Consider the following 72,089-nt stretch of genomic DNA (forward strand, 5'->3'; position numbering starts at 1 on the left):
CATGAAGAACAAACTACCCAGTTCTAATTATAAATTGGTCAATTTTTAGAGAAAGTCCATATTACTGAAACTGAAATTTCCTATGATTCCAGCAAAATGCCCTGTGACCCCTGTGTAAACAGGGCATAACTTTCATTATATAAATCCAATTGAAGTGATTCAAAATATTCTAAAAACCTAAGATATAGGCCTATAACTTTGTTTTAGGGAACTTGCCTAAATTCTAAGTGTAGAATGTTAAAATGTTGAATGCAAAATTCAAGTGAAAACCTGGAAATCACAGGATACTGCATCTGTGAACCAAGGTTGATCTTTTAGCCATAACTCACTCTACAAAATCCCAAATTGAGTGATTCTTAAACCTATGTAATCCTAAAACATAAGAGAACAATTTATCTGAAGAACACAAAGTTAAAGTATGACTGCAACTTACCCAAAATAGCTTGACAAAATGGGTTCAGAATCTGCCTGAATTCTGGAATACCCTGAAAACTAGAAATTGGTCACTGGACCAGTTTTGGTAAAATAGCTATAACTTAAGCTACACAAATGCAAATTAAGTGATTCCAAAGCTAAAATAAACTTAAAACATAGATCTACAAATCTCATGAAGAGGGTATGGCCTAAATCCTGCTATACCTTGGTCAAAAAATGTTAAATATTTTAAGGCAATAACTCTGGAAATTATGAAATATTAACATAATGATTCAAAATATGAATGGTAATGAGTGCCAATGGCATGAAAATCATGTATGACATGTGAAATGGTATTTTGGAACTTATGCTCCCATGATGAATGAATGATCAAATAATGAGAATGTTGACTTACAAATAATGATAAATTAACCCGAGTATGCTTAGACAGTAGTGTAAGGGTTGGATAGATTGACATGCCAAGAAGGGATGAGATTTAGAAGTACTGCATTTGGTTTTCATGCTTGGATACTATTGGCAAGCACCGATGTGTCCAGTGCCCATAAAACCCTTATATCAAATCCGCTTAATCCTGTAAAAGGTTACTTGGGCATTGAACTGAAATAAGAAAGTTAAATATCAAGATAAAGAGAAAAGAAATATTCTAAAGAAATAAATACTTTCAAAGATCATAAAAATGTGTAAATACGAAAGATTAAGAAAAATATGGCGAAATGTTTTAAAATTCATTATGTGATTAAACTATGAAGTGACAACCAAAAATTTGATAACACAGTATTTATTTCCTTTAAAATGATTCGTGATTAATTAAATATGCATTTTCTTTATATTACTTCAAGTATAAAATTATTACCTTTATTTGTATATTTTACTTTCTTCTATTAGTGTACCGCTAAAAAAAAATGCTTAGCGCAATTATTTTTCCTCACGCAGGTTCAAGTGACGAAGTCCAGTAGACTCTGTGACAAGAAGATTTGAGTTGATCTGTAGTAAGAGCCAGTGTCACCTTCATATTTCATTTTGATATATATATTATTGGCCCACAATTATGCATTACTATATGTTATAATTAAACACAAGTTGTAAATTAAATTTTGAGTTGTGTAAAGTTATGTACATTAAGTACATCTTGTAAATAATGAAATGAAAGAAATTCATGAATGGAAATTGTAATGTGAATGATTATGAATTATGATTTGTGATATTGAATGGTTATTAAAATTGAGATATTCAAACAGGTTAATTATTTAACAGGTCAAACGTTAATAATACGGGGAAATTCTTGCAGTTTTTCTGTTAAAAATTCCTTTTTATTAAATTTTAATAGAATGGAATCAAGAAATAAATTTTAAAGGATAAGATTAGATGCTTTGGCATGCGATGTGGCATTCTTTTGCTCGGCTACACTGTAGACTGAATAAGGGAGTGTTACAATACCAATTAAATAAGAAAAATATTATTAAATCATCCTATATCATATAACACAATATCATATGATATAATATGATATTTTAATAAAACACATTGCACTCAATCTAAATGAGGCGTAAAAAAAATTAAATTGAATCAAATTAGAATATTTTATGTAATATAATAAATATATAAATTCTAATATAAATATTTAATTTAAGTATTATTAAAATAAATTTTTATATAAGATCAAACTTAAAATAAATATATATACTATAGATATTAAACTTCAACCATCATGATGGAAAAATTAATAAAATTTCTTTTAAGGGAATTATAGTTACCTGATTAATTAGCTCTTTACTTCCATAAGCTTATATAATTAGATCCAAATCCACTATTTATAATTTCTGCTCATTCCACATTGCATGCATTTTCAAATGAGCATTTTTTTAATTAAAAAATGGTCAGCAAGATATCTTTGTTTAAAAAAAATATATATAATTTAATATTCCTTCATGTTTAAAAACTTAAAAGAAAAAAAAATCCAAGTTGGAATTTTCCGTCCATTGGACCATTGGGCTTGGCCCCTTTCTTCTTCTTTCGCAATTCCAGCCTCGTATTCAAGCAGCTCTACCGTATGCTTAAAATTCTGTGTGACCAACACCATACTTCTAAGCCTTAGCTTAACGCCACATTGCTTTAACTCACCTAGTCAAAATGGCCGAGTCACCATCCATTTCTGGCTCCAATTTCAGGTTCGATTCTCTCTTGCTCTCCATTTTGGCTCCATTGGTTTCCTTTTCTCTTTTTCTTTAATTTTATGCTTTTTTTTTTTAATCTGAATTGGAATTTTTCGTATCAAAATTTTGTGTGCTGTTTCGATGCACTCAGGTCTGTGGATCGAGCTTATACTGAGATTGTTGTAGTTCGTCACGGTGAAACAGAGTGGAATGCTGTTGGAAGAATTCAGGTACATTGATTTTGAAAATTTGAATTACTTGAGTTTAAAAATGAGCCTGGTTTGTTGGATAAATGTTTGAGTATTTTGAGACTTGAGTTATATTGTTGTGACTTTGTGTATGTGTTTTGGGTTCTATTTAGCTGCTAAAACGGTGTGAAATGATGATGGAATGATTCTATTATTAAGTAAATTGATGCATTTTTATGATTCATATTGGCATAACAAGAAGGGAATATATGTAATTTATCCAATCGCGCGTAAATAGATAAAATTATAAAGATCACAATATGGGCACAAATGAGACTTGGCATTTATGACCCAAAGATAGATTTTGAATGGAAAGGCATTGTTTGAGTCCAAAAATAACCTTAATTCAGTAATTAGATGATATGTAGATTGTTATATTGCGTTGTATAAAAAATAAAATGCATTTCCCGTATTGCAATTTTGTTTCTATTAATTGATTTAATCCCATATATTTTCAGTGAACTTGAGGTTTTTACAGTGTAGCGACATGAGAATATGCTTGACTTTCTACTTGCTACACACTCTCAGTTGGCCATTAATCCACCTTGTATCTTCTACGTGCCTCTAGTTTTTGCTATGCTTGCTGGTTAACTTGTTTTCTTTTTCTTTTTTTTTTTTTTTTTTTTTTTTTTTTTTTCTTATATTTATCCATCATTCATGTTTTCATAGGGACATCTTGATGTTGATTTGAATGAAGTAGGGAGACAACAAGCATCTAAGGTGTGTTATATGACTTGTACCTACATTGATGTGCTGTTTCTGGTTCTAATACCAGCATTTTCTTTTCTTCTTCAAGGTGGCTGCTCGACTTTCCAGGGAGCCTAAAATCTCTGCTGTGTATTCTTCTGATTTGAAACGAGCTCTTGAGACAGCAGAAACTATTGCTGCCTGCTGTGGTGGTCTAGAGGTATCAACCTGGATGCTTATATTCTGAAATTGCATTTTGTAGGATTAGTCACATGTATGTGATGAAATGATTGTTTGGACTTGCAATATAATATGATTATAGTTATCACATTGACATTATCTCCTATTTATGTAAGTTAGCTCATCTATTTGGCAAGTTTAATCGTACTTCATCTATTGGAGCAGCAATAGACAAAACATACCATATATATTTAGTCATCTTTTGCTAATTAACTCAATAAAGAACATGGTATAATGGTTTTGATAACGAACTGAGCTAATCATCTTTTGCCAATCAATCAAGGCTGACAGTGTTCTTCTTTCCCTCCCCATTTTGTATATCTTTTTATTCCCTCTTTTAGACTGCCTTCTGAAATGTTTCTTTTGTTTCCTCATTGTATTATTTCTATAGTGCAAATCTTACAGATATTTGCTTTTGAACATAACCTAAAGAGAAAATGCTTTTTTTTATTCATTAGAATTTTGGCTTTTTAACTTCTTTTGCCCCATGGTGGGAAGACTTGGGTCCATTATTTTTTTAAAAGGCAAATTTGGCCATAATTTTACTAATATTGAACTTTATGCTGTGAGAGTTATCAAATTTTCCCTCTAATGAAGGTCATGTTAAATTTCAGGTTATTAAAGATGCTAACCTATGGGAAAGGCATTTGGGAGATCTTCAAGGCCTTGTACTACGTGAAGCTGCTAAAGTTAGTCCTAACGCTTACCAGGCCTTTTTATCCCACAGAACCAATCAAGTTATCCCAGTAAGTCAAACTACACCTTAATGCTATAAATTATGAATTGTGTTATTTTCTGTGGTGGCACAATATTGGAAACCTTATTGCTGGGCTTCCTTGATTCAGCCCATAGGCCTAGAATGGGAGCCTAAATTCTTCTTTTGCCTACTGAAGTAGTAGATAATGGCACAATAGGGTTATAGCTGGGATTAGATTGCCATTGTTGCGTAATTCATCAATAGCATCACAGTCAGAGAGATAGAGCAGTCTTTCTGAGAAAGTTTGTATTTATATTTTTTATTTGATAGTTTTGGCTACTAGATTAACTCCAGATATGCTTTATATGATTTGTTGAAGACTCAAAATAGTTGTCTTTTAACAACTCAACAAGGTTTTAGCTTTTCTTTTTCTTTTCTCAAAGGGAAAAATATTGGTGGAAGAAAACAATATTTAATGTTGGAACATTCCATATGCCTCTAGTAAAGTTATCACAAAGGCATATGAATAGGTTTTAGCAAGTATTTTTGGTTAGATCCTCTGATTATAGTGGAACAGGATTTCAAAGCTTAAATATGTGCTATGGTTTTTAGTTATGTTTCATAATGCTTACTTCAATGAAAAAAATAATAAAAATAAAAAAGGATGATGTCCAAATAAGTAGAGCTAGATAATGAGTTTGAAGCCATTCATTTTGTGAGAAAATAGAACAGAAAAAGAATATTGAGAATGATTGAAAAGTTTGATTATTCCCTCAAGAGTTTGATTATTCCCTCAAGCCAATCTGTACAGGACAACTAAATAGAAAATACAATCCTAATAAAATACGTAATTATAGTCACGATTCTAGCATCTAAATATATTCACACAATCACTACAGATACACATATCCTAGCTACTTATGGCACATATCTTAACATTCCCCCTCAAGCTGGAGCGTACAAATCATATGCTCCAAACTTGTTGCAAATATATTCAATCCGATGGCCTCTGAGAGATTTTGGCAGGATATCTACTAATTGGTCATTTGAGCTAACAAAGCTAGTGGCAATACACCTAGATTCAATCTTTTGTCTGATGAAATGGCAATCCACCTCTATATGTTTCGTTCTCTCATGAAACACTGGATTAGAGGCAATATGAAGTGCAGCTTGATTGTCACAGATTAGCTGCATTTGTTTAAGTTCCCCATACTTTAACTGTTGTTGAAGTTGTTTCAACCATATAAGCTCACAAGTTGCCAAAGCCATAGCTTAATATTTCTGCTTCTGCACTTGACCTAGCAACCACATCTTGCTTCTTACTTTTCTAAGAAATCAAATTACCTCCAATCATAATGCAATATCCTGAAGTAGACCGTTTGTCTAAAGGAGAACCTGCCCAATCTGCATCTGAGTAACCAATAATCTGTGAATGACCCCTGTCTTCATATAATAGGCCTTGTCCTGGAGCTCTTCATAGGGAGGAACTTTCCCTCTTTTCCCGGTCACCTTTTTGGAGTCCGTGGCTGTCATAGCCTAGCCTAGTGGATTACCTAACCCAGGATCAGCCTTAACCACGCTGGTCTCGTCACCTGTTTCTCACTTTTTTGTCACTACCTCTTCATACAGTAGGCTTTTCTGACGTATTTCTGAGCAACATTTCAGTGTGCTTCTCTTGCCAACATGTCTGAGAGTGAGAAGTCCTCAAATACAGCCTCCAACACAGGTTCTGAGATTCTCACACCCATATCCAACATAGGTTCTGAGATTCTCAAACTCATATTTTCTTCCATTGGTAATTCACCGGCTATTACTACTGTTAAATTAGTAGAAAGTCAAAATTATTTGTCTTGGGCTGCATCAGTGGAATTATGGTTTATGGGGCAGGGGCATGATGACCTCTTGGTTAAAAATGCCATAGATATAGCTTTAACAAATAGAGCTAATTGGACTAAGATTGATGCTCAATTATATAGTCTCTTGTGGCATTCTCTAGACCAAAAATTACTTAATATTTTCATTCTTGTAAAACTTGTGGCAAAGTCTGGACTAAGGCAAAAACCTTATATACAAATGATGTGCAGCGATTTATAATGTAGTATCAGATATGGTTCATCTGCAGCAAAATCAACAGGATATGTCTAGTTATTTGGGACAGGTAGAATCACTGAAAAATGAATTTAATTCTATTATGCCATGTATTGATAATATTTCTGAGCAACAGCGAGACATGTTCTTCATGGTTTTGGCATTGATTGGGCTAAAACTTGACATTGATTCTGTTAGAGACCAGATATTAACTAGTCCGGTTATTCCCACTCTAGAGAAAGTGTCTGTCAGGCTTCTACGCATCTCACTCAATAAGAATAATTTCTTTGGAATTGAATCTTTAGTTTTAGCTGCACAAAGTGGAAACCAACCGAGACAGAGTACTTATCAGAAAGGCAAGGGCAAAAGGCTCCATTGCACTTATTGTGATAAGAGTAATCACACTCAAGACACTTGTTGGGCCCTTCATGGTTGACCACCACGCCCCATTCAATCAAATAATGTGGGCCGATCAACTACTCATATGGCTCAATCAAGTGAAAATGGTATTCTTCCATTATCCGATGGAAAGGATCAGGTGTCAGATTCTATCATATTAGCTGGAGATGATTACAAAGAGGATTTGCAATATCAAATAGCCAAACAGCAATCTTCTAGCAGTGCTCATTTTGGTAATTTCTTTGCTTGTCTAACACACTCTTCGCTCTGATACCATGTGAGAAAATAGAACAGAAGAAGAATATTGAGAATGATTGAAGAGTTTGATTATTTCCTCAAGCCAATGGTGTCAATTTATAATTTGTACAGGACAACTAAATAGAAAATACAATCCTAATTAAATACGTAATTATAGCCACGATTCTAGCACATAAATATATTCACACAATCACTACAGATACACATATCCTAGCTATTTATGGTACATATCTTAACACATTTCATATATCTATTCTCAAAAGGGTAATTGCATTTCACAGTTCATTATATTGATGATTTTTTTTGGGTTAAAAATCATTCTGATTTAATCAGGCTATAATCATCGCAGATCATAAACTTGCTTTGCTGTTGATTAATACAGCTAATATATGTAGCATTTCAACTTACTGTGATTATTGATACTCTCCTGGAACCAATCAAATTAGTTATGAAACTTGCTTTGATGGTATTAAATAGTCTTACAGATTGTTTCTCTGTTGAATTTGCTGATGTTTAATTCATATGGTCTGGACATCCAGTTATTTGCTGATTATGACAAATTTTTTCAGGTTCTATGTAAGGATCTGTGTTTTAGCGCATTTGCTATGCTGTAGAAAAGTGGATTGCTATTGTAGATTGATTAATAGAAATTTGTGTTTTTGGTATGTCCAAAATGCTTTAAATATTATAAGAATTATCACTTGCTCAAATTCACTGTAAGTGCAGGGTGGTGGAGAAAGCCTTGATCAACTTTATCAACGTAGTACATCTGCATTGCAAAGAATTGCTAGGAAGCATAGAGGTATGCTATTAGTGATCATGTCTCATCCATTTTTTGTCACAAGGATATTTTGCAGAATTCTATATTGTTGTGTGCTCTCATTGCAGGAGAGCGAGTGGTTGTGGTTACTCATGGAGGTGTCATAAGGGCATTATACAGGCGAGCTTGCCCAAATAATAAGCCCGCAGGGAAAGTATTGAACACATCGATTAATGTTTTTCACTTATTCGATGGGGACAAATGGACTGTTAAAATTTGGGGTGATGTTAGCCATCTTGATGAGACAGAGTATCTGGCATCTGGTTTTGGTGGCGACAGAACTTCTGGTTAGTTTTTTTTCGGTCGGATGAAGTGCTGCTGAGTGCTTTGCAATTAATTCCGTGCTCCAAGTAAATGAAATGCAGTAACTATAAGATGAGGAAGGACACATTCTGTCATTATGGAAGGTACTATTTTCTCATGATTCTTTACCTATATGGCTCTGATCTGTTCTAACATTTATTAACTGAAACAGCAGTATTTTTTTGGCCTTAATAAATGTGAAAGAATCACCTCGTCTTGATGTGAGGATTATTAATCTGAATGGCAATGGCTTGTATGGATTTGATACAGTCTGATGAAATTGAATTAATCATGGTTTTGTGAATGTAATATCATGTTGATAGATGTCTTTTTGAGAGTAGTTAGGATTTCACCTGTGATTTCTAGTTGCTTAACAGAAACAAGGGCAAAGAGGTTGATTAGGATCTTCTTTTTAGCAAGAAAAATCACAGCAGTCGAAGTTGAATGATAGAGACGGGTCACCTGCACATCTTCATGGCAGCTTGGGATACTAGACCTGGCTGCTAGGCCCATTACGGGTCAGAATTGGTAGTTCCAGTTCAATGTTCAAGGGGACCAGAGCCGAGTTGCAGGGTCTCCTAGTTCTGGTTCTGGTTTGATCAAATCCAATGTTTTTAATTTTTTTTTTCTACATTTGTTTCTAAAAAGAAAATTTTGGATTTGGTTTGGAATCAAACCAGCCAATTTTGATTGATACAGTTAAAAGTGGTTTTTGATAGGTTTTGAATCCTGTTCTGGTTTCAAATTGAACTGATTCTTGGCCGGGTCTCAGGATGATGATATTGCAAGCATGAGATATGACAGAAAATGAGGTGTTGTTTTTCCAGATTGTCTTGTTTTATTTGGTTCATGGGTCTATGGAGTAGATGCAAGGGATCCATCAAGCAGATCATACTAATGCCATGTCTCATTCGGCATCTGCCCCCAGCATGTTACCAAACAGCCATCGATATTAGAGATTATCCATGTTCGTCGGAATTTCAAAATCTTTTTCTTTTTTAATTTTTAATTTTTATAGAATTTCGAGTAAGATTCAAATTCACAACTTTATAAATCAATAAATGGCTTTAATATCATTAAATTAATACATATAGATAGAATTCTATAAAAGAGTCATAATGGGATATTTGACTAATTGATTTAGTTGCAAGTATTGAATTATTTAGCAACTAATCAATGGCCCTATATTAGACCTAACTATTTCCAGTCCTTATTTTAAGCTCGAACAAAGACCTTGTTTGTTTAAACTTTTTAGGAAGTAACTCACTTAGTAACTTAACCTTCTAGGGTAAATTATTTCATGAAAAGCGAATGAAATTACTTCATTAACTTTTCAGAAAGTGGAGAAAAACGATAAATTTTTACCCTTCCTAAGAACTTGAAATTTACCAGTCAATTTGCCTCACACAAGGCTCAAATGTAAACTAATTAAGATATTTACTTGAAACGCCACTACTTAAATGATGTCCAAAAGGTGAGGCAAGAGATGGTACAAAGCTTTTATGTAGTGTTAGAATGAGATGGACTACAGTGGGCAGTAGCATCTAACCCCATCTCAAATTCTCTCTCTCTCTCTCTCTCTCTCTCTCTCTCTCTCTCTCTCTCTCTCGCTCTGTAGGCAATTGCAGTTTGCAAAGTTAAGCATAAAGCATGCTCATCAAAGGTGGTGGGACTTTCTGTTTTATTATATGCAATTGCAATGGTAGTTGTCCATAAAAATTGACAGGTTTGCTTTTGTTGCTGTGATGTTCAGCTTCTCTTTTGCTTTCTTTTCACCTTCTTCTCCCCGTATTTCCTTTTGACTTGTCAAAAATAATTTATTTATTTATTTATTTATGTGCTCATATACATCTTGTTTTGGTGGTCAAAAAATTTGATATTTTGATGAAAAATGAGAGTTTTTATATATTGTATTATTAGTTATTAGTGTTTATTTCATAATAAAGAGCATATTAAGATTATGGGTATCTAACCTGTTTTTCTTCTGAAAAAAAAATATCATTTTAAATATTATTATAAAATAATTAAAAAAATTATTTAACAATTTTAATATTTATATAATATAATATGCTAAATTTAATTTAAATTAATTTTAATATTTATAATTAATATATTCAAAAAAATATTTTTCTTAACAATAATTCAAATAATAAACTCATATTAACTTTATTAAAATCTTAATCGTCCTTTTTTTTTTCTCAAATGTAGACAGAAAGACATGTGTGGTTATATGATAAAATATATTTTTTAATGAAATCATGACAATTTTATATAAACACGCTAACTTATATAAGCTACACATATATCCATCCCCTTTCTCTTTTAAAATATTTTCAGTGCATTTAAGAAAAGATATATATATATTTTTTTCATATTTTTGATGTCGTCGTTATCTTTGTGATGTTTTTGTTTAAAATTGATTAAATCAATATCTATTTGTAATCTTCAACAACGTAAATAAATGGTGTAAAATCAATGTTGCAAATAATTTTTATCCAACTAATTTAATTATTCTATATGATTTTCTTTGCTCTAGTATAGCTCTTGTGATATCATCATTAATTAAATTATTGCGAAGTTGAGGTCATTCATTACATCAATTGCATGTTTGATGCATGCACTCAGCTTTTTTTTCAAGTAAATTATTTTTTATTCTTATGTTATTAGTATTTAAATTTCTATGTTTTAAAAATAAGTATGTCTCTAAATTTTAGTTTTTTCATACATTTTTATTAATTTAATCTTTGAATAAGCAACTAAAATATTAATAATTATAAAAATTAATAGAAGAAAGTATTTATAATAATAAAATTTAATGACAAAATAATAATAATTTAATATAGGAGATATTAAAGTATTTGTACTATTTATTAATAGTAAATGTTGAAAAAAAAAAGAATGATAAAAGAATAAGATAAAATCAAAATTTAATAATATATATATTTTATTATTTAAAACTCTGTTTGTTTTGTAAAAATAATTTATAGATGAAAAAAATTTTTAACAAAAATTATTTTTTAAAAAATTATTTTTATAAAAATTATAATATTAAATTAATTATATGTATTTATATAATGTATAAATATTTTCACATTTTAATAAATTATCAAACTCTTTAAAAAAATAAGTTATTTTCTTTAAAATTTGCTTAATATTTCTATTGATTAGGAAAATATTTATCATTGACTCATTTTTCTAAGTGTTTTGAACGTTAAAAAATGTTATGAATATTTTTTGCGAAATAAATAGAAGTTAAAATATAAAAACTTAAATAATAATTAAAAAAAATTCTCCACGCAAAGAGAAAGAAGAAAATTTAACATGAGTTTGAGAGTTAAATTTGTAGTTTAGTTGTTTTAGATTTGTGATGAGTTTAAATAGGATTCTATACAATTAGTGATTATTTTTACTTCGCCAATCTTATATGTGAATTTTATTTTGTCTATTGAAACAAATTATGGATAGTATGCTTAGGAGATTATGAAATTAAGGCTAATTAATTTTTTTTAATGTGAGAATGGATTAATCACATGATTAGTGTAACATCCCCTTACTTAGTCTACAGTGAAACCAAGTAAGGAGATATCACATTCGGTGCACGGAGCACGTATCTCTGTGTCACTATTTATTTTTGCTTATTTTATTGCCAATTTATTTATATTATAACTTAACTGCTTTTATTAAACGAAGAAACTGCAAGAGTTTCCCATAAATTTCAACATTTTACCTATTAAAATATTTTCATAACCTGTGTAAGTCTTAATTTCTATATCATTTCTATCCAATAATAATCATCAAATAACCCATCAACATCAATTTCCACACAAGGAGCATAATCAAAATATATATATATATATATATATCTCTTTAATGTACAATCTCATTAACCACTCATGTGACTAAATTAAAATTTACATACTTATGATTACAATTTTCAAAAATAAAGTTTACATAATTTTTGTTACAACATAAGTCAGACACACATATGAGCCAAACTATACAATGAGGACGATGATGCACCAACCAAAAAGTTCGAGATATGGTGACTTTGGACTTTTTTGTAGATCCACTCTATCTCCTGTCAGCTCCTACCTACACCTTTTCTACTCTACCTGCGTGAGGAAACAAATCTTCATGCTAAGCTAAATAGCTTAGTGGTGCACTCTTAATTTAAAACAAAATACTTTTTCTTATGCACAGTATCACATCACATACTCATCATATTCATACAAGAGTATTTAAATGTTTTAAAATAAATATACAACATTATGACATAAAAATAAGTCAATAAATCCACACTTGTTAGTCATATCAATGAATTGGGGTTAATTACACTTTATTATATCTTATTTGAAATTACTATCTCTATGATCACACTTGGAGACTTTACTTCAGTATTCATAGTAACCTATGACAGATGGCATATAGATTGGATAATGGGACTCATGACACTGACCTGTGATGCCCCTTACCCATCTACTATATAGCCGAGCAAGAAGTGCCACATTCGGTGCCGGAGCATCCTATCTTGTCTTATCATGTCCATTGTAAATTTTTAATATCATTTAAAAATAGGTAATTCATGTGTAGAATTTTTTTTTTTTTTTTATTTTTTTTATTTTTTATAGAGACCCGGACAGAGCCTCCTCTGTTTTGTTAGCATCTGGTGGGTTCCACTAATTACCTTTAATATGTTCATATTCATTTCACATTTTTTCATATCATATTCTATTATATCATATCATTCACAATTATTTATGAGATCTCAAAAGGCTATCGTTTATTGCATTCATATAGAAATTCATAGACAATAATTTACAAGTTTATGTACAACCTCAAAATTTAATTACAATCCAAAATGAAATACATCATGTGTTTATGTACAATGAACAAAAAGACAAAATCTATACATATATGGCCCTACCAAAAAAATTACAACTGTCGAGGTGACTAGTACACTCTGGCAAATCTGATCGGCCTTTGTATGAGCACTACTATTGCTGCTGCTGTAGCTGCTAGAACTGGTCTCCAGTACCTACACGATGGAAAAACCAACGCGCTAAGCATAACGCTTAGTGGTGCATAATTTAAAATAACAATAACTAAATAATTAAAAAAAAATATAATTCTATATAACAATTCATAATATCTAGGTCGTTTACATTTTTATTTCACTTTGGAAACAATTGAATTTATCGGGATCTTTTCTGTTTACTTATTGTATATTCAGTCTTAATTAGTCATTATCAATGTCCAAGAAATTTATAACAGATTATAAAAGCTAGATACTGGGAATTATGCTAGTTAGATAGTCATATGTCTATCCAGTATATGTCGGTCATGTCAAGCATGAAGCCTGCAAGCAGGCATCTAAGCCAGATATAATATTAGGCACAATGGCCAACGGGCAGGCATAAGGTCTGTAGAACAATCATGTCAGACAGATCTTATTTGTTAATGATTATTCTTATGGGCAGTACTGCCATCTGTAGTCCCTAATTGGTATACCAATTGATCCAAATTAAATAAATAAGTCTAGGTATACTATGGGCAATTAAACATTATTACTTATTTATCAGAAATGTTTATGTCACTTTATAGTGAGAAAATAGGTCGCACATACCTCTTTCATGTGATTTAGTGTTTAATGGCTTATAAGGGTTAAATTCCTTCCATAAGATAATTTATCTCATGAACCTTTCTTTAGGTTCATTTTTTGTGTCTTACTTTTACCTATCCATTTGATCAGTTTGTAGCCACTGTTTAGCCACACTTCCTTTATGGAAGTTGTTCCTCTATGTCTTCCCTTTTGAATCATGTTGATTAGGTTTTTAGAACTCAAGTTAGGGTAGGATAACCATAACTGATTCATTTCCTAATTCTGGTTCCTTAACTATGTAGCTTTTGGACTTAGAGATTACCTAATTAATGGAACATGTTGTAGTCACTTTTAGGCATAGTGATCTTCATAGAAATTGTTACCCTATGTCTTATGATCATTGAGAAATTTGAATCACAATTTTTCAAGTTTTGTGGAATTATTTAGAGCTAATTAATTGGCCTGGACTCATATACTACGTGCCAACAGAATTTCAGTCCAGATCAGTGAATGCAAGTTAACTTTTAAGGTTCTTACATTCATAATTTGAGGAAGGTTTCTAAAACAAAGTTGGAGCCCTATTTCTTAGGTTTCCATAAGAGTATGGCTCATCCCAATTGGATATTTATAGTGGGAGATATAACTAAAAGAATGTTCTAGGGTCAAATGAAATTTGGTCAGATTCCAGGTTTTGATGTATTGACTTATTCTAGCAATTTGACCTAGTTCTCTTGATTTCTGGGTTTTGGTCAAAGTACAAATTTTGTAGATCTATGTCTTGTGCAAAATTTTCCACTGGTTTCATTACATTTAAATTCTTGTAGACCAAGTTATGGCCATTTTTCCAAAACTGGTCAGGTAAGTTTATGTCCAGCAATTTCTGAGCAACCTAGTTTTGGACAGTTTTGTGACCCAACTTGGGCCAGCAATTTGGTTTGGTTTAAGGAATTTCTGGGCTCTGTGGTCTTCATGAAAATTGTATACCTATATCTAAGCTTTCCAATAGTATAAGTTTTAGGTCATTTTGACTAGTATAGAGGGAGTTATGACCAAATGAATATGCATACTGTTCATTTGGTCATTTTCTGGGTTTTATGTATGGACATCCGAATTGGGACAGTGTTTAGGTCAAGTTTTAGACAGAATCTGGGCATGTTTTCTTCATGGAAAATGGAGTGTTTTGGGTCTGGTTTCACTTCCAATTGGCCTCATACCAATTGGAGCAACACAAATTCAGTTATGACTCAAAACTCAAGCTGGACTCAATGAGTCCCAAACCTGCAGAAAAGGCACTCCCAATTTTTCAATTTCTTCTAACTTCCTTACTTCAATTGGCATGCATAGCACTTCTATAAGCAACAATCTCATCTCAATTAGGTCAATTTCAAATATAAGACAAAATCGCTAATTCATGTACACAAACCCTAATTTCAGTTATCCAATTTATACAAACTCAACTCATTCAAACTTTTAATTATATCAACTTATCAAACATCCTCATGGAACCAATTTTCATCATTTAAAAGCATCAAACCCCAAGGAGTTCCATGGCTACCGAAATTAGGGTTCTTAAATTTCTTATCATTTGTTTTTAATTTCATGTTATACTCACTCATTTCATCATGCTTACAAGATTTAAAGAAGAAAGGGAGTGGTGTCTTGCACTTACCTCCTGTGACCTAACTTTAAACTTTCCAAAACTTCAAATTTCCTTCTTCTTATAGGTACCTAAAGCTTCCTTACGGTGTGGGGATGATTTTTAGTGAAGGGAATTATAACACCTCACACCTCAATTGTCTGCCATAGCAAGGCGTGCTACACACGTCTTGGAACATCTAGTCTATGATTATTTTATTTCTTGAACTCAATTTGATTTTAAGAAGTCTTTTATGTAATATTCATATCATGCTGATACTATTTTCATACTTTGATAAAATCAGTATTTTAAGATTGGTAATAAAAATTTGGCAAGGTGCCGTCAGATTTCAACAACTGTCCTTCCAAACTCGTTGAAAGCAGTTCAATATGATAATATCAAAATCTCAAATATTTCACAGTCTCTATTTCTCAGTAAAGTCAATAGACTTTTACAGTCATTAAACAGTTTCATAATACAATCCATAATAATTTAAATATATCCAGAAAATCTCCATGTTATTTAATATGTACAAGATATTACAAACTTTAGGGCTTTTTTAATATTACAAAATACAAGGCCGAATTTCAAAAATACAACAAAAGTACAAAATACAAGATATCCTAAGTCCTACCATGTATGCAATGCAGTGCAGATGACTCTGGACTCCTGTGCAAATATGATGTCTCACCCGGTCGTAAGTCTGCTGGGCTCCCCAGCTGTGTCTCCAATACCTACGCGTTACAAAAGCAATGCGCAAAGCAATTTTGCTTAGTGGTGCCAAATATAAAGAAATATACACTAAAATAAAGTAAATAAAGTGTTTACGAATTTTTGGTGATGCTGTATGTCAGTAGACTAGATTTAGCTATTTGAATTTAATAGTACTTGAATTACTACCCGTGTAGCCTATATACTGACCAGACTGGATAAGTGGATATACTGACACTGGGTACCTAGGGCTGTCACACCATTGGTCACAAAGTGTCTCCCGGTGTGCAAATAGTGTGGCTAAGAAGCCATATAGTCAATCTGGCGATAAGTCAAGAATAAATACACAATATGTATAGCCGTAGGCTATTAAAGTCACAGTGCGGCATAATAAGCCGTAAAAACACAGTATGGCATGAAGTCATTTACAGAACAGCTATCAGAATTCTATTGGCATGCCAACCTATCCATACTAGTCAACTAGGAAAACTAGGGCACATTATAAATTAATTGTTTAATTCTTCAATTTTTGGAGTTTAATAACTATTATATAATTCACAAGTCAATGCATATGTTGACCTTTTTAGGTAATATGGATAAGTTGTTTCTAGCATCAATATGTTACAATTTATATCTCAATATGCTGCCAATATAGTGCAATTTACCATTTTTACAAGGTGGCATTCATTGCCAAAATGCTTCAAGCATCATTGTATGTAAAATGTAAAATTCTTAATTTTTGTGTGCTAGATTAGTCCAGCTTAAAGTCCTATTTCTCTTGGTTTTTAGCTTCTGGTCAAAGAAGCAAAATTATAGGTCTATGTCTTATTGCAAGCAAGGAAAAATTTCAGGTCATTCTGAGTTGTATAGACCAAGATATAGCCAATTTACTAAAGCTGGACAGATTGCACCTTTAGTGCAAAATTTGGTCAATTTTAGGTCACTTTTGGTTCGGCAGTTTTTGTACTCGAACTTGTGCAAGCCATTTGACTTGGTTCTGACCATTTCTGGGCTTTGGTATACTCATAAGAATTGTAGATCTATGTCTAAACTAACCATGGTAAAAATTTCAGGTCAATTAGACCTGTTTTGAGTGAGTTATGGTCATCCCAAGGATTACTGTTCATATGGGCAAAAATCTGAGTTGCAAGGTTGTTATTCTGGATTTGGTCATTTTTAAGGTCAGTTTCTAGGCAAAATTTTGGCAACATATCTACATGAAAGTTGGCCTATTTGGTGTCTAGTTTCACCCTCCATTGGCCTCATAACAATTGGGTTCACAGTTTGGCACTTATGGCCTAATTTAGGTACTGCCTTCAATACATAACCTGCACAAAGCACATACACTTCCAATTTGATATTCCTTCTCCTCCTCATTACTTCAATAGTCAATCAATATATATATATATATATATATATATATATATATATATATATATATATATATATATATATATATATATATTGTACACAATTCCAGCAACAATTTTAGATAGAATATTCAAGTGCTCAATGCACACAATTCACCATTAAGTTCAATATTCACTTCCACCAAAATTCAACATATCTCAATGTCAATATTACACATACACTTCAACATAATCATACTTCAATACCACTTACACTTGCTGCCCACAATTTAACATTAGCATATTTCATTAATAACTACATGTTCACACACAAATTCATGGTTTAATAGGCTACCAAACATGGCAATTTGCCCAAAGCATTAAGGTTCCATTACACACCCTTAATTCAAGCACTACATGTACATACTTAGATTTTAACTTACCACTTCCTCCATTTAAGTTATTCAACCTTAGTTTCCATCCATTAGAGGTAAGAAAAATTCAACTACAACATATATTCATGGCTGCCAAAAATGGACCATTTCATTTCTCAAGATTTTCTTCATTTCTCTTCACCAAAATACTCACCTCAACCTAAACACAAGGTTTACTAAAGCAAGGGTGAGGTTTTGGACACTTACCACTTTTGAAGCTTATCAAAACTTCACCAAATCTTGTTTTTCTTATTGCCAATATCTTCCCCAAGGTAAGTAGACAAGCTTTAATGAAGGAATCAAGAGGAAAGGATGGCTTGATCAATGGTGCATGGTGATGGAGGGAGTTTGGCCATGGTGGACTTCCATGGAGGGTCAATTCGGCCAAAGCTTTAAAGGTTGAAGATGAAGATGATAATGAGTGAAATCTGTTGTCCCAAAGCATATTTTAGTGTCCCAATATTCAAGTTAGTGGAGCACTAAGTTCATTTTAATGTTTAATTAGTTAAAGTTTCCTTATTTGCTCATTTGGCTCCATTCTGTTACTATTTACATATTGTATCACAATTTAATTTTTCATGACATTTCTAAAGTGTAATATCATTTATTTTTAATGGAAATTGAGGTCAAAAGGAAATCTAGGTGTCAAATGACCAAAATACCCCACTTCGTGTTATATTCCCTATTTTTCGGTACCACCGATTTGTGTCTGTTTCTCGATTTTTCATTTTTCTTTGTACTAATTTATTAATTTTTCTTTGTCAATTACATTTCAATAAACCTTTATTTATGCCTCAAAATTAAATTCTGAGGGTTTTTCGCAGTCCTGGGGTTGGCTACGGCCTTCCCAATGCGGTCACCCATCGCTGCAGTGCCGGCTCATTTAACTGAGCTTCATTTTCTCTCTTTCATTTTTCTTTGATTTTTATTGTATTTTCTTTTTATTTATTTCATCATTATATGTCTGTTTACTATCACCGAAGTGTAGTTTCAGACATCTTAACTTGCCTTGACTATTATTTGGCCACTAGAGCAATAAAACATACATAATACGTACAGTGGGGATGTTACAGGAATTTAAGGTTTTATGGGGAGGAAGCTTAGGAAATCAAGCTTTGAGAAAGAAGAAACGGAGGGAGAGAGAGAGCTTTAAATTTCGCCCATGGAGGAGAGAGAAGAAGAAGATGGCTTTGGTAGGTGTTTTTTACTCTTATGTCTATATGTATATATATAACTATTGTATTAAATTTTTTTTATAATGTCACAATGTCATTTTTATTTTCTTTTTCTTTGATTTCTTTTCTTTTTCTTTTCTCTTCTTCTTCTTTCTTTTCTCATTTTCCACAAATAAATTTATAATTTTAATTTATTTTAATTATTTTGATTTCTTTCATTTTTTTTATTGACATTTATATCAAAATTCATCTTTGGGGGTGAAATGACCAAAATGCCCTTTGTTGTGCTTATCAGGTTATTTTTGTCTATACTGATTAATAAATTCTCTTAAATTTTCTTTAACACCTTTAATATCATTTTAACCTAAATAAACATTTAATTAAGTCCTAAAATTATTTTCCTATATTTTCTTAACATTTATTCCATCAATTTATGTCTCCTCACTATAGTTTACGTGTAGTTCTAGACATTCTGACTGTCCGAATAGACATTAGTCGTCTGAACAGTAGAATGTACGGACTACCTACGGTGAGAGCGTTACAATTCTTCCCCTCTAAATAGAAATTTCGTCATTGAAATTTACCTTATGTGAAGAGCTGAGGGAACTGTCATTGTCTTCTAGCTTTCCCATGTCACTTCTTCTGTGTTGTGGTGTCTCCATAAGATTTTCACTAGTGGGATCCTCTTGTTTCTGAGTTCTTTCACTTTCCGTGCCAAGATTCTGACTGGTTCTTCTTCATATGTCAAATTAGGTTGTACAATTATCTCCTTTGCTGAAATGACATGTGAAGGATCTGATTTGTATCTCCTAAGCATTGACACATGGAATACATTGTGAATCTTGTCCAGCTCAGGTGGTAAAGCTAGCCTGTAGGCTACTGGACCCACACATTCAATAACATCATACGGACCAATAAACCTAGGGCTTAACTTACTCTTCTTACAAAATCTTAGCACTTTCTTCCAGGTTGATACCTTGAGAAACACCTTATCGTTAACCTCATACTCTATATCCTTTCTCCTCAAGTCGGCATATGACTTCTATCTGTCTGAGGCGGCTTTCAAATTGTCTCTGATGAGTTTCACTTTTTCCTCAGTCTGCCTCACCAAGTATGGGCCCACTACTTTCTCTTCCCCCATTTCTGTCCAACATAAGTGTAACACCCCTCACCCGACTATAGTGTAGCCGAGCAAGGCGTGCTACAATCGGTGCCGGAGCACCCTAACTTATCTTTATTTTTTTTAATAATTTTAAATTTGTTTAATTTAATATCAATTATTTTTCGATGGAGAAACCAACAGAGTTTCCCCTATTTTATTATCGTTTGGTATATTTTAATATTCACCTGTTTGAAATTCAACAATATTTTCAAAATAAAATCTTATCCATGCTAATCATAATTATCTCATCAATCATTCTCATCATTTTCTCATATTTCAAAACTCATCCATACATTTCAATTTCATAATCATTTCCATACATTTTCATTCATGCTCAATTCATATGTAAACATTCTCAAATTACATAAGTAAAATTTTCAAATTTCCTTAATTTACATAATTTACAAAATAATTACAAAATTTCATAATTTACATGATATATAAATTAATTACATATGAAAAAGCTAATTTATTAATTTACATCGTATTCCTATTAATTACATGTTCATAATATACATTGCAATACAATATTTAAGCATTTTATACAAAATATAAAATATGATCTATATGGGCCCTATCTACATGCATTGCTGAGGAGGTGACAACCGTGAATACTTTAGATACTTATGCAGATCAAAACTCCCAAAATTCCCAGTCAATCGTCCATTGGGTTCTAGCTTCAGTACCTGCGCGAAGGAAACAATTCCATTGCGCTAAGCATTGCTGCTTAGTGGTGCAATAATATAACAAAAAAATAATATACAAATAAAGATAGAAACAAAATTCGGATAATTAAGATTTATTTATACTTCACATGCGGTTTCTAAAATTTAATATGTTTTATCCTAATTTAGTCTTCTTTGGAAGTGTTTATTTCGCCAATGTACAGTAATAATATGCAAAGAAAAATAATCTTAAAATAATAAATTTATGCTTATATTATTATATAAGTCACATTTGCAATATTTATTTATGTTATAATTTTCTTTGCTAACCTTTTAGCATTTTCTTAATACTTGCTAGGTTGTCTCAGATTATCTCATAATAAGTAAATTTTAATAACGGTCCAGTTCATTTCGATTCTTTCTAATAAATAACTATTCTAATTTATTTTAGGTCATCTTACTCATTTATTTTATTTAATTTCTAATATTTTTAATTGCTAATATTCTTAACTTATTTCAATAAATTTCATTGCCCAAGTAACCTATGATAGGCTGACTAAACTGGATAACGGGTCGTTGGCATTGGACACCGCGGTGTCTCGTGTAACACCCCTATTTGCATAGCCTGGTATATTTCACTGTTCCGGTGACCGGTGTCGGTCTGGACAATTAAGGGGGTTAGAACCACACTTAAGACAACTAGAGAAGCCATAAACACAAATAATTAGTAATGTCCAATTAGTTAAGTATAAACAAGAAAAATAGAACATAAGAAGTTAAACGAGCCGAGAGTCACAGCGATGGGTGACCTTCTCGAGAATGACTGCGAAGTCATTTTAAACTCAAATTTCAAACTGTAAAATGTGATGCCACGGTCCTTAGAACCCTTATGAACACAGTGGAAAAGAGAAAATCACCAAAAGAACTATTAAGCCAGTCAAATAATTAGGTCAGGGAGCGGAAGAAATATTAAATTATTTGCAAACCGGGATGAACCGGCGAGGGGCAATTTAGTTAGTTGACCGCGAGAGCTGACTCCTGACCTAACTGTCAAATAAAATTGAAAAAAAGAAAATTTCAGAATTGAGAATTAAATTAAAGAACTAGTAGAAAAAAAAAAGAAGAGAAAATGAAAAAGTTAAAAAGGTGTAGGAAGATGACATCATGCATGATATCATGCATGATGCCATAAGTCATATAATTAATAAATTAATTAAATGGATTTTTGAGTCTTCCATAAGGATAAAAAGAAAAGAAAAGAAAAGAAAAAAGTAAAAAGCCTCATCTTCCTGACCATTTACGTTTCTTTCTCCCTCACCATTGTAAACCTCCATTAAAGCTTGCTTCAAGCTTTGAAACCACCATTAAACCCCAAATCCTCCCATACTTGCTTCATAAAAACTTGATTTAATCACTTGAGAGGAAGATTGGTCATCAAAGAATTGAAGAAAATTGAGAGGAAGTGAAAGTTCAAAGACACCTAACAAGGTAAGTAATGCAAACTTCAAGTTTTTAGTTTAATTAGTGTATGTATAGCATCAAGAGCATAGAAATAAACTTAAAATAAAAAAATATGTGTGAGCGACTAAACTAAAATTCATCCAGCAGGGAGGGGAGAGTGATTTGCATGAGTTTGATTGAGTTAAACATGTTAAGATGCTTGAATAAGTTGAAAGATTGTGTTTATATGCTTTGAATTAGTTAATTGCAATGGATTAGACTGGTTAGGGTTTGAGACCTAGGGTTTTGAGGCAAAAGTTTGTAGAAATTTTTAAATGGTGTCTTTGACCTAATGTGAAGTGAAAAATGGTCATTTGTGACCAAATGAGGTGTGTTAGAAGCGTTGGAATTAAAAGCCAATTCGGATTGGATAAGGTCATGTGCTGGCAGCATGACCAAAATTCCCTTTGAGGGGCCAAAAATGAAACTTTACAAATCCAATGGATATGGGACCAATTGGGTATGAAAATAGGCAATAAATGACACAATTTTTATTTAGGAAGCATGCCCAAAAAGTGACTAAAACCTAGTGAACAAATTGATCAAAGTTGAAAAATTGCAGGCTACCACTACACAAACTAACCAAATGATCATTTAGTCATAACTTGAGCTAGGAAGGTCTAAATGACCTGAAATTTTACCAGTGGTTAGATGAGATATAGATATAAAACTTTCATTAAGAACACAAACTCAAATTATGCCATTAACCAAATCAAATTACTGAGCAAAGTTGGGTCACTGAATCTGCAGACTACAGATTTGCCATTTGAACAGTAAAGTTTCAATGGCTATAACTCTCTCTAGAAAACTCCGATTTAGGGATTCTTGAAGCGATGGAAACCTAATACATATTAGAACATTTCATATGAAGAAAATTAGACCAAATTATGGACTTAACTTGATCAAATTGCTGAACAAAGTTGGATCAACAAATCTGCAGAACCAAAATTCTGCAGCATGAACAGTAAATGTAATTTGCTTATAACTTGAGCTACAAAACTCCAATTGGGGTGATTCAAAAAGGAGAATAAACTTAAGGCAATAGGGAACATTTTCTATGAAGAAAGTTTTGTCAAATTCCAACAGTAAACTGACCAATGAAACAGTACAACTAGGGACACCAAAACTGAAAATTTGGCAATTTTGCCTAAAAGACCAAAGTTTTGAGAAAATGACTAAAACCAACAAGTTTAGTAACCAAAATGTGGTATGTGGGTGAAGTTAGAGTTCCCATACCTATTAAGCCTTAGAAAGTCAACAATTTGACTTGAATAGTGTAGTGAATAGTAACCTAAAACACAAAATTTCGAGAACGTCGAGTTTAGCACATTAGAGCTAGGTAAAAATGAGACTAAATTTATTTTGGATTTATGTTAAGTTCTAGTACTGAAACATTGTAAAATTGTGTGTTTCAGTTGAAAAGAATACCGGGAAGGAACCCGAGGAGCCGAGTCAAGGCCAAGAGACGACTCGCTTGAGGTTTGTGCACAACGTATAATTTTTATAATCATCTTTTGCATACTGTTTTGAATAATGTGAAATATTGGATTATAGAATTCTTATGATGTTTGATTTAAATTGTTGAAAGCTATTATGTATATTGAAATGACAATGTTTAGCAAATTGTTAAGATAAGTTTTGAAACCACAGTGTCATGACCATATATTTGAACACCTCACTAGCATGACTAGTGGGGGTAATTAGTTTTGAATTTTGATTCGTTCTTTGGAGAAGTGTTGAGGTGTGCCAGTAGAAGAGGATGTGAATGGATATCCATATATTTGAGCTAGCTAGCCTTGTGATGTGATTTCTCTTTAGCCTCTGGCTATTGAGATTCTATTTGTTTCGAATGGCATGATCTAACTGTGGGTTTTATGAAATGTGTTTTGATACTTTGAAATGAACTTGGTTTTTATTAAAATCTCATAATTCATGTTTTGTGTTTAATGCTCATGTTTAGTCAAATTTTTTTAAATAAATGCGATTTAAGTTTTGCATAAAGATTATTTGAGTATGTTGTGCACCACAGAGTCCTAGTACTCAGCGATAGCTTTTATTGCTGTCGCAGATTTAGAGACTAGAGGAGCAGCAGACTGAGCTGCTAAAGATTGAGGATCATTCAGCTTGAAGTCTTTGGGTATAATTTATGCCCTAACTGTAAATATTTCTTTTGATGTATATATTGCACATAAATGTATGGACATGTAAAAATGGGTCTTGAGCAGTTTTTATAAAATTTGTATAAAGTTGTAATATATATTGTAGTTTGAAATTCTCTTAATGTAAATTTTGTAATGATGTATCTAAATTGTTTTGTTTCTAATGAAATATGAATGGAACTATTTTATTTATTTTGAATGAAATGGATTCCTAGTATTTTGATGATCATTGGATAGTGGATTTGAAATTTGAAAGTTGATAAATGTGTTGAGAAATTGATTGAGATTGAGTATGAAATTGAAGCAGTTATTGAGAAAAATTTTTAGAAGTGTTTTTTTACAGGTATTTGAAGAACTGTTTTCTCAAAATACAGAGGGAACTTTGTCAAAATTTTTATAAAATTTGCGTAAAAATAAAATGGGCCAAAAATATTAACTAGTTTTAATTTTAACTAAATGTTTTAAGTACTTATTAGAAAATGCTCACCACTTATCAAAAGTAAGAAAATTATTTTAAAATCTCTTGTAGGGTACTTGATGAGTTATCGGTAGGTGAAGTTCGGTAGTTCATTAGGTATTCTATGGGATCATGAAGTGCCGAGCAAGAAGTGCCACATTCGGTGCCGGAGCATCCTATCTTGTCTTATCATGTCCATTGTAAATTTTTAATATCATTTAAAAATAGGTAATTCATGTGTAGAATTTTTTTTTTTTTTTTTATAGAGACCCGGACAGAGCCTCCTCTGTTTTGTTAGCATCTGGTGGGTTCCACTAATTACCTTTAACATGTTCATATTCATTTCACATTTTTTCATATCATATTCTATTATATCATATCATCCACAATTATTTATGAGATCTCAAAAGGCTATCGTCTATTGCATTCATATAGAAATTCATAGACAATAATTTACAAGTTTATGTACAACCTAAAAATTTAATTACAATCCAAAATGAAATACATCATGTGTTTATGTACAATGAACAAAAAGACAAAATCTATACATATATGGCCCTACCAAAAAAATTACAACTGTCGAGGTGACTAGTACACTCTGGCAAATCTGATCGGCCTTTGTATGAGCACTACTATTGCTGCTGCTGTAGCTGCTAGAACTGGTCTCCAGTACCTACACGATGGAAAAACCAACGCGCTAAGCATAACGCTTAGTGGTGCATAATTTAAAATAACAATAACTAAATAATTAAAAAAAAAATATAATTCTATATAACAATTCATAATATCTAGGTCGTTTACATTTTTATTTCACTTTGGAAACAATTGAATTTATCGGGATCTTTTCTGTTTACTTATTGTATATTCAGTCTTAATTAGTCATTATCAATGTCCAAGAAATTTATAACAGATTATAAAAGCTAGATACTAGGAATTATGCTAGTTAGATAGTCATATGTCTATCCAGTATATGTCGGTCATGTCAAGCATGAAGCCTGCAAGCAGGCATCTAAGCCAGATATAATATTAGGCACAATGGCCAACGGGCAGGCATAAGGTCTGTAGAACAATCATGTCAGACAGATCTTATTTGTTAATGATTATTCTTATGGGCAGTACTACCATCTGTAGTCCCTAATTGGTATACCAATTGATCCAAATTAAATAAATAAGTCTAGGTATACTATGGGCAATTAAACATTATTACTTATTTATCAGAAATGTTTATGTCACTTTATAGTGAGAAAATAGGTCGCACATACCTCTTTCATGTGATTTAGTGTTTAATGGCTTATAAGGGTTAAATTCCTGCCATAAGATAATTTATCTCATGAACCTTTCTTTAGGTTCATTTTTTGTGTCTTACTTTTACCTATCCATTTGATCAGTTTGTAGCCACTGTTTAGCCACACTTCCTTTATGGAAGTTGTTCCTCTATGTCTTCCCTTTTGAATCATGTTGATTAGGTTTTTAGAACTCAAGTTAGGGTAGGATAACCCTAACTGATTCATTTCCTAATTCTGGTTCCATAACTATGTAGCTTTTGGACTTAGAGATTACCTAATTAATGGAACATGTTGTAGTCACTTTTAGGCATAGTGATCTTCATAGAAATTGTTACCCTATGTCTTATGATCATTGAGAAATTTGAATCACAATTTTTCAAGTTTTGTGGAATTATTTAGAGCTAATTAATTGGCCTGGACTCATATACTACGTGCCAACAGAATTTCAGTCCAGATCAGTGAATGCAAGTTAACTTTTAAGGTTCTTACATTCATAATTTGAGGAAGGTTTCTAAAACAAAGTTGGAGCCCTATTTCTTAGGTTTCCATAAGAGTATGGCTCATCCCAATTGGATATTTATAGTGGGAGATATAACTAAAAGAATGTTCTAGGGTCAAATGAAATTTGGTCAGATTCCAGGTTTTGATGTATTGACTTATTCTAGCAATTTGACCTAGTTCTCTTGATTTCTGGGTTTTGGTCAAAGTACAAATTTTGTAGATCTATGTCTTGTGCAAAATTTTCCACTGGTTTCATTACATTTAAATTCTTGTAGACCAAGTTATGGCCATTTTTCCAAAACTGGTCAGGTAAGTTTATGTCCAGCAATTTCTGAGCAACCTAGTTTTGGACAGTTTTGTGACCCAACTTGGGCCAGCAATTTGGTTTGGTTTAAGGAATTTCTGGGCTCTGTGGTCTTCATGAAAATTGTATACCTATATCTAAGCTTTCCAATAGTATAAGTTTTAGGTCATTTTGACTAGTATAGAGGGAGTTATGACCAAATGAATATGCATACTGTTCATTTGGTCATTTTCTGGGTTTTATGTATGGACATCCGGATTGGGACAGTGTTTAGGTCAAGTTTTAGACAGAATCTGGGCATGTTTTCTTCATGGAAAATGGAGTGTTTTGGGTCTGGTTTCACTTCCAATTGGCCTCATACCAATTGGAGCAACACAAATTCAGTTATGACTCAAAACTCAAGCTGGACTCAATGAGTCCCAAACCTGAAGAAAAGGCACTCCCAATTTTTCAATTTCTTCTAACTTCCTTACTTCAATTGGCATGCATAGCACTTCTATAAGCAACAATCTCATCTCAATTAGGTCAATTTCAAGTATAAGACAAAATCGCTAATTCATGTACACAAACCCTAATTTCAGTTATCCAATTTATACAAACTCAACTCATTCAAACTTTTAATTATATCAACTTATCAAACATCCTCATAGAACCAATTTTCATCATTTAAAAGCATCAAACCCCAAGGAGTTCCATGGCTACCGAAATTAGGGTTCTTAAATTTCTTATCATTTGTTTTTAATTTCATGTTATACTCACTCATTTCATCATGCTTACAAGATTTAAAGAAGAAAGGGAGTGGTGTCTTGCACTTACCTCCTGTGACCTAACTTTAAACTTTCCAAAACTTCAAATTTCCTTCTTCTTATAGGTACCTAAAGCTTCCTTACGGTGTGGGGATGATTTTTAGTGAAGGGAATTATAACACCCCTCACCTGTCTACAGAATAGCCGAGCAAGGCGTGCTACACGGCGTGCCGGAACATCTAGTCTATGATTATTTCATTTCCTGAACTCAATTTGATTTTAAGAAGTCTTTTATGTAATATTCATATCATGCTGATACTATTTTCATACTTTGATAAAATCAGTATTTCAAGATTGGTAATAAAAATTTGGCAAGGTGCCGTCTGTATTTCGAACAAACTGTCCTTCCAAACCTGTTGAAAACAGTTCAATATGATAATATCAAAATCTCAAATATTTCACAGTCTCTATTTCTCAGTAAAGTCAATAGACTTTTACAGTCATTAAACAGTTTCATAATACAATCCATAATAATTTAAATATATCCAGAAAATCTCCATGTTATTTAATATGTACAAGATATTACAAACTTTAGGGCTTTTATAATATTACAAAATACAAGGCCGAATTTCAAAAATACAACAAAAGTACAAAATACAAGATATCCTAAGTCCTACCATGTATGCAATGCAGTGCAGATGACTCTGGACTCCTGTGCAAATATGATGTCTCACCCGGACGTAAGTCTGCTGGGCTCCCCAGCTGTGTCTCCAATACCTACGCGTTACAAAAGCAATGCGCAAAGCAATTTTGCTTAGTGGTGCCAAATATAAAGAAATATACACTAAAATAAAGTAAATAAAGTGTTTACGAATTTTTGGTGATGCTGTATGTCAGTAGACTAGATTTAGCTATTTGAATTTAATAGTACTTGAATTACTACCCGTGTAGCCTATATACTGACCAGACTGGATAAGTGGATATACTGACACTGGGTACCTAGTACCTAGGGCTGTCACACCATTGGTCACAAAGTGTCTCCCGGTGTGCAAATAGTGTGGCTAAGAAGCCATATAGTCAATCTGGCGATAAGTCAAGAATAAATACACAATATGTATAGCCGTAGGCTATTAAAGTCACAGTGCGGTATAATAAGCCGTAAAAACACAGTATGGCATGAAGTCATTTACAGAACAGCTATCAGAATTCTATTGGCATGCCAACCTATCCATACTAGTCAACTAGGAAAACTAGGGCACATTATAAATTAATTGTTTAATTCTTCAATTTTTGGAGTTTAATAACTATTATATAATTCACAAGTCAATGCATATGTTGACCTTTTTAGGTAATATGGATAAGTTGTTTCTAGCATCAATATGTCACAATTTATATCTCAATATGCTACCAATATAGTGCAATTTACCATTTTTACAAGGTGGCATTCATTGCCAAAATGCTTCAAGCATCATTGTATGTAAAATGTAAAATTCTTAATTTTTGTGTGCTAGATTAGTCCAGCTTAAAGTCCTATTTCTCTTGGTTTTTAGCTTCTGGTCAAAGAAGCAAAATTATAGGTCTATGTCTTATTGCAAGCAAGGCAAAATTTCAGGTCATTCTGAGTTGTATAGACCAAGATATAGCCAATTTACTAAAGCTGGACAGATTGCACCTTTAGTGCAAAATTTGGTCAATTTTAGATCACTTTTGGTTTGGCAGTTTTTGTACTCGAACTTGTGCAAGCCATTTGACTTGGTTCTGACCATTTCTGGGCTTTGGTATACTCATAAGAATTGTAGATCTATGTCTAAACTAACCATGGTAAAAATTTCAGGTCAATTAGACCTGTTTTGAGTGAGTTATGGTCATCCCAAGGATTACTGTTCATATGGGCAAAAATCTGAGTTGCAAGGTTGTTATTCTGGATTTGGTCATTTTTAAGGTCAGTTTCTAGGCAAAATTTTGGCAACATATCTACATGAAAGTTGGCCTATTTGGTGTCTAGTTTCACCCTCCATTGGCCTCATACCAATTGGGTTCACAGTTTGGCACTTATGGCCTAATTTAGGTACTGCCTTCAATACATAACCTGCACAAAGCACATACACTTCCAATTTGATATTCCTTCTCCTCCTCATTACTTCAATAGTCAATCAATAACACTTCCATATATATATATATATATATATATATATTGTACACAATTCCAGCAACAATTTTAGATAGAATATTCAAGTGCTCAATGCACACAATTCACCATTAAGTTCAATATTCACTTCCACCAAAATTCAACATATCTCAATGTCAATATTACACATACACTTCAACATAATCATACTTCAATACCACTTACACTTGCTGCCCACAATTTAACATTAGCATATTTCATTAATAACTACATGTTCACACACAAATTCATGGTTTAATAGGCTACCAAACATGGCAATTTGCCCAAAGCGTTAAGGTTCCATTACACACCCTTAATTCAAGCACTACATGTACATACTTAGATTTTAACTTACCACTTCCTCCATTTAAGTTATTCAACCTTAGTTTCCATCCATTAGAGGTAAGAAAAATTCAACTACAACATATATTCATGGCTGCCAAAAATGGACCATTTCATTTCTCAAGATTTTCTTCATTTCTCTTCACCAAAATACTCACCTCAACCTAAACACAAGGTTTACTAAAGCAAGGGAGAGGTTTTAGACACTTACCACTTTTGAAGCTTATCAAAACTTCACCAAATCTTGTTTTTCTTGTTGCCAATATCTTCCCCAAGGTAAGTAGACAAGCTTTAATGAAGGAATCAAGAGGAAAGGATGGCTTGATCAATGGTGCATGGTGATGGAGGGAGTTTGGCCATGGTGGACTTCCATGGAGGGTCAATTTGGCCAAAGCTTTAAAGGTTGAAGATGAAGATGATAATGAGTGAAATCTGTTGTCCCAAAGCATATTTTAGTGTCCCAATATTCAAGTTAGTGGAGCACTAAGTTCATTTTAATGTTTAATTAGTTAAAGTTTCCTTATTTGCTCATTTGGCTCCATTCTTGTACTATTTACATATTGTATCACAATTTAATTTTTCATGACATTTCTAAAGTGTAATATCATTTATTTTTAATGGAAATTGAGGTCAAAAGGAAACTCTAGGTGTCAAATGACCAAAATACCCCACTTCGGGTTATATTCCCTATTTTTCGGTACCACCGATTTGTGTCTGTTTCTCGATTTTTCATTTTTCTTTGTACTAATTTATTAATTTTTCTTTGTCAATTACATTTCAATAAACCTTTATTTATGCCTCAAAATTAAATTCTGAGGGTTTTTCGCAGTCCTGGGGTTGGCTACGGCCTTCCCAATGCGGTCACCCATCGCTGCAGTGCCGGCTCATTTAACTGAGCTTCATTTTCTCTCTTTCATTTTTCTTTGATTTTTCTTGTATTTTCTTTTTATTTATTTCATCATTATATGTCTGTTTACTATCACCGAAGTGTAGTTTCAGACATCTTAACTTGCCTTGACTATTATTTGGCCACTAGAGCAATAAAACATACAGAATACGTACAGTGGGGATGTTACAGGAATTTAAGGTTTTATGGGGAGGAAGCTTAGGAAATCAAGCTTTGAGAAAGAAGAAACGGAGGGAGAGAGAGAGCTTTAAATTTCGCCCATGGAGGAGAGAGAAGAAGAAGATGGCTTTGGTAGGTGTTTTTTACTCTTATGTCTATATGTATATATATAACTATTGTATTAAATTTTTTTTATAATGTCACAATGTCATTTTTATTTTCTTTTTCTTTGATTTCTTTTCTTTTTCTTTTCTCTTCTTCTTCTTTCTTTTCTCATTTTCCACAAATAAATTTATAATTTTAATTTATTTTAATTATTTTGATTTCTTTCATTTTTTTTATTGACATTTATATCAAAATTCATCTTTGGGGGTGAAATGACCAAAATGCCCTTTGTTGTGCTTATCAGGTTATTTTTGTCTATACTGATTAATAAATTCTCTTAAATTTTCTTTAACACCTTTAATATCATTTTAACCTAAATAAACATTTAATTAAGTCCTAAAATTATTTTCCTATATTTTCTTAATATTTATTCCATCAATTTATGTCACCTCACTATAGTTTACGTGTAGTTCTAGACATTCTGACTGTCCGAATAGACATTAGTCGTCTGAACAGTAGAATGTACGGACTACCTACGGTGAGAGCGTTACAATTCTTCCCCTCTAAATAGAAATTTCGTCATTGAAATTTACCTTATGTGAAGAGCTGAGGGAACTGTCATTGTCTTCTAGCTTTCCCATGTCGCTTCTTCTGTGTTGTGGTGTCTCCATAAGATTTTCACTAGTGGGATCCTCTTGTTTCTGAGTTCTTTCACTTTCCGTGCCAAGATTCTGACTGGTTCTTCTTCATATGTCAAATTAGGTTGTACAATTATCTCCTTTGCTGAAATGACATGTGAAGGATCTGATTTGTATCTCCTAAGCATTGACACATGGAATACATTGTGAATCTTGTCCAGCTCAGGTGGTAAAGCTAGCCTGTAGGCTACTGGACCCACACATTCAATAACATCATACGGACCAATAAACCTAGGGCTTAACTTACCCTTCTTACAAAATCTTAGCACTTTCTTCCAGGTTGATACCTTGAGAAACACCTTATCGTTAACCTCATACTCTATATCCTTTCTCCTCAAGTCGGCATATGACTTCTATCTGTCTGAGGCGGCTTTCAAATTGTCTCTGATGAGTTTCACTTTTTCCTCAGTCTGCCTCACCAAGTATGGGCCCACTACTTTCTCTTCCCCCATTTCTGTCCAACATAAGTGTAACACCCCTCACCCGACTATAGTGTAGCCGAGCAAGGCGTGCTACAATCGGTGCCGGAGCACCCTAACTTATCTTTATTTTTTTTAATAATTTTAAATTTGTTTAATTTAATATCAATTATTTTTCGATGGAGAAACCAACAGAGTTTCCCCTATTTTATTATCGTTTGGTATATTTTAATATTCACCTGTTTGAAATTCAACAATATTTTCAAAATAAAATCTTATCCATGCTAATCATAATTATCTCATCAATCATTCTCATCATTTTCTCATATTTCAAAACTCATCCATACATTTCAATTTCATAATCATTTCCATACATTTTCATTCATACTCAATTCATATGTAAACATTCTCAAATTACATAAGTAAAATTTTCAAATTTCCTTAATTTACATAATTTACAAAATAATTACAAAATTTCATAATTTACATGATATATAAATTAATTACATATGAAAAAGCTAATTTATTAATTTACATCGTATTCCTATTAATTACATGTTCATAATATACATTGCAATACAATATTTAAGCATTTTATACAAAATATAAAATATGATCTATATGGGCCCTATCTACATGCATTGCTGAGGAGGTGACAACCGTAAATACTTTAGATACTTCTGCAGATCAAAACTCCCAAAATTCCCAGTCAATCGTCCATTGGGTTCTAGCTTCAGTACCTGCGCGAAGGAAACAATTCCATTGCGCTAAGCATTGCTGCTTAGTGGTGCAATAATATAACAAAAAAATAATATACAAATAAAGATAGAAACAAAATTCGGATAATTAAGATTTATTTATACTTCACATGCGGTTTCTAAAATTTAATATGTTTTATCCTAATTTAGTCTTCTTTGGAAGTGTTTATTTCACAATGTACAAGAATAATATGCAAAGAAAAATAATCTTAAAATAATAAATTTATGCTTATATTATTATATAAGTCACATTTGCAATATTTATTTATGTTATAATTTTCTTTGCTAACCTTTTAGCATTTTCTTAATACTTGCTAGGTTGTCTCAGATTATCTCATAATAAGTAAATTTTAATAACGGTCCAGTTCATTTCGATTCTTTCTAATAAATAACTATTCTAATTTATTTTAGGTCATCTTACTCATTTATTTTATTTAATTTCTAATATTTTTAATTGCTAATATTCTTAACTTATTTCAATAAATTTCATTGCCCAAGTAACCTATGATAGGCTGACTAAACTGGATAACGGGTCGTTGGCATTGGACACCGCGTGTCTCGTGTAACACCCTATTTGCATAGCCCGGTATATTTCATCGTTCTGACCGGTGTCGGTCTGGACTATTAAGTGGGTTAGAACAACTCTTAAGACAACTAGAGAAGCCATAAACACAAATAATTAGTAATGTCCAATTAGTTAAGTATAAATAAGAAAAATAGAACATAAGAAGTTAAACGAGCCGAGAGTCACAGCGATGGGTGACCTTCTCGAGAATGACTGCGAAGTCATTTTAAACTCAAATTTCAAACTGTAAAATGTGATGCCACGGTCCTTAGAACCCTTATGAACACAGTGGAAAAGAGAAAATCACCAAAAGAACTATTAAGCCACCAAATAATTAGGTCGTGAGCGGAAGAAATATTAAATTATTTGCAAACCGATGAACCTTAGGGGCAATTTGGTTAGTTGACCGCGAGAGCTGACTCCTGACCTAACTGTCAAATAAAATTGAAAAAAAGAAAATTTCAGAATTGAGAATTAAATTAAAGAACTAGTAGAAAAAAAAAAGAAGAGAAAATGAAAAAGTTAAAAAGGTGTAGGAAGATGACATCATGCATGATATCATGCATGATGCCATAAGTCATATAATTAATAAATTAATTAAATGGATTTTTGAGTCTTCCATAAGGATAAAAAGAAAAGAAAAGAAAAGAAAAAAGTAAAAAGCCTCATCTTCCTGACCATTTACGTTTCTTTCTCCCTCACCATTGTAAACCTCCATTAAAGCTTGCTTCAAGCTTTGAAACCACCATTAAACCCCAAATCCTCCCATACTTGCTTCATAAAAACTTGATTTAATCACTTGAGAGGAAGATTGGTCATCAAAGAATTGAAGAAAATTGAGAGGAAGTGAAAGTTCAAAGACACCTAACAAGGTAAGTAATGCAAACTTCAAGTTTTTAGTTTAATTAGTGTATGTATAGCATCAAGAGCATAGAAATAAACTTAAAATAAAAAAATATGTGTGAGCGACTAAACTAAAATTCATCCAGCAGGGAGGGGAGAGTGATTTGCATGAGTTTGATTGAGTTAAACATGTTAAGATGCTTGAATAAGTTGAAAGATTGTGTTTATATGCTTTGAATTAGTTAATTGCAATGGATTAGAAGTTAGGGTTTGAGACCTAGGGTTTTGAGGCAAAAGTTTGTAGAAATTTTTAAATGGTGTCTTTGACCTAATGTGAAGTGAAAAATGGTCATTTGTGACCAAATGAGGTGTGTTAGAAGCGTTGGAATTAAAAGCCAATTCGGATTGGATAAGGTCATGTGCTGGCAGCATGACCAAAATTCCCTTTGAGGGGCCAAAAATGAAACTTTACAAATCCAATGGATATGGGACCAATTGGGTATGAAAATAGGCAATAAATGACACAATTTTTATTTAGGAAGCATGCCCAAAAAGTGACTAAAACCTAGTGAACAAATTGATCAAAGTTGAAAAATTGCAGGCTACCACTACACAAACTAACCAAATGATCATTTAGTCATAACTTGAGCTAGGAAGGTCTAAATGACCTGAAATTTTACCAGTGGTTAGATGAGATATAGATATAAAACTTTCATTAAGAACACAAACTCAAATTATGCCATTAACCAAATCAAATTACTGAGCAAAGTTGGGTCACTGAATCTGCAGACTACAGATTTGCCATTTGAACAGTAAAGTTTCAATGGCTATAACTCTCTCTAGAAAACTCCGATTTAGGTGATTCTTGAAGCGATGGAAACCTAATACATATTAGAACATTTCATATGAAGAAAATTAGACCAAATTATGGACTTAACTTGATCAAATTGCTGAACAAAGTTGGATCAACAAATCTGCAGAACCAAAATTCTGCAGCATGAACAGTAAATGTAATTTGCTTATAACTTGAGCTACAAAACTCCAATTGGGGTGATTCAAAAAGGAGAATAAACTTAAGGCAATAGGGAACATTTTCTATGAAGAAAGTTTTGTCAAATTCCAACAGTAAACTGACCAATGAAACAGTACAACTAGGGACACCAAAACTGAAAATTTGGCAATTTTGCCTAAAAGACCAAAGTTTTGAGAAAATGACTAAAACCAACAAGTTTAGTAACCAAAATGTGGTATGTGGGTGAAGTTGGAGTTCCCATACCTATTAAGCCTTAGAAAGTCAACAATTTGACTTGAATAGTGTAGTGAATAGTAACCTAAAACACAAAATTTCGAGAACGTCGAGTTTAGCACATTAGAGCTAGGTAAAAATGAGACTAAATTTATTTTGGATTTATGTTAAGTTCTAGTACTGAAACATTGTAAAATTGTGTGTTTCAGTTGAAAATAATACCGGGAAGGAACCCGAGGAGCCGAGTCAAGGCCAAGAGACGACTCGCTTGAGGTTTGTGCACAACGTATACTTTTTATAATCATCTTTTGCATACTGTTTTGAATAATGTGAAATATTGGATTATAGAATTCTTATGATGTTTGATTTAAATTGTTGAAAGCTATTATGTATATTGAAATGATAATGTTTAGCAAATTGTTAAGATAAGTTTTGAAACCACAGTGTCATGACCATATATTTGAACACCTCACTAGCATGACTAGTGGGGGTAATTAGTTTCGAATTTTGATTCGTTCTTTGGAGAAGTGTTGAGGTGTGCCAGTAGAAGAGGATGTGAATGGATATCCATATATTTGAGCTAGCTAGCCTTGTGATGTGATTTCTCTTTAGCCTCTGGCTATTGAGATTCTATTTGTTTCGAATGGCATGATCTAACTGTGGGTTTTATGAAATGTGTTTTGATACTTTGAAATGAACTTGGTTTGCATTAAAATCTCATAATTCATGTTTTGTGTTTAATGCTCATGTTTAGTCAAATTTTTTTAAATAAATGCGATTTAAGTTTTGCATAAAGATTATTTGAGTATGTTGTGCACCACAGAGTCCTAGTACTCAGCGATAGCTTTTATTGCTGTCGCAGATTTAGAGACTAGAGGAGCAGCAGACTGAGCTGCTAAAGATTGAGGATCATTCAGCTTGAAGTCTTTGGGTATAATTTATGCCCTAACTGTAAATATTTCTTTTGATGTATATATTGCACATAAATGTATGGACATGTAAAAATGGGTCTTGAGCAGTTTTTATAAATTTGTATAAAGTTGTAATATATATTGTAGTTTGAAATTCTCTTAATGTAAATTTTGTAATGATGTATCTAAATTGTTTTGTTTCTAATGAAATATGAATGGAACTATTTTATTTAATTTGAATGAAATGGATTCCTAGTATTTTGATGATCATTGGATAGTGGATTTGAAATTTGAAAGTTGATAAATGTGTTGAGAAATTGATTGAGATTGAGTATGAAATTGAAGCAGTTATTGAGAAAAATTTTTAGAAGTGTTTTTTTACAGGTATTTGAAGAACTGTTTTCTCAAAATACAGAGGGAACTCTGTCAAAATTTTTATAAAATTTGCGTAAAAATAAAATGGGCCAAAAATATTAACTAGTTTTAATTTTAACTAAATGTTTTAAGTACTTATTAGAAAATGCTCACCACTTATCAAAAGTAAGAAAATTATTTTAAAATCTCTTGTAGGGTACTTGATGAGTTATCGGTAGGTGAAGTTCGGTAGTTCATTAGGTATTCTATGGGATCATGTTATGCCTTACATAGGGGTAAGGTGTGACATGTTTTAGTGGTATCAGAGCAAATTTTTGAAGCATGTTTTAACTTGAGAATTTGTGTCTTTCCTTGTTAAGTACAACTGCTCAATGTCCATATTTGTTACATACAGTGCATTACATCATAATATGAACTAACGAAGGGAAATCTCCATGTGTTACTTATTCAGGAGATACCCTACTTCAGACTGAAATGGAAGAAGGGGATCGCTCAATTGAGCAGTCTGTAGCACTAGCCCCACAAATGTCGCAATTTCTTGCACAGTTCGCACAGCAGATGGCAGCAAAGTTTCAACAAATGGCTGGGGGTATGCCTGTTCAAGCTCCACCTCGGACACCTATGGCACAACCACTGCCTCCAGCCAGACAGTATGACAAATTACTGAAGTATGGGGCTGTAGAATTTAAGGGTACAGTGGACCCTTTAGAGGCAGAGCAATGGCTTGAAAGAATGGACAGAGTGTTTAAGAAACTGCACTGCCCAGATGAACTGAAGTTTGAATATTCTGTGTCGCTACTGCAAGGGGATGTATATGATTGGTGGAAGATCATCCCCCACAGCTTGGCTGAACCACCAGTGCTGACCTGGGATGACTTCATCAGAGAGTTCAGACAGAAATACATCCCAGATACATATGTTGATCAGAAATTACAAGAATTTTTGAGTTTGAAACAAGGGAACCGATCAGTGGCAGAGTATGAGAGGGAGTTCTCCCGCTTAAGTCATTATGCTGGGAGTCTCCTTACTACCAGCAAGGCAAGGTGCAAGAGATTTGAGACGGGTTTGAAGCCTAGCATAAGGATGCAAGTTGTGGGATTTCGACACAGCAACTTCTCAGAGCTTATGTCTCAAGCACTTGAGTTGGAGAGAATAGAATCAGAAGCGACCCCAGTGAAAGAAAAATCAAAGAAAGTTAAGAAATCAGAAAAAGACAAGGGGGAAAAATCAGTTGAACAGAGTTCTGGTGCTACCTCTGGAAAGAAAAAGAAGTTTAGTGGACCCAGCAGGGGTCGAGGTGGAAGATTTGGTAGGGGCCAATTCTGCGAGAGACCCCTAGGTCCAGTCGAGAATCGAGCGAGGTTCACATTACGCCGCCTGTGAGACTTGTGGCAAGATTCATGGGGGGGGGGGGGAGTGTTATTGGGTCACTGGAGCCTGTTTTAACTGCAGAGGCAAGGGTCATTTAGCAAGAGACTGCACTAGTGCTCCGTCTCGGAGATATGGTCTAGCTCCTACTACTGCCGAGGGATCTATTCAGAGTTCTGCTCCCAGAGGTTCATAGTCGGTTAGCGAGGCGGAGAGCCTTTGCCGATCGAGCACGATTGGTCGGGCCAAGACAAGGAAGTGCTTCAGTCAGGGTTTATTCAATGAGACAACGAGAAGAGGCTGAGACTTCTGATGTGGTAGCTAGTACATTCTCTATCTCTGATCAAGAAGTATTTATGTTGTTTGATCCGGGTTCAACCCATTCATATGTTAGTGCTAGCATAGTCAGTTCACTTGCTGTTCCATGTGTGCAAATGGATTTTGAAGTGCTAGTAACTAGTCCGTTAGGACAAGAGGTCCGAGTCAACAGAATTTATAGAGACTGTCCTTTGGTGGTCCAAGGACATGTTTTCCTGTTAGACTTGATCGAAATGCCCTTCAGAAATTATGATATTGTCTTAGGCATGGATTGGTTAGCCAGGCATCACGCCATGATTGACTGTAGATTGAAGACAGTCACTTTTGGTCTCCCTTTGTACGGTGATGTGGTAATACATGGGGAGAGGCATTTACTGCCATCAAACATCATTTCGGCTGCACTAGCCAGAAGGATGATCAGAAAGGGGTGTAAAGCATACTTGGCACATGTGATAGACACCCAAGTGGGGAGTCCAGCACTAAGGGACATCCCTACTATATGTGATTTTCTGGATGTAATTGCCAGGATTACCTCCAGAAAGAGAGGTGCAGTTTGAAATTGATGTTATGCCTAGTATGGACCCAATCTCGATAACACCATATAGAATGGCACCTGCAGAACTAAAAGAGTTGAAAGTATAGTTGCAAGAGCTGCTTGACAAGGGCTTTATCTGCCCTAGTGTGTCACCTTGGGGAGCACCAGTGCTGTTTGTAAAGAAGAAGGATGGCACTCTCCGCTTATGTATTGACTACCGACAGTTGAATAAGGTGACAATAAAGAATAGATATCCATTGCCCCGCATTGATGACTTGTTTGATCAGTTAAGGGGTGCAGCTGTGTTCTCCAAAATTGACCTGAGATCAGGTTATTATCAGCTGAAAGTACAAGAGCAGAGTATTCCTAAAACTGCCTTCAGAACCCACTATGGCCATTATGAATTCCCAGTCATGCCATTCGTGTCACACCCTACCCCTCTGTAAGGCATAACATGATCCCGTAGTATACCTAATGAATTACCAACTCCGTCTACTGATAACCCATTAAATACACTACAAGGGATTTTAAAAACTTTTCTTACTTCTTTTACAGTGGTGAGCACTATTTACAGGTGTGAAAAACCTTTTTGAACTGAAGTGATAGAACTGACACATTTGACTTATTTGGAGTTTCTGTAAAAATTTTGGCAGAGTGCCATATGTATTTTGGATAAAACAGTTCTTCAAAAAACCTGTAAAAATCACTTCAATATGTATTTGCAAATCTCAACTCCAACATATTTCTCAACACAACATTTTTCTCAAACTCAAATCCACAGTAATTTTTCAAAGACTGAGATACAAGAAATATAATACAAAACTATTCAAGTAAATGAAATCTCAAATTTACATTTACAATAATTTACATTTAATTACATACCAAAATATTTTACAAGAGTTTTTATACAACTGCTCAAATAATTTACATACATATTATTACATGCATACATCAAAACCTGTGTACATGGGTATACCTATGATATACCCGAGGGATCTGAATATATCTTCAAGGAAATTTACTTACTGCTCTATGCTCTTCTTACCTGCGACAGCATACAAAGCTATCGCTGAGTGGTGAACTCAGTGGTGCACAACTATAATTTAAAACATAGTACAATATACATTGACAAAATTCTGATAAATAAATTGGGAATCTGAATACTCATCAAATTTCAAAACTCAAAATATTCGTTGCCAATAATGTAAATCATTTGTATAAATGACTTTGATCACAAAATTCAATTTATCAAATCATGACTAACCATTTAAGTAATTCAACAAAATCAGTTAAAAACTAGTTGTGCACAAACCTCTGATGACTGTCTCCTGGTCTGGACTCAGTGTTTCCTTCCCTTTCCCTGAGTCTTTGGTAACTGAGAAACACAATTTAAAGTGTTTCAGTACTAAATTAAATTGTCTCTATCGATAATGCTTGTTAAGTGGTTCACTGAAATCTATTATTTGCTTAATCACTTAATATACCGACCCTCAATATTTTCTAGGTAAATTAGGTTTTGGTGTCCTTAATATGTCACATTCGATAATGTTTTAGGATTGGTACGTGTTACCAAACTCAATTCTATGTATATTGCGTTTTCTTGCATTTCATTGCAAATTGCTGGATTTTGGGATACTAGTTTAACCTAGCCGGACGGCCTAGTTCCCTCGGTTTTCGGGTTTCGGTCAAAACTACAAACTTATAGATCTATGTCTTATTGCACGCGGGCCAAAATTTCAGGTCAATCCGAGTTAAGTAGACCAAGTTATGGTCATTATACTATTGCTGGTCAAATGGCATCAAATTAAGTCAATTTTAGGTCAATTTGGTCAACTTTGGTTCGGTCAGTTTTTGGACCCGAACTTGTGCAAGCTTTTTGACTTGCTTCTGGTCATTTCTGGGTTTTGGTGTCTTCATAAGACTTGTAGATATGGGTATTAACTATTCATGGTTAAAATTTCAGGTCAATTGGACCTGCTTTGAGTGAGTTATGGCCTAAACACTCACTGCTGCCCAATTGGTCATTTTTCAGGTCCTAATTGTACCTAATCCGAATTGGTCATTTTCTTAGGTCACCTTGCAAGCAGAATTTTGGTATGTTTTCTCAATGAAAGTTGGCACATTTTGTGCCTAGTTTCACCTCCAATTGGTTTCATACCAATTGAGGTTACACATTTAAACTTATTGGCTAAAATGTACACTGCCCTTGGTTACTTTGCTTAGCACACATCAATTACACACATTTACCTTGCAATATGTTTACTTCCCTACCAAATCTGTTTTGGTACATTACCACAACTATATATTACTTTACATTAACATCACTTTGGGCAAATTACAATTATCCTCAACATACCAAATATAACTCTAATTCCCAAAGTTCAAATACCATTACACATACACATAACATTACTAGTTTTTACATACTCTTTACACAATAAGTTCATATACATATCCATCAATCCTTCTATGTCAATATTCTGCCAACACTTCCATGAATACATACATTTATTCAAGTGTCCCCAAGCTGCCGAAAATCTTCTTCAACACCAAATTGTCCTACAATTCATCAATTCCCATCCAAGTGCCAAAAATCACCATATAAATATGAAGTAATTCACTAGGTTATTAAATCATCATGATCAATACCATTTCTCATCAAATATATGCACAATTATTTCATCAATTACATGACTCCATGGCTGTCCAAAATGAACACAACAATAACTCTTCAAACTCAAAAATTTTCTTCACAAATCCAACACCCATAACATGCACACAAAACTTAACAAAGTAATCTTCAAAAATACAAACTTACCTTATGATTGGAACTTGCCAAACCTTGATTAAACTTCTTGATTTTGGTATCAAACTCTTCCTTGTGATGTGGGGACAATTTTTAATGAAGCTAGGTGTGGGAAAAGGAGGCTTGATCATGGGATTTTTAAGCCTTGAAGGTGGGCGGCCATGGGAGCTTTTTTGGAGAATTTCATTCACGGCAATGGAGGTTTAAATGAGGAAGATGATGTTTGAGTGGGAGTAATCTGCCCACTTATGATTATATTTAATCCATTTTAAAATCCCTTAGTGGTCCACTAAGTATTAGGATAATGTTTGTTTAATGAAACTTTTACTTATTCCACATTAAACCCATAAATTTTTGCTATTTACTTTAGGTACCCTCAATTTAATTTTTCATTTTATTTTCTAAGTGAAATATTATTTATTTTTAATGGATATTTAGGTCAAAAGACAATTTGGGATGTCAAATGACCATAATGCCCCTGTTCGGGTTGCATTCCCGATTTTTCGGTAACTCCGGGTTTTGTCTGTTTTTCGATTTCTCACTTTTCTTTGTACTAATTATTTAATTTTTCTTTGATCTTTATAATGATATTTATTCTTCAATAAGGGTCTATTTAAGTCCTAAAAATGTTTTCCAGTGTTCAACGCAGTCAATGGCTAGTCAACGGTCCACGCCGTGACTTCCTGTCTGATCACCCATCGTTAGGTTTCATTTCGTTTAACTTGATCACATTTCTTTGCTATTATTTTTCCTTTATTTTTCTTGTATTTTCTTTTCTTGTATTTCATTATTTTATGTCTCCTCACTCTCATTGAAGTGTGGTTCTAGGCATCCTAGCTGTCCGGACAACACTGGTCACCGGAGCAGCAGAACGCACTACCGAACTTTGGGGTGTTACAATTCTCTCCCCCTTAAAATAAATTTCGTCTCGAAATTTTACCTGTCATTAGTCTCTGAACAGCTGTGGGTGCTGTCTCCTCATATCCTCTTCACGTTCCCAAGTAGCTTCCTGGCCTGAATGATGGTTCCACAGCACTTTAACCAGGTGTATCTGTTTCTTCCTTAGCTGCTTCACCTCATATGCCAGAATTTTTATGGGTTCTTCCTCATATGAGAGGTCTGGATTTACTTCAATCTCTTCAACTGACAGTACATGAGATGGGTCAGATCTGTACCTCCTTAACATGGATACATGGAAGACACTATGTATCTTTGCTAGCTCTGGAGGTAATGCCAACCGATATGCCAAAGGACCCACTCTTTCCAGAACCTCATATGGTCCGATGAAATGAGGACTCAGTTTCCCCTTTCTGCCAAATCTCATAATCCTTTTCCAAGGAGAAACTTTGAGGAATACCTTATCACCCACTGTATATTCAATATCTCTTCTCTTCATATCAACATAGGACTTCTGACGGTCTGATGCAGCCTTAAGTCTATCTCTGATCAATCTGATCTTTTCCTCTGTCTGCTGAACAATTTCTGGCCCATTCATCTTCCTTTCACCAATTTCATCCCAACATAGGGGAGTTCTGCACTTTCTGCCATACAAAGCTTCATATGGAGGCATCCCAATGCTTGATTGGTAGCTGTTGTTATAAGCAAACTCAATCAAAGGCAAGTGTGTATCCCAACTACCTTCAAATTCAATCACACAAGCCCGTAGCATATCCTCCAATATCTGAATAACCCTCTTAGACCGCCATCCGTCTCATGGGTGGAATCTTGTCTTTGAAGTTCAATCTAGTTCCTAGGGCTCTCTGAAGACTACCCCAGAATCTAGAAGTGAACCTAGGATCTCTGTCAGACACAATTGATACTGGCACTCCATGCAATTTTACAATTTCATATATGTAAAATCTGGCCAATCTCTCCAACTATAGTCCATTTAGAATGGCAAAAAGTGAGTAGACTTGGTTAGTCTATCAACTATAACCCATACTGCATCATGACTATTCTGTGTCCTCGGAAGTCTCATCACAAAATCCATAGTTATCCGTTCTCTTACTATGTTTCATAGGGTGCTATTTGTATGCTAGCTCGACACTTATTATTATATACGAATTCTGTTAGTGGGATGTATTTGTCCCATCTCCCCTCGGATTCAAGGACAGATGTTCTCAGTATATTCTCGAGGGTTTATTCCATTTTACAGGTTATTATTATCATTTCATTTCATTATTTATAGAAACTCAATGAGTTTCAAAATTTACCTGAATCACTTGTTTCGACTGTCCATCCGTCTGAGGATGATAAGTCGTACTGATATCTCTAAGCTTATAGCAATTACTGTGGTACATGTAATTCACATTAATATAACTGAGTCACTGACTCTAGCTACCTTACAAGTGTAGTCATTTGATAGGCTAGTTCTGAAGTCTTAAATTTCTGAATAAAATTTTCACATTTATTTCCAGTAATAGTATTCTATTCAGGTGCAACTGTATTAATTTATAGATTACTTACAAATATTCTTAATTTATTATACCACGAGGAAGCACGTAGCTCTACACAATAATCCTGTGTCGGTACTATAATCTGCAGCTTACAATACAAACATCGAGAACATTATATAGTCACTACGTTATAACCTCATGGGCTAGGTTTTCTAACATCTTATCCTTCTCGAATCCACTAATATCCCAAACCGATTCTGATTATAATTTCCTTTGACAATTACTAACAGTAACATCTTTGCCCTCATCTAGAGTAATTCTATTACTGTAACTTACTTTTAGGTCCTCTTGCCTTACATTAAGTAGGCTTGCCAATTAGCCTTATAATTTATGGTATGTTAGAAAATACTTTTAACTAACAATTCTTCCAAAATTAATGTTAATCATACTTGTTATTATAATTATTATCCTAAAAGACTAGTCACTAATACATCAAAATTCATTCCCATGTAAAGGAATGACAACAGAACATATAGTTCTGACACTAACACACAACTAAGTAGTGCTGGGATCAAATAATAACTAATTGTTTCTTTCAAAAATTAAGAACTTACCAGCAGCTACATCTGAAGTTTCTGTTCTTTCTCCTTGGTGCATAGTGGACGCTCTGACTGGTGCACTACTATATTCGGGTTGATTCACTGTGTTATAGTGGTGAGGAGTACCAACTCTATTTCTATCTTGACTCTGACTGACGGTCTGTGAACTCCGGAGAGCAAATCGAGGTGGTTTAGTACAATTTTTAGCAAAGTGTCCAAGTTTTCCACAATTGTAACAGGCTCCAGAGGCCTTACGACAAATACCTCCATGATATCTTCTACAAGTTTCACATTGGCGGGAAGGGTAGGAACTTCTAGTTGTTCGACGACTGGACCTTGGTGGTCTCTGTCTTAATGATCCACCTCTATCGTATCCCTGAGTTCGGGGTTCCTCAAATTCTTTTCTCTTTCTCAAATTACTGTTCGAGCTCTGACCCATAGGTTTCTCCCTCTTTTCTATTTCACACTGCCCTTGTGGGGGTTGGGTCTGTACTTGGGCTTGGGCTGACAGATTATCAGCCATTTGTTGAAAGAAAGTAGCCATTTGTTGGGCCATTTGTGCAGTAATTTGTACCGATAAAACTGGTACAGTCAGGCCTTCGACATTTTGTGGAGATGGGGCTTCAACTTGTTCTTCTGCCATTACAGACTGTTCTATTATCTCATTATTCTCTTCCATTTTTCTCACAGAATTTTTTATTCCTGAACAACCAACACAAGGAGATTCCTCTCCATTAGTTCACATTTATGATGTAAATGTACTATATGTATCAAACATTTGAGCAGTTGTAGTTACCGACAAAAAGATTTCAAAATCCCAGTTCGAAATACACTTTAAAACCATTGCTCGATACCACTAAAACATGTCACACCCTACCCTCTCAGAAGGCATAACATGATCCCGTAGTATACCTAATGAATTACCAACTCCGCTTCATCGATAACCCATTAAATACACTACAAGGGATTTTAAAAACTTTTCTTACTTCTTTTACAGTGGTGAGCACTATTTACAGGTGTGAAAAACCTTTTTGAACTGAAGTGATAGAACTGACACATTTGACTTATTTGGAGTTTCTGTAAAAATTTTGGCAGAGTGCCATATGTATTTTGGATAAAACAGTTCTTCAAAAACTCAGAAAAGCACTTCAATATGTATTTGCAAATCTCAACTCCAACATATTTCTCAACACAACATTTTTCTCAAACTCAAATCCACAGTAATTTTTCAAAGACTGAGATACAAGAAATATAATATAAAACTATTCAAGTAAATGAAATCTCAAATTTACATTTACAATAATTTACATTTAATTACTTATCAAAATATTTTACAAGAGTTTTTATATAACTGCTCAAATAATTTACATACATATTATTACATGCATACATCAAAACCTGTGTACATGGGTATACCTATGATATACCTGGAGCTGATCTGAATATATCTTCAAGGAAATTTACTTACTGCTCTATGCTCTTCTTACCTGCGACAGCATACAAAGCTATCGCTGAGTGGTGAACTCAGTGGTGCACAACTATAATTTAAAATATAGTACAATATACATTGACAAAATTTACAGTAAATAAATTGGGAATCTGAATACTCATCAAATTTCAAAACTCAAAATATTCGTTGCCAATAATGTAAATCATTTGTATAAATGACTTTGATCACAAAATTCAATTTATCAAATCATGACTAACCATTTAAGTAATTCAACAAAATCAATTATACAAAAACCATAATTGAAATCACAATTCCTTACCATTCAAAAGCTATTCTGTATCTCAAAAATCAATCTTTATCTCACTAATATGCAAGACTAATCCGAAAGGGCCATATTCGATGTGATTCTAACTCCCTATGGTCGGGGAGGTCGAATCAGATTCTAACTCCATATGGTCGGGGAGGTCGAATCATCGTGCACAGTACACACCACAATAATGAATCTTCCGCAAAGGGCCATAACGATAAAATAAACTTAGATCTAACCTCAAATCAGAGGAAAATCTAAGCCTGTGCACGTACCATGGTAATCAAAACACAACTAACTCCATTGTCTTCTCAACAAATGAGAGAGACGGGTAATAACCTAGTCAAGCATCTATAGTGAGATATAAAACAATATTACAATCCATTTAGTGAGCATAAATCACAATATAATTCGATTCAAAGTCAATTCTAATATCCAATAATTTTTATGCTCATCACAATTCAAATCATAAATTTGCATTTTTCCATGAAAATTACCTTCATAATTCAAAACATGTTCTATCACAATTTTCCAAAACATATTTTCTTCAATCCATAACAATGCTTAATACTTGTGGAAATACCATTTCACAAAGCTAAAATCATACATACTATAGCAATTTCAATAATAATTGAATTAAGTCCAATGCCTGTTAAACATAGTTCATAAGAAAATATGTCATTTAATCATATAAAATATTCAGAACAAAATCAGTTAAAAACTAGTTGTGCACAAACCTCTGATGACTGTCTCCTGGTCTGGACTCAGTGTTTCCTTCCCTTTCCCTGAGTCTTTGGTAACTGAGAACACAATTTAAAGTGTTTCAGTACTAAATTAAATTGTCTCTATCAATAATGCTTGTTAAGTGGTTCACTGAAATCTATTATTTGCTTAATCACTTAATATACCGACCCTCAATATTTTCTAGGTAAATTAGGTTTTGGTGTCCTTAATATGTCACATTCGATAATGTTTTAGGATTGGTACGTGTTACTAAACTCAATTCTATGTATATTGCGTTTTCTTGCATTTCATTGCAAATTGCTGGATTTCGGGATACTAGTTTGACCTAGCCGGACGGCCTAGTTCCCTCGGATTTCGGGTTTCGGTCAAAACTACAAACTTGTAGATCTATGTCTTATTGCACACGGGGCAAAATTTCAGGTCAATCCGAGTTAAGTAGACCAAGTTATGGTCATTATACTATTGCTGGTCAAATGGCATCAAATTAAGTCAATTTTAGGTCAATTTGGTCAACTTTGGTTCGGCCAGTTTTTGGACCCGAACTTGTGCAAGCTTTTTGACTTGCTTCTGGTCATTTCTGGGTTTTGGTGTCTTCATAAGACTTGTAGATATGGGTCTTAACTATTCATGGTTAACATTTCAGGTCAATTGGACCTCTTTTGAGTGAGTTATGGCCTAAACACTCACTGCTGCCCAATTGGTCATTTTTCAGGTCCTAATTGTACCTAATCCGAATTGGTCATTTTCTTAGGTCACCTTGCAAGCAGAATTTTGGTATGTTTTCTCAATGAAAGTTGGCACATTTTGTGCCTAGTTTCACCTCCAATTGGTTTCATACCAATTGAGGTTACACATTTAAACTTATTGGCTAAAATGTACACTGCCCTTGGTTACTTTGCTTAGCACACATCAATTACACACATTTACCTTGCAATATGTTTACTTTCCTACCAAATCTGTTTTGGTGCATTACCACAACTATATATTACTTTACATTAACATCACTTTGGGCAAATTACAATTATCCTCAACATACCAAATATAACTCTAATTCCCAAAGTTCAAATACCATTACACATACACATAACATTACTAGTTTTTACATACTCTTTACACAACAAGTTCATATACATATCCATCAATCCTTCTATGTCAATATTCTGCCAACACTTCCATGAATACATACATTTATTCAAGTGTCCCCAAGCTGCCGAAAATCTTCTTCAACACCAAATTGTCCTACAATTCATCAATTCCCATCCAAGTGCCAAAAATCACCATATAAATATGAAGTAATTCACTAGGTTATTAAATCATCATGATTAATACCATTTCTCATCAAATATATGCACAATTATTTCATCAATTACATGACTCCATGGCTGTCCAAAATGAACACAACAATAACTCTTCAAACTCAAAAATTTTCTTCACAAATCCAACACCCATAACATGCACACAAAACTTAACAAAGTAATCTTCAAAAATACAAACTTACCTTATGATTGGAACTTGCCAAACCTTGATTAAACTTCTTGATTTTGGTATCAAACTCTTCCTTGTGATGTGGGACAATTTTTAATGAAGCTAGGTGTGGGAAAAGGAGGCTTGATCATGGGATTTTTAAGCCTTGAAGGTGGGCGGCCATGGGAGCTTTTTTGGAGAATTTCATTCACGGCAATGGAGGTTTAAATGAGGAAGATGATGTTTGAGTGGGAGTAATCTGCCCACTTATGATTATATTTAATCCATTTTAAAATCCCTTAGTGGTCCACTAAGTATTAGGATAATGTTTGTTTAATGAAACTTTTACTTATTCCACATTAAACCCATAAATTTTTGCTATTTACTTTAGGTACCCTCAATTTAATTTTTCATTTTATTTTCTAAGTGAAATATTATTTATTTTTAATGGACATTTAGGTCAAAAGACAATTCGGGATGTCAAATGACCATAATGCCCCTGTTCGGGTTGCATTCCCGATTTTTCGGTAACACCGGGTTTTGTCTGTTTTTCGATTTCTCACTTTTCTTTGTACTAATTATTTAATTTTTCTTTGATCTTTATAATGATATTTATTCTTCAATAAGGGTCTATTTAAGTCCTAAAAATGTTTTCCAGGGTTCCCTGCAGTCCAGGGCTAGTGAACGGTCCACGCCGTGACTTCCCGGTGCGGTCACCCATTGTTAGGTTTCCCGGCTCGTTTAACTTGATCACATTTCTTTGCTATTATTTTTCCTTTATTTTTCTTGTATTTTCTTTTCTTGTATTTCATTATTTTATGTCTCCTCACTCTCATTGAAGTGTGGTTCTAGGCATCCTAGCTGTCCGGACAAACTGGTCACCGGAGCAGCAGAACGCACTACCGAACTTTGGGGTGTTACAATTCGGGTTAACTAATGCTCCGGCTGCTTTTATGGATCTGATAAACACTATCTTCAGACCATACCTCGACCAGTTTATTGTGGTATTCATAGATGATATATTGGTCTATTCGAGGAATGCAGAAGAGCATGATAGACATATACGGATTGTACTACAGACTTTGGGGGAGAAACAGCTATATGCTAAATTGTCGAAGTGTGAATTTTGGCTGAAAGAAATATCTTTCTTGGGGCATGTAGTATCAAAAGAGAGCTTTAAGGTAGATCCAAGTAAGATTGAAGCTGTCCTTAATTGGAGGCCACCCAGAAATGTCACAAAGATTCGCAGTTTTCTGGGTTTAGCTGGATACTACCGTAGATTTGTGAAGGGATTCTCCATGTTGGCATCTCCATTGACCAAGCTGCTTAAAAAAATGTGAAATTTCAGTGGACAGACAAATGCTAGCAGAGTTTTGATGAATTGAAGAGATGTTTGACTAAAGCTCCAGTCCTGACTTTACCTACTCTGGGTAAAAAATATACAGTATATAGTGATGCTTCTCACAATGGGTTAGGCTGTGTATTGATGCAAGATCGAAATGTCATTGCCTATGCATCACGCCAGCTAAAACCGCATGAGAGGAATTATCCAACACATGATTTGGAGCTTGCAGCTATTGTGTTTGCTCTTATGATCTGGAGACATTATTTGTATGGAGAGAAGTGTTACATTTACACAAATCATAAGAGTTTGAAGTATTTGGGCACCCAGAAAGAGCTGAATTTGAGACAGAGGAGATGGTTAGAGTTGATAAAAGACTATGATTGTCTGATAGACTATCAGCCAGGGAAAGCTAATGTTGTGGCTGACGCCTTAAGTCGCAGACTATGGCAAGTCTATGAGTTACTCCTTTGTCTTTGGTACATGAGTTAAGATCATTGCATGCCAGCTTAGAGATTAATGATGAGGGGCAGACAGCAGTTGTATGGCATGTACAACCAGTGTTGATTGATCAGATCAGAATGGCTGCCCAGAATGATGAAAGGTATCAGAAGCTGTTAGAAGAAGTCAGGCAGGGCAAGAAACCAGAATTCTCAATCAGAGATGATGGTCTATTGCTGCACCAGGGCAGAATGTGAGTTCCTAATGATAATGTGAGTCTCCTTTTGCCATGCACCCTAGTGGCACAAAAATGTATAGAGGGCTAAAGGAGCATTACTGGTGGATGGGTAAGAAAAGAGATGTGGCAGAGTTTATTTCTAAATGGCTAGCTTGTCAGCAAGTAAAGGCAGAGCATCAAGTACCCGCTGGGTTGTTACATCCACTACCAGTGCCGGAATGAAAATGGAAAAGAATAACAATGGATTTTGTGATGGGACTTCCGAGGACACAAAAGAGTCATAATGCAGTGTGGGTCATTGTTGACAGACTAATCAAGTCTGCTCATTTTCTGCCAGTTTGGATGGACTACAGTTTAGAAAGATTGGCCAAGTTGTACATTGATGAGATTGTGAGACTGCATGGAGTGCCAGTATCCATCGTATCAGACAGAGATCCTAGGTTCACTTCTAGATTCTGGGGTAGTCTTTAGAGAGCCCTAGGAACTAGATTGAACTTCAGTACTGCATTCCATCCATAGACAGATGGCCAGTCTGAGAGGGTAATTCAGGTCTTGGAGGACATGCTACGACTTGTGTGATTGAGTTTGAGGGTAGTTGGGATACACACTTGCCTTTAATTGAGTTTACTTACAACAACAGCTACCAATCAAGCATTGGGATGCCTCCATATGAAGCTTTGTATGGCAGAAAATGTAGAACCCCGCTGTGTTGGGATGACGTGGGTGAAAGAAAGATGATTGGACCCGAAATTGTTCAACAGACTGAGGAGAAGATCAGGGTGATCAGAGATCGACTTAAGACTGCATCAGACCGTCAGAAGTCCTACATTGATCTGAAGAGAAGGGATATTGAGTATGCAGTGGGTGAGAAAGTTTTCCTCAAGGTTTCTCCTTGGAAGAGAATTATGAGATTCGGCAGAAAGGGGAAATTGAGTCCTCATTTTATCAGGCCATATGAGGTTCTGGAAAGAGTGGGTCCTTTGGCATATCGTTTGGCACTACCTCCAGAGTTAGAGAAGATACATAATGTCTTCCATGTGTCTATGTTGAGGAGGTATCGATCAGACCCATCTCATGTACTACCAGTAGAGGAAATTGAAGTGAATCCAGACCTCACATATGAAGAAGAACCCATAGAGATTCTAGCTTATGAGGTGAAGCAGCTACAGAACAAACATATACCATTGGTAAAAGTGCTGTGGAACCATCATTCAGGCCAGAAGGCTACTTGGAAACAAGAGGAGGACATGAGGAGACAGCACCCACAGCTGTTCAGAGATTAATACCAGGTAAAATTTCGAGACAAAATTTATTTAAGGGGAGGAGAATTGTAACACCCCTATTTGTATAGCCTGGTATATTTCACTGTTCTGGTGACTAGTGTCGGTCTGGACAATTAAGGGGATTAGAACCACACTTAAGACAATTAGAGAAGCCATAAACACAAATAATTAGTAATGTCCAATTAGTTAAGTATAAACAAGAAAAATAGAACATAAGAAGTTAAACGAGCCAAGAGTCACAGCGATGGGTGACCTTCTCGGGAATGACTGCGAAGTCATTTTAAACTCAAATTTTGAACCGTAAAATGTGACGCCGCGGTCCTTAGGACTCTTATGAACACAGTGGAAAAGAGAAAATCATGAAAAAGAATTGTTTAGCCAATCAAATAATTAGGTCAGGGAGCCAGAAGAAATATTAAATTATTTGCAAACCGGATGAACCGGCGAGGGGCAATTTAGTCAATTGACCCCGAGAGTTGACTCCTGACCTAACTGTCAAATAAAATCAGAGAAAAGAAAATTTTGGAATCGAGAACTAAATTAAAGAACTAATAGAAAAAAAAAAGAGAAAATGAAAAAGTTAAAAAGGTGTAGGAAGATGACATCATGCATGATATCATGCATGATGCCATAAGTCATATAATTAATAAATTAATTAAATAGATTTTTGAGTCTTCCATAAGGATAAAAACAAAAAAAAAAAAGAAAAGAAAAGAAAAAAAAAAGAAGTAAAAAGCCTCATCTTCTTCACCATTTACGTTTCTCTCTCACCATTGTAAACCTCCATTAAAGCTTGCTTCAAGCTTTGAAACTACCATTAAACCCCAAATCCTCCCGTACTTGCTTCACAAAAACTTGATTTAATCACTTGAGAGTAAGATTGGTCATCAAAGAATTGAAGAAAATTGAGAGGAAGTGAAAGTTCAAAGACACCTGACAAGGTAAGTAATGCAAACTTCAAGTTTTTAGTTTAATTAGTGTATGTATAGCATCAAGAGCATAGAAATAAACTTAAAATAAAAAAAAAATAAGTGTGAGGGACTAAACTGAAATTTATCCAGTAGGGAGGGGAGAGTGATTTGCATGAGTTTGATTGAGTTAAACATGTTAAGATGCTTGAATAAGTTGAAAGATTGTGTTTATATGCTTTGAATTAGTTAATTGCAATGGATTAGAGTGGTTAGGGTTTGAGTGTAACACCCCTATGTTCGGTAGTGCGTTCTACTGTTCCGGTGACCAGTGTTGCCCGGACAGCTAGGATGCCTAGAACTACACTTCGATATGAGTGAGGAGACATAAAATAATGAAATACAAGAAAATAAAATACAAGAAAAACAAAGAAAAAATACTAGCAAAGAAATGTAACCAAGTTAAGCGAGCCGAGAACCCTAGCGATGGGTGACCGCACCGGGAAGTCACGGCGTGGATCGTTGACTAGCCCTGGACCGCGGGGAACGCTAGAAAATATTTTTAGGACTTAAATAGACACCTATTGAAGTATAAATGCCATTAGAAATATCAAAGAAAAATTAATTAATTAGTACAAAGAAAAGTGAGAAATCGAAAAACGGACAAAACCCGGTGTTACTGAAAAATCGGGAATGCAACTCGAATAGGGGCATTGTGGTCATTTGACACCCTGAGTTGTCTTTTGACCTTAATTTCCATTAAAAATACATGATATTACACTTGGAAAATGTCATGAAAAATTAAATTAGTGGTACCTAATGTAAATAGCAAAAATGGGAAGCTTAATGTGGGAAAATGAAATCTTGGATTAAACTAATAATTTATTTTGACATAGTGCTCCACTAATTCATCAAATTGGACCACTACCACTTCATTTGGACAGCAGATCATCTTCTTCCTCACTTCTCCAAGAACCAGCCAAATTGCTCCCAAGAAGATCCACCATTGACGTCCACTTGAAAGCTTCATGCAAGCTTGATTTAAGGTTCCTTCTTTGCACCTTCCTTCATTAAAGTTAATCCTCACACCATGGGCAGTAGATAGGCAGCAAGAAGACCAAGTTTTGGAGAGATTTTGAAGAGTTTCCAAAGTGGTAAGTTTGAGTTTTTGGTTAGTGCTTCATTAAAGTTAGTAAGGAGGTTATGGGTACTTGAATTGTGAGAAGAATTTTGGAGTTTGATGTTCTAAGGGAGATGTTTATTTTTGGCAGCCATGAAAACTCTTTAAGGGCAGTTTATTTTTGCTTGTATATGGTGGATTAAAGGATTGATTAAATGTTTATGTGCGTAGGAAATTATTTGGGTGATGTATACTTAGTATATGTGAATGTGTATTGAAATTTGAATGCTTGGAAATTATGGGAATGTAATGCATGAATCGGTAGCCTGGTTAGGTGAACCATAAGGATGTTAATTCATGTTTGGATTATGGAATATTAATGTTGAATTGTGTTAGTTGTGATGGCAGTTTGGGTATATGTGTGATGGTGTGAAGTTGGACATGTAAATGAGCATGAATAGGTGACTAAATTGTTGTAATTGATTTTGACAAATTCTGCACATAATGGTGTATGTTGAATGTGATTGTAAGCTGCCAAAATGATCAATAAAATGTTGTGAAATATTTTTAGGTTAGGGTACAAACCAGAAATGGCATGAAGGTGAAGTTTGGTAAGGGTTAAAGGTGATCTTTGATGAGTATGAATAAAATGCAATAGGGCAGTTTGTGTTTTGGGCTTAGAACCTTAAGTGTGTGGCTCCAATTGGTATGAGACCAATTGGAGGTGAAACTAGGCACAAAATGTGCCAACTTTCATGAAGAAAGCTTGCCAAAATTCTGCTTGCAAGGTAGCTTGAAAAATGACCAAATCCGGATTAAGTGCAAATAAGGCCTGAAAATTGACCATTTGGGCAGCAGTTAGTGTTTTGGCCATAACTCACTGAAAACAGGTCCAATTGACCTAAAATTTTAACCATGAATAGTTAAGACCCATATCTACAAGTCTTATGAAGACACCAAAGCCCAGAAATGATCATAAGCAAGTCAAATAGCTTGCACAAGTTCGGATCCAAAAACTGGCCGAACCTAAAATGACCTAAAATGACCTAAAGTGACCAATTTTGATGCATTTTGACCAGCAATAGTAAAATAATCATAACTTGGTCTACATAACTCAGAATGACCTGAAATTTTGCCTCGCGTGCAATAAGACATAGATCTACAAGTTTGTAGTTTTGACCAAAACCCGAAAACTGAGGGAACTAGGTCGTCCGGCTAGGTCAAACTAGTATCCCGGAATCCAGCAAATTGCAAGAAAATGCAAGATACATGGAAATGAATTTGGTAACATGTACCAACCCTAAAAGACTATCGAATGTGACATATTAGTAACATTAAAACCTAATTTACCTAGAACGCATTGAGGGTCGACATATTAGGTGATGAAGCAAATAATAGAATTCAGTGAATTAATTATCAAGCATTATCATCAGAGATAGTTTAAATGAGTACTGAAACACCTCAAATTGTGTTTCTCAGTTAGCAAAGACTCAGAGAAAGGGAAGGAAACACTGAGTCAAGGCCAGGGGACAGTTATCAGAGGTTTGTGCACAATAAGTATTTCTTTTAAAATTTTCAATTGTAATAAATTATGATTATTTGTATGTTATTGTTTTAAATTGTGTTTGTGCACAATAATTTTAATTTCTCATTTTCTACTTAAAAATTTAATTGAACATTATAGTTTTAAATTGTGTTTGTGTACAATAGTTATTTGTTTTGAATTTTTCAATTGAAATAAATTATGATTATTTGTATGTCATTGTTTTAAATTATGTTTGTGCACAATAATTTTGACTTCTCATTTTCTACTTAAAAATTTAATTGAACATTATAGTTTTAAATTGTGTCCGTGCATAATACTTTTATATTCACTGCTTTTACTAGCAAATTTATTTGGAGAAATGAGTTATGAATAATTTTTGATTGCTTTGCTTTTGGGAATATTATTTGGAAATTATTGAGTTGCCAACTTTGCAAATGGAAATTTTGAGATAAAATGTGATTTATGTTTTGTATGAAATATTATGATTTGAAATTGTTTTGATTCACACTTGGCATGACACTGTTATTATATTCCTCCCTCTTTGACTTATCAGTCTAGGGTGAGTGTGATTATGTTCCTCCCTCTTTGACTTCCCAGTCTGAGATGAGTGTGGATGAGTACTCATTATTCAGCTAGCTTCCTCCCTCATTGATTTCGATTATTGGGGTGACTGTGTCTTGTCGTGGTGTACAACACGGCATGTATGAAAAAATTGTGTCATGGCTTAAATTGTCATATTGATCGGCAATACTATATTATTCAGTTATTTGATCAAATTGTGTTATTGATGGGAAAAACTGTATTATTCAGTTATTTGATCAAATTGTGTTATTGATTGACCAAAACTGTGTTACTCAGTTATTTGATCAAATTTGTGTTATATGAATTTTGTAAATTGTGAAATGGAATTGTGAATCATTTGATTTGTGAACTGTCAATAAAAGATTTATATATCGCATTTCAAATTGTTATTGTGCACCACTGAGTAAATTTTACTCAGCGATAGCTTTCATTCTTGTCGCAGTAGACAGATGTGGTGTAGCAGACTAGGCTGCTAGTACTACACTGAGAGATCATCGGGTATATTGAGTATACCATATTCTGCATTTTATATTATAATGTATGTTCACTGTATGTATATAGTGTTCTTAGTTTTGAGCAGTTGTAAATTAAAATTGTACACTAAATTTGTAAATTATTTTGGTTTGTAAATATTTCTTTTATCTCAGTCTTTGAAAAAAATTATTATGGATTTGAGTTGAAAAACATATTGTGTTGAATTATGTTGGAGTTGGAGATTGAGAAAAATATTGAAGTGCTTTTTACAGGTTTTTGAAGAACTGTTTTGTCCAAAATACAGATGGCACTCTGCCAAAATTTTTACAGAAATTATTAATAGTCCAAATGTGTTAGTTGTTTCACTTCAGTTCAAAAAAGTTTTTAACACCTGTAAATAGTGCTCACCACTGTGGAAAAGAAGTAAGAAAAGTTTTAAAATCCTTTGTAGTGTATTTAATGGGTTACCAGTAGACGAAGTTGGTAATTCATTAGGTATACTACGGGATCATGTTATGCCTTACAGAGGGGTAGGGTGTGACATTGAGACCTAGGGTTTTGAGGCAAAAGTTTGGAGAAATTTGTAAATGGTGTCTTTGACCTAATGTGAAGTGAAAAATGGTCATTTGTGACCAAATGCGGTGTGTTAGAAGTGTTGGAATTAAAAGCCAATTCGGATTGGATAAGATCATGTGCTGACAGCATGACCAAAATTCCCTTTGAGGGATCAAAAATGAACTTTTACAAATCCAATGGATATGGGACCAATTGGGGATGAAAATAGGCACTAAATGACACAATTTTCATTTAGGAAGCATGCCCAAAAAGTGACTAAAACCTAGTGAACAAATTGATCAAAGTTGAAAAATTGCAGGCTGCCACTGCACAAACAGACCAAATGAACAGTGTTTGTTCATTTGGTCATAACTTGAGCTAGGAAGGTATAAATGACCGGAAATATTATCAGTGGTTAGATGAGATATAGATATAAAACTTTCATGAAGAACACAAACCCAAATCATGCCATTAACCAAATCAAATTACTGAGCAAAGTTGGGTCATTGAATCTGCAGACTACAGATTTGCCATTTGAACAGTAAAGTTTCAATGGCTATAACTCTCTCTAGAAAACTCTGATTTAGGTGATTCTTGAACCGATGGAAACATAAGATATAGTAGAACATTTCATATGAAGAAAATTAGACCAAATTATGGACTTAACTTGATCAAATTGCTGAACAAAGTTGGATCAACAAATCTGCAAAACCAAAATTCTGCAGCATGAACAGTAAATGTAATTTGCTTATAACTTGAGCTAAAAAACTCCAATTGGGGTGATTCAAAGAGGAGAATAAACTTAAGGCAATAGGGAACATTTTCTATGAAGAAAGTTTTGCCAAATTCCAACAGTAAACTGACCAATGAAACAGTACAACTAGGGACACCAAAACTGAAAATTTGGCAATTTTGCCTAAAAGACCAAAGTTTTGAGAAAATGACTAAAACCAACAAGTTTAGTAACCAAAATGTGGTATGTGGGTGGAGTTGGAGTTCCCATACCTATTAAGCCTTAGAAAATCAACAATTTGACTTGAATAGTGTAGTGAATAGTAACCCGAAGCACAAAATTTCGAGAACGTCGAGTCTAGCACGTTAGAGCTAGGTAAAAATGAGGCTAAATTTATTTTGGATTTATGTTAAGTTCTAGTACTAAAACATTATAAAATTGTGTGTTTTAGTTGAAAAGAATACCGGGAAGGAACTCGAGGAACCGAGTCAAGGTCAAGAAGCGACTCGTTTGAGGTTTGTGCACAACGTATACTTTTTATAATCATCTTTTGCATACTATTTTGAACAATGTGAAATATTGGATTATGGCATTCTTATGATGTTTAATTTAAATTGTTAAAAGTTATTATGTATACTTAAATGACAATGTTTAGCAAATTGTTAAGATAAGTTTTGAAACCACAGTGTCATCACCATATATTTGAACACCTCACTAGCATGACTAGTGGGGGTAATTAGTTTCAAATTTTGATTCCTTCTCTGGAGAAGTGTTGAGGTGTGCCAGTAGAAGAGGATGTGAATGGATATCCATATATTTGAGCTAGCTAGCCTTGTGATGTGATTTCTCTTTAGCCTCTGGCTATTGAGAGTCTATTTGTTTCGAATGGCATGATCTAACTGTGGGTTTTATGAAATGTGTTTTGATACTTTGAAATGAACTTGGTTTGCATTAAAATCTCATAATTCATGTTTTGTGTTTAATGCTCATGTTTAGTCAAATTTTTTTGAATAAATGTGATTTAAGTTTTGCATAAAGATTATTTGAGTATGTTGTGCACCACTGAGTCCTAGTACTCAGCGATAGCTTTTATTGCTGTCACAGATTTAGAGACTAGAGGAGCAGCAGACTGAGCTGCTAAAGATTGAGGATCATTCAGCTTGAAGTCTTCGGGTATAATTTATACCCTAACTGTAAATATTTCTTTTGATGTATATATTGCACATAAATGTATGGACATGCAAAAATGGGTCTTGAGCAGTTTGTATAAAATCTGTATAAAGTTGTAATATATATTATAGTTTGAAATTCTCTTAATGTAAATTTTGTAATGATGTATCTAAATTGTTTTGCTTCTAGTGAAATATGAATGGAACTATTTTATTTAATTTGAATGAAATGGATTGCTAGTATTTTGATGATCATTGGATAGTGGATTTGAAATTTGAAAGTTGATAAATGTGTTGAGAAATTGATTGAGATTGAGTATGAAATTGAAGCAGTTGTTGAGAAAAATTTTTAGAAGTATTTTTTTTATAGGTATTTGAAGAACTGTTTTCTCAAAATACAGAGGGAACTCTGTCAAAATTTTTATAAAATTTGCATACAAATAAAATGGACCAAAAATAATAAGTAGTTTTAATTTTAACTAAATGTTTTAAGTACTTATTAGAAAATGCTCACCACTTATCAAAAGTAAGAATATTGTTTTAAAATCTCTTGTAGGGTACTTAATGAGTTATCGGTAGGTGAAGTTCGGTAGTTCATTAGGTATTCTACAGGATCAGGTTATGCCTTACAGAGGGGTAAGGTGTGACATCTCGGGCCGTCATACTATGGGACGCGGAACGTCAACCACGTATGCTGTCAGTATGGCTAAAAAGCCATGATAACACAATCGGGCATAAAAGCCATGAATGTTGGCATAAAGCCATGAATACGGGCATAAAGCCATGAATATAGGCATAAAGCCTTTTGCAGTACTGCTAAAACAATACCCTATTGGCATGCCAATCTATCTAATTTGACACACATGTCTAGGCAATACAAGGGCACATAATATCATTAAATATTAATATATTGTGTTTTATGACTTCATTATTTCATGACAAACTCTATAATTTATACATTCATCATAATATTCATATATTCCTTACATCATTCATATTGATCACAATTCACAACAATGGTGTTCATGTACCATTGTACTTAAAACATTCTTCCTTTCTCTTATAAAGGAAACTAATGTTCAATTCATATTTTCTTATGATTCATTTATTCATTACAATATTTATGTAACACCCCTATTGGTATAGCCTGGTATATTTCACTGCTCCGGTGACCGGTGTCGGTCCGGACAATTAATGGGATTAGGGCCACACTTAAGACAATTTGAGAAGCCATAAACACAAATAATTAGTAATGTTTAATTAGTTAACTATAAATAAGAAAAACATAACATAAGAGGTTAAGCAATGAGAGTCACAATGATGAGTGACATCCTCGGGAATGACTGCTAAGTCATTTTAAACTGAAATTTCGATGCGTAAAAAGTGATGCTGCGGTCCTTAGGACCCTTATGAACACAATGGAAAAGAGAAAATCACGAAAAGAACTGTTAAGTCGGTCAAATAATTAGGTCGAGGCGGAAGAAATATTGGATTATTTGCAAACCGGATGAACCGCGAGGGGCAATTTGGTCAATTGACCCCGAGTGACTCGACATAATCACAAATAAAATCGGAGAAAAGAAAATTTCGGAATCGACAATAGAATTAAAGAACTAATAGAAAAATAAATAGAAAAAAAAAAAGAAAAGGAAAGCAGTTAGAAAAGTCAAAGGTGATGTCATAAAAGAATTAATAAATTGAATTAATTAATTTGGATTTAAGGGTCTTCCATAAGTAAAATAGATAAAAGAAAAGAAAAAAAAATTTTTTTGATTACTTCATTCCCGTCACTCTTTCTCCCTCATTTCTCTCATTTCCCTTTCCACCATTAACACCCATTTCAAGCTTTCAAAAGCTTGATTTTATTTTATAAACTCCCTAACTCCTTTTGGTAAGTCTTGTTCTTGGACTTTGACAAGCATCTTGACAACAAAAAGAGGAGGAAAGAAAGAAAATTTGAAAAGGGAGAAATTCAACAAAAGAGGTTAGTGGTTAGTTTTTAATATTATGTTTAAATTCATAATTAAGTAGTTGAATTACACTAGAAATTGTGGAAAAATACAATGAAATAAATTGTTGAAGGACCAAACCTAAATTTTAGTCAACTAGGGTTTGAGGATGTGTATGCATGAACTTGGTGAATTTAAAGGTGTATGTGAGCTTATTGGTGTTGAATGATTAGCATTAAAACAATTAAGTGTGATTAATTACAATAATTAGATGAATTAGGGTTTGGAGGCCTAGGGTTTGAGGCAAATTTTGGAGAAATACATAAATGGAATGTTTTACCTATTGTGAAGTGAAATAGTGGTCAATTATGACCAAATGAATTGTGTGGGAATGGTAAGAAATTAAACCAAATTCGTAGGTCAATGGTCATGCTGCTGGCAGCATGACCAAACCCACTTTGAAGGACCAAAACTCAAATTTTACAAGTCCAATTGATATGCCACCAATTGGAGATGAAAATAGACATAAAAGAGCACAATTTTCATTAAGGAACCATTGCCAAAAACTGACCAAAACTTGGTGAAACAATTGACCAAAGTGAGTTGATAGCAGGCTGCCACTGCACTAAACTGACCAAATGAACAGTAATCATAACTTGAGCTAGGTAGGTCAAATTGACCTGAAATTTTACCAGCAATTAGATATGATATAGACCTAAAACTTTCATGAAGAACACCAACCCAAATTATGCCATTAACTCATTCAAATCATTGAGCAAAGTTAAAATTTCTGTACTGAAATTCTGCAGACTTTTAGTTGAGCAGCAATGTTTGGATAGCTATAACTCTCTCTAGAAAACTCGGATTTAGGCGATTCTTGAACCGATGGAAACCTAAGACATAGTACAACATTTCATATGAAGAAAGTGAGACCAAATTATGAACTTAACTTGATCAAACAATTGACCAAAGTTGAACCAAAAATCTGACAGCACCTAAATTGCAGTATGAGCGATTGCACGTGAACAGTAAACTTATTTTGGCCATAACTTGAGCTACAAAACTCCGATTGAGGTGATCCAAAAATGAGAATACACTTAAGACAATAAGGAACATTTTCTATGAAGGAAGTTTTGTCAAATTCCAACAGTAGATCGACCAATGGAATAGTGCAACTTCGGAAAACCAAAGCGAAAATTGGCAATTTTGCCAAAATGACCTAAGCTTTAAACAAATGACCAAAACCAACAAGTTTGGTGACCAAAATGTGGTATGTGGGTGAAGTTGGAGTTCCCATACCTATTAAGCCTTAGAAAGTCAATAATTTGACTTGAATAGTGCAGTGAATAGTAACCCGAAACACAAAATTTCGAGAACGTCGAATTTAACACGTTAGAGTTAGGTAAATGTGAAGCTAAGTTTATTTTGAATTTATTTAAAGTTCTAGTACTGAAACATTGTAAAATTGTGTGTTTCAGTTGAAAAGAATATCGGGAAGGAACCCGAGGAACCGAGTCGAGGCTAAAGGACGACTCGTTTGAGGTTTGTGCACAATATTACTATGCTTTAAAAAAATTCATTGATTAAATGAATGAAATATGCATTTTATTGTTGCTTTGAATTGTTGAAAGTATTGTGACCTTACTTATGATGTTTTGATTCAAATTGTGAAAATTATTGTGTATATTTGAAATGACAATGTTTAGCAAATTGTTAAGATAAGTTTTAAAACCACAGTATGATGACCATATATTTGAACACCTCACTAGCACGACTAGTGGGGGTAATTAGTTTCGAATTTTGATTCCTTCTCTGGAGAAGTGTTGAGGTGTGCGAGTAGAAGAGGATGTGAATGGATATCCATATATTTGAGCTAGCTAGCCTTGTGACATGATTTCTCTTTAGCCTCTGGCTATCGAGATTCATGTGATTTCTCTTAGCCTCTGGCTATTGAGATTCTATTTGTTTCGAATGGCATGATTTAACTGTGGGTTTTATGAAATGTGTTTTGATACTTTGAAATAAACTTGGTTTACATGTAAAATCTTACAATGCATGATTGTATTTAATTTTCATGTTTAGTCAAATTTTTGAATGAATGTGCTTTAAGTTTTGCATAAAGATTATTTTAGTATATTGTGCACCACTGAGTCTTAGTACTCAGCGATAGCTTTATTCTTTGTCGCAGATATAGAGATTAGAGGAGCAGATGAGTCTTGAGGTGTGTGAAGTCATCGGCTTGAAGTCTTGGGTATAATTTATACCCTAACTCAAATATTTCTTTTGATGTATATATTGCACATAAATGTATGGACATGTACATGGGTCTTGAGCAGCTTGTACAAAGTTTGTATAAAAGTTGTAATAAATTTTAGTTTGGACTTCCTGAATGTAAATTTTAGTATGATGAATATATAAATTGTTTATCTTGAATGGAATACGAATAAATGATATTGATGGACAGTATTTTGAAGAAATTATTGAACTTGTGAATTTGAGAAATTGATTGAGATTGAGTTTGAAATTGAAGTAGTGGTTGAGAAAAACTTTTAGAAGTGCTTTTTACAGTATTCAAGAATCTGTTTTCTCAAAATACAGAGGAAACTCTGTCAAAATTTTTATAAAATTTGAGAAAAACTAAAATGGCCAAAAATATTAATTAGTTTTAATTTCAACTAAATGTTTTAAATACTTATTTGAAATGCTCACCACTTGTCAAAGATAAGAAAATTGTTTTAAAATCCCTTGTAGGGTACTTAATGAGTTATCGGTAAGTGAAGTTCGGTAGTTCATTAGGTATTCTACGAGATAATGTTATGCCTTACAGAGGGGTAAGGTGTGACATGTTTTAGTGGTATCAGAGCAAGTTTTTGAATTATGTTTTAAATTGTGAATTTGTGTTTTTCTTTGTTAAGTACAACTGCTCAATGTCCATAATTGTTACATACAGTGCATTAAATCATGAATATGACCTAACGGAGGGAAATCTCCTTGTGTTATTTGTTCAGGAGATACCCTAACTTCAGAAATGGAAGAAGGATCGCTCGATTGAGCGATGCTGAAGCCGAGGCACAAGGAAGCCCACTTTACCGAATGTCGGTGGGTCAAGACACTGCCCCACAAATGCCGCAAATTCTGCACGCATTCGCCAGATAAGCGGCAATGTTTCAACAAATGGTCAGGTATGCTGCTCAAGCTCCACCCCAACCACTGTGGCATAACCACGCCTCCAGGCATGACGTTTGATAAATTGCTAAAGTATGGGGATGCAGAATTTAATGTTACAGTGGACCATTTTGAGGCAGAGCATTGGCTTGAAAGAATGGGCCAGTGTTTAAGAAAGCATCGCCAAGATGAGCTGAAGTTGGAATATTACGTGTCGCTACTGCAAGGATGCGTATGATTGGTGGAAGACCATCCCCACGGCTTGGGTGAACCACGATCTTGACACAGGATGACTTCATCAGAGAGTTCAGACAGAAATACATCCCAGATGCATATGTTGATCAGAAACTGCAAGAATTTTTGAGTTTGAAATAAGGGAACCGAACTGTAGCAGAGTATGAAAGAGATTTCTCAAGGCTAAGCCACTATGCTGGAAGCTTAGTCTCCACCCCCAGAGACAGATGCAAGAGGTTTGAGTCCGGGCTAAGACAGAGTCTGAGAATGCAAGTTGTGGGTTTCAGACATCAGAATTTTTCTGAATTGATCTCACAAGCCTTGGAATTAGAAAGGATAGAATCAGAAGGGGCAGTGAGGAAGGGTTGACAAGAGAAATCAGAAAAAGACAAGGGGTAAAAATCAGTTGAACAGAGTTCTGGTGCTACCTCTGGAAAGAGAAAGAAGTTTAGTGGACCTAGCAGGGGTCGGGGTGGAAGATTTAGTAGAGGCAGATTTTCCGGACAGAGACCCCCTAGGTTTGGCCGATCAGCGAGGGTTCATGCGCCCGCCCCTGTGAGACTTGTGGCAAGATTCATGGGGGGGAGTGTTTTTGGGCCACTGGAGCCTGTTTTAACTGCGGAGGCAAGGGTCATTTAGCAAGAGACTGTACTAATGCTCTGAGATATGGTCCAGCTCCTACTACTGTCGAGGGATCTATTCAGAGTCCTGCTCCCAGAGGTTCACAGTCAGTTGGCAGAGGAAGAGGCAGAGGTAGAGGCACTGCTTCAGGCAGTCAGGGCACAATTGGTCAGTCAGGACAAGGAAGTGCAAGAGGCTGAGACTTCTGATGTGGTAGCTGGTACATTCTCTATCTCTGATCAAGAAGTATTTGTATTGTTTGATCCGGGTTCAACCCATTCATATGTTAGTGCTAGCATAGTTTGTTCACTTGCTGTTCCATGTGTGCAAATGGGTTTTGAAGTGCTAGTAACTAGTCCGTTAGGACAAGAAGTCCGGGTCAACAGAATCTATAGAGACTGTCCTTTGGTGATCCAAGGACATATTTTCCTGTCAGACTTAATTGAAATGCCCTTCAGAGAGTATGATATCATCTTGGGCATGGATTGGTTAGCCAGGCATCATGCCATGATTGGATGGTAGATCAAGACAGTCACTTTTGGTCTCCTTTGTATGGTGATGTGGTAATACGGGAGAGGCATTTCGCCATCAAACATCATTTCGCTGCACTAGCCGGAAGGATGATTAAAGGGTGTGAAGCATACTTGGCACATGTGATAGACACCCGGTGGGAGTCCAAAGACTAAGGGACATCCCTACGATATGTGACTTTCCTGATGTATTTCGATGAATTGCCGGATTACCTCCGAGAAAGAGAGGTGCGATTTGAAATTGATGTTATGCACAGTGTGGACCCAATCTTTATAACGCCATATAGAATGGCACCTGCAGAATTGAAAGAGTTGAAAGTGCAGTTGCAAGAGTTGCTTGACAAGGGCTTTATCCGCCCTAGTGTGTCACCTTGGGGAGCGCCAGTATTGTTTGTAAAGAAGAAGGATGGAACTCTCCGGTTATGCATTGATTATCGGCAGTTGAATAAGGTGACAATAAAGAATAGATATCCATTACCCCGCATTGATGACTTGTTTGATCAGTTGAGGTGCGGTATGTTCTCCAAAATTGACCTGAGATCAGGTTATTATCAGCTGAAAGTACAAGAGCAAAGTATTTCTAAAACTGCCTTCAGAACTCGCTATGGCCATTATGAGTTCTTGGTCATGCCATTCGGGTTAACTAATGCTCCGGCTGCTTTTATGGATCTGATGAACACTATTTTTAGACCATACCTCGATCAGTTTGTTGTGGTATTCATAGATGATATATTGGTCTATTCGAGGAATGCAGAAGAGCATGATAGACATCTGCGGATTATCTGCAGACTTTGAGAGAAAGCAATATATGCCAAATTGTCGAAGTGTGAATTTTGGCTGAAAGAAATATCTTTCTTGGGGCATGTAGTATCAGAAGAGGGAATTAAGGTAGATCCAAGTAAGATTGAAGCTGTCCTTAATTGGAGGCCACCCAGAAATGTCACAGAGATTCGCAGTTTTCTGGGTTTAGCTGGATACTACCGTCGATTTGTGAAGGGATTCTCCATGTTGGCATCTCCATTGACCAAGCTACTTAGAAAAGATGTAAAATTTCATTGGACGGATAAATGCCAGCAGAGTTTTGAAGAAATGAAGAGATGTTTGATGAAGCTCAGTCTAACTTTACCTACCGGGTAAAGAATATACAGTTTATAGTGATGCTTCTCACAATGGGTTAGGCTGTGTGTTGATGCAAGATCGAAATGTCATTGCCTATGCATCACGCCAGCTAAAACTGCATGAGAGGAATTATCCAACACATGACTTGGAGCTTGCAGCTATTGTGTTTACTCTTAAGATCTGGAGACATTATTTGTATGGGGAGAAATGTTATATCTACACAGATCATAAGAGTTTGAAGTATTTGGGCACCCAGAAAGAGTTGAATTTGAGACAGAGGAGATGGTTAGAGTTGATAAAAGACTATGATTGTCTGATAGACTATCAGCCAGGGAAAGCTAATGTTGTGGCTGACGCCTTAAGTCGTAAGACTATGGCAAATCTACAAGTTACTCCTTTGTCTTTGGTACATGAGTTGAGATCATTACATGCCAGTTTAGAGATTAATGATGATGGGCAAACAGCAATTGCATGGCATGTACAACGGTGTTGGTTGATCAGTTAGAATGGTGCTCGAATGATCAAGTATCGGTCGATGGAAGAAGTCAGCGGGGCAAGAAACCGAATTCTCAATCGGAGATGATGGTCTCATTGCTACACCAGGCGAGAATGTGTGTTCCTAATGATATTGATTTGAGGCGATCATTTTGAAGGAAGCACATGAGTCTCCTTTGCCATGCACCCTGGTGGCACAAAAATGTATAGGGGCTAAAGGAGCATTACTGGTGGATGGGTATGAAGAGAGATGTGGCAGAGTTTGTGTCCAAATGCCTAACTTGTCATCAAGTATAGGCAGAGCTTCATGTACCGACTGGGTTTTTAAATCCACTACCGCATGCAGTGGAAATGGGAGAGAATAATGATGGATTTTGTGATGGGACTTCCGAGGACACATAAGAGTCATGATGCAGTTTGGGTCATTATTGACAGATTTACTAAATCTGCTCATTTTCTGCCAGTCCGGATGGACTACAGTTGAGAAAGATTGGCTAGGTTGTACATTGATGAGATTGTAAGACTACATGGAGTGCCAGTATCCATCGTGTCAGACAGAGATCCTAGGTTCACTTCTAGATTAGGGTAGTCTTGAGAGAGCCCTATGATCTAGATTGAACTTCAGTACTGCATTCCACCCACAGACAGATGGCCAGTCTGAGAGGGTAATTCAGATCTTGGAGGACATGCTACGGGCTTGTGTGATTGAGTTTGAGGGTAGTTGGGATACACACTTGCCTTTGATTGAGTTTGCTTATAACAACGGCTATCAATCAAGCATTGGGATGCCTCCATATGAAGCTTTGTATGGCGGAAATGTAGAACCCGTTATGTTGGGATGATGTGGGTGAAAGAAAAATGATTGGACCGAAATTGTTCAACAGATCAAGAGAAAATCGGGTGATCCGAGATCGACTTAAGATCGCATCGAACCGTCGAAGTCCTACATTGATCTGAAAAGAAGGGATATTGAGTATGCGATGGGTGAGAAAGTTTTCCTCAAGGTTTCTCCTTGAAGAGAATTATGAGATTCGGTAGAAAGGGGAAAGCGAGTCCTCGTTTATCGGGCCATATGAGGTTACGGAAAGAGTGGGTCCTTTGGCATATCGGTTGGCACTACCTCCGAGTTGGAGAAGATACATAATGTCTTCCATGTGTCTATGTTGAGGAGGTACCGATCAGACCCATCTCATGTACTACCAAGAGAAGAAATAGAAGTAAATCCAGACCTCACATATGAAGAAGAACCCATAAAGATTACGGCTTATGAGGTGAAGCGGCTATGGAATAAACAGATACCATTGGTAAAAGTCTTTGTGGAACCATCATTCAAGCCAAGAAGCTACTTGGGAACGAGAGGAGGACATGAGGAGACAACATCCACGGTGCTCGAGAGATTGATACGTGTAAAATTTGAGACGAAATTTATTTAAGGGGGAGAATTGTAACACCCCTATTGGTATAGCTCAGTATATTTCATCGCTCGGTGGCCGGTGTCGGTCCAGACAATTATTGGGATTAGGCCCACACTTAAGACAATTTGAGAAGCCATAAACACAAATAATTAGTAATGTTTAATTAATTAACTATAAATAAGAAAAACAGAACATAAGAGGTTAAACGAGCCGAGAGTCACAGCGATGAGTGACCTCCTCGGGAACGACTGCGAAGTCATTTTAAACTCAAATTTCGAACCGTAAAAAGTGACGCTGCGGTCCTTAGGACCCTTATGAACACAATGGAAAAGAGAAAATCACGAAAAAGAACTGTTAAGTCAGTCAAATAATTAGGTCAGGGAGCCGGAAGAAATATTGGATTATTTGCAAACCGGGATGAATCGGCGGGGCAATTTGGTCAATTGACCAGAGTGACTCGACATAATCACAAATAAAATCGGAGAAAAGAAAATTTCAGAATCGACAATAGAATTAAAGAACTAATAGAAAAATAAATAGAAAAAAAAAAAGAAAAGGAAAGAAGTTAGAAAAGTCAAAGGTGATGTCATAAAAGAATTAATAAATTGAATTAATTATTTGGATTTAAGGGTCTTCCATAAGCAAAATAGATAAAAGAAAAGAAAAAAAAAGTTTTTTGATTACTTCATTCCCGTCACTCTTTCTCCCTCATTTCTCTCATTTCCCTTTCCACCATTAACACCCATTTCAAGCTTTCAAAAGCTTGATTTTATTTTATAAACTCCCTAACTCCTTTTGGTAAGTCTTGTTCTTGGACTTTGACAAGCATCTTGACAACAAAAAGAGGAGGAAAGAAAGAAGATTTGAAAAGGGAGAAATTCAACAAAAGAGGTTAGTGGTTAGTTTTTAATATTATGTTTAAATTCATAATTAAGTAGTTGAATTACACTAGAAATTGTGGAAAAATACAATGAAATAAATTGTTGAAGGACCAAACCTAAATTTTAGTCAACTAGGGTTTGAGGATGTGTATGCATGAACTTGGTGAATTTAAAGGTGTATGTGAGCTTATTGGTGTTGAATGATTAGCATTAAAACAATTAAGTGTGATTAATTACAATAATTAGATGAATTAGGGTTTGGAGGCCTAGGGTTTGAGGCAAATTTTGGAGAAATACATAAATGGCATGTTTGACCTATTGTGAAGTGAAATAGTGGTCAATTATGACCAAATGAATTGTGTGGGAATGGTAGGAAATTAAACCAAATTCGTAGGTCAATGGTCATGCTGCTGGCAGCATGACCAAACCCACTTTGAAGGACCAAAACTCAATTTTACAAGTCCAATTGATATGCCACCAATTGGAGATGAAAATAGACATAAAAGAGCACAATTTTCATTAAGGAACCATTGCCAAAAACTGACCAAAACTTGGTGAAACAATTGACCAAAGTGAGTTGATAGCAGGCTGCCACTGCACTAAACTGACCAAATGAACAGTAATCATAACTTGAGCTAGGTAGGTCAAATTGACCTGAAATTTTACCAGCAATTAGATATGATATAGACCTAAAACTTTCATGAAGAACACCAACCCAAATTATGCCATTAACTCATTCAAATCATTGAGCAAAGTTAAAATTTCTGTACTGAAATTCTGCAGATTTTTAGTTGAGCAGCAATGTTTGGATAGCTATAACTCTCTCTAGAAAACTCGGATTTAGGCGATTCTTGAACCGATGGAAACCTAAGACATAGTACAACATTTCATATGAAGAAAGTGAGACCAAATTATGAACTTAACTTGATCAAACAATTGACCAAATTTGAACCAAAAATCTGACAGCACCTAAATTGCAGTATGAACAGTGCACGTGAACAGTAAACTTATTTTGGCCATAACTTGAGCTAAAAAACTCCGATTGAGGTGATCCAAAAATGAGAATACACTTAAGACAATAAGGAACATTTTCTATGAAGGAAGTTTTGTCAAATTCCAACAGTAGATCGACCAATGGAATAGTGCAACTTCGGAAAATCAAAACCGAAAATTGGCAATTTTGCCAAAATGACCTAAGCTTTAAACAAATGACCAAAACCAACAAATTTGATGACCAAAATGTGGTATGTGGGTGAAGTTGGAGTTCCCATACCTATTAAGCCTTAGAAAGTCAATAATTTGACTTGAATAGTGCAGTGAATAGTAACCCGAAACACAAAATTTCGAGAACGTCGAATTTAACACGTTAGAGTTAGGTAAATGTGAAGCTAAGTTTATTTTGAATTTATTTAAAGTTCTAGTACTGAAACATTGTAAAATTGTGTGTTTCAGTTGAAAAGAATATCGGGAAGGAACCCGAGGAACCGAGTCGAGGCTAAAGGACGACTCGTTTGAGGTTTGTGCACAATATTACTATGCTTTAAAAAAAAATTCATTGATTAAATGAATGAAATATGCATTTTATTGTTGCTTTGAATTGTTGAAAGTATTGTGACCTTACTTATGATGTTTTGATTCAAATTGTGAAAATTATTGTGTATATTTGAAATGACAATGTTTAGCAAATTGTTAAGATAAGTTTTAAAACCACAGTATCATGACCATATATTTGAACACCTCACTAGCACGACTAGTGGGGTAATTAGTTTCAATTTTGATTCCTTCTCTGGAGAAG

The 72,089-nt window shown here is 34.4% G+C and overlaps 1 protein-coding gene across 2 annotated transcripts; it reads left to right on the top strand.

Moving 5' to 3' along the window:
- The first annotated feature begins 2,445 nt into the window (after positions 1–2,445).
- Positions 2,446–8,632, top strand: LOC110664451 (phosphoglycerate mutase-like protein 4). Of its 2 annotated transcripts, XM_058130049.1 has the most exons (7): positions 2,447–2,603; positions 2,740–2,818; positions 3,506–3,556; positions 3,633–3,743; positions 4,378–4,509; positions 7,932–8,007; positions 8,094–8,632. In XM_058130049.1, the coding sequence occupies exons 1-7, from the start codon at positions 2,566–2,568 to the stop codon at positions 8,315–8,317; spliced, it is 711 nt and encodes a 236-aa protein (XP_057986032.1). In that variant the 5' UTR covers positions 2,447–2,565; the 3' UTR covers positions 8,318–8,632. The 2 variants fall into 2 exon arrangements, with proteins under 2 accessions (XP_057986033.1, XP_057986032.1); XM_058130050.1 differs by lacking the exon at positions 3,506–3,556 and having other exon boundaries at positions 2,446–2,603.
- The last annotated feature ends 63,457 nt before the right edge of the window (positions 8,633–72,089 follow it).

The sequence above is a fragment of the Hevea brasiliensis genome, chromosome 11, assembly GCF_030052815.1.
Source record: "Hevea brasiliensis isolate MT/VB/25A 57/8 chromosome 11, ASM3005281v1, whole genome shotgun sequence".
In the NCBI taxonomy this organism is placed as follows: domain Eukaryota; kingdom Viridiplantae; phylum Streptophyta; class Magnoliopsida; order Malpighiales; family Euphorbiaceae; genus Hevea; species Hevea brasiliensis.

Bases quoted from the DNA above. Each gene is read 5' to 3' on its own strand.
- LOC110664451 (XM_058130049.1), top strand. From the start codon at position 2,566: ATGGCCGAGTCACCATCCATTTCTGGCTCCAATTTCAG. The intron at 2,604-2,739 runs GTTCGATTCTCT...CGATGCACTCAG, and splicing joins ATTTCTGGCTCCAATTTCAG to GTCTGTGGATCGAGCTTATA. The intron at 3,744-4,377 runs GTATCAACCTGG...GTTAAATTTCAG, and splicing joins CCTGCTGTGGTGGTCTAGAG to GTTATTAAAGATGCTAACCT.